Raw genomic sequence first — 71,433 nt, 5'->3', positions numbered from 1 at the left:
TCGTTACACCCCTATTGTTTAGTGAGTCCACCTGATCAAAGGCAGTAGAGATGACCAGGGAAGTTCTCTTGATAAGTGTGTGAATTGGACCATCTTCCTGTCCTGCTAAGCATTCAAAATTTAACAAGTACTTTTTTAGGTGTCAGGGAAAATGTATGGAGTAAAAGGTACATACTTTTCTTGAGGAATGTAGAGAAGTAAAAGTAAAAGTAGTCAAAAATATGAAAAGTAAAATACAGATAACCCCATAATCTACTTAAGTAGTACTTTAAAGTATTTTTACTTAAGTACTTTACACCACTGCCCATTATTTCACAACACCTCAGTGAGCTGTGCACTAGCCTTGATGTATTTACTCCATCTAGTGCTAAGAATTTACAGTGAGTTTGGAGTGATTTTGCATTAATAACCTTTTACTGTAGTGGGCTAAACCAGGGTCACGCAGAGTGTTTCTTCCTTCTTCGAATTCTGTGTACATGTTACTTTTCTTTAAGTAGTGTACAGGACAAAAATAAGTCAAGTGACATAGTCTACATGTTAACAGAACATATCAGTGAGTGGAATCAAGTCTCTTGTCTCTCCAAGGACTTGGAAAGCATTCAGAGACGCTGCCGCCACATCATTGGCACTTCCTACAACTTGTGCTCCTGCACAATCACAGAAGTGCTCCACACAAATTTCTAACCCATACACAGCAACAGTATGCTCTCAGGAGATCAAGGCAACAAGCCGCACTACCAGACACCAAAGATAATTCTTGGCAAGAGCTTTCAAACTAGGCAAATTACATTCTCCATCACTAAAGACATTTGATATGCCTATCTATTGATTTGGTGTTTTGCCTATTTGTTGTGTACAATTTTGATGATGCACTTTTGATTATATATTTAGGCAGATTATATATTTTTACCTGTTTGTGCATGACACTACATTTCATATGTGTTTCTGCATATGTACCAATATGTTCCAATAATCCTAAACCTACACTATATATACAAAAGTATGTGGACACCCCTTCTGTCACACCCTGATCTGTTTCACTTGTCTTTGTGATTGTCTCCACCCCCCTCCAGGTGTCGCCCATCTTCCACATTATCCCCAGTGTATTTATACCTGTGTTCTCTGTTTGTCTGTTGCCAGTTCGTTTTGTTTCGTCAAGCCTACCAGCGGAGAGGAAGTCCGATTCCACCTCGCCTCCAAGTTATCCCGGAAGTCCCCGACGGCTCCATTGCCGAGAGAACCCGAGGCTACTCAAGTTCCCCCTAGAGTCTCCGAAGTCTGCCGATCCACCTCTTCCCGGGCCGATGCAACTAGGCAGAGCTAGGCTGTCTCCAGCCGAACGGCAATACAGGCTTCACACGAAGAGTAGCCTGTATTGCGGGACTACTGGTCTTTTTGTGTCCACCTGTCCACTAAAAGACCAGGCTCACCGGTAGGAGCGAGTACTCTTGTGGGTCCTTACTCGCACCCCTTTTCATGCCATCTTACTGTGGGGGAACCAGTTGAAATCTCTCCGGATACTCATCGACTCTGGGGCCGATTATAGCTTTATGGACGACAACCTGGCGTCCAAGCTGGGCATCCCCACTCAGCCCCTCTCCATTCCCATGGACGTTAGAGCGTTGGACGGGCGCTCTATAGTCTGGGTCACCCACAATACCACCCCCCTCAACCTACGAGTATCAGGGAACCACAGCAAGACGATCCAATTCCTGCTAATTAAGTCTCCTCACGTTCCCGTGGTATTGGGTTTCTCTTGGCTCTAGCGACACAACCCCTTTATTGACTGGTCTACTGGTGCCATCATAGGCTGGAGCCCATTCTGCCACGCTCATTGCCTGAAGTCAGCGCAGCCTGCCCCAGGACATCTTCCTGGGGGCTCGGAAGTTGCCTCTGACCTCTCCGCCATTCCCGCGGAGTACCAGGACCTCCGGGAGGTGTTCAGTAAGGCCCGGACCGACCATATGACTGCGGAATCGACCTTCTCCCAGGCACCACTCCGCCCTGGGGACGACTGTATTCGCTGTCAGGGCCAGAGACCAAGGCTATGGAGACCTACATTGAGGACTCCCTAGCTGCCGGGTTCATCCGTCCTTTTGCCTCACCGCAGCAGGTGAAGAACCGCTACCCGCTACCACTCATCTCCTCTGCCTTCGAGCCACTCCAGGGGGCCAACGTGTTCTCCAAGCTGGACCTAAGGAACGCCTACCACCTGGTGCGGATACAGGAGAGGGATGAGTGGAAGACTGCCTTCAACAAGGCCAGCGGTCACTACGAGTATCTGGTCATGCCATTTGGCCTTACCAATGCTCCAGCTGTGTTCCAGGCCCTGTTTAATGATGTTCTCCACGACATGTTGAACCGGTTCGTCTTCGTCTACCTCAATGACATCCTCGTCTTCTCCCGCTCCGCCCAAGAACACGTGCTCCACGTCCGACAGGTCCTCCAACACCTCCTGGACAACCAGCTTTTCGTGAAAGTGGAGAAATGCGAATTCCATCGCTCCACCATCCCCTTCCTGGGCTACATCATCACAGCAGGGAGTGTACAGATGGAACCCAGGAAGGTGAAAGCGGTGGTGGATTGGCCCCAACCTACGTCCAGAGTGCAGCTGCAACGTTTCCTGGGATTCATAACAGCACCATGGCTTTCCCTCTGTCTGCACTCACCTCTCCCAAGGTTCTGTTCATATGGTCCCCAGCTGCTGACCGGGCGTTCCGGGTTCTCAAACACAGTTTCACCACTGCTCCCATCTTGGTTCATCCTCACCCGTCTCGTGAGTTCATGGTGGAAGCCGATGCTTCGGATGTCGGAGTGGGGGCGGTCCTGTCCCAGCTTTCGGCCCTTGACCTCAAGTTACATCCCTGCGCCTTCTTTTCCCATCGCCTCAACACCACAGAGAGGAATTACGATGTGGGGAATCGTGAGCTTCTCGCGGTGAAGATGGCGTTGGACGAGTGGAGGCACTGGCTGGAGGGGGCGGAACATCCATTAATTGTGTGGACAGACCACAAGAACTTGGAATATCTCCACACCGCCAAGCGTCTCAATTCCAGGCAAGCTAGGTGGGCCCTCCTTTTCACCCGGTTCAACTTCTCCCTCTCATACCGACCAGGATCCAAGAATGTCAAGCCAGATGTGTTGTCACTCTGCTATAGCCCCGCTGCTACACCTCCGGAATCCGAGACCATCCTTCCCACCTCGTGCTTGGCGACGGCACTCAGTTGGGGAATAGGGAAGCATGTCTGGGAGGCGCAGCGTTCCCAGCCGAACCCCGGATCCATGGACTCCCAGTGGACATGTTCTCCGACCGGGGTCCTCAGTTCTCGTCCCGGTTCTGGAAGGCGTTCTTCACACTCATTGGGTCGTCAGCCAGCCTGTCTTCCGGTTTCCACCCTCAGTCCAACAGGCAGTCAGAGCGAGCCAACCAAGACCTGGAGACGACTCTGCGTTGCCTGGTCTCCGCCAACTCCACCACCTGGAGGCAGCAACTAGTGGTGGTAGAATATGCCTGCAACACCCTTCCCTGCTCTGCCACGGGTCTTTTGCCCTTTGAGTGTTCCCTCAGTTATCAGCCCCAGCTCTTCCCGGAGCCAGAGGAAGAGGTCGGCATACCCTCGGCCCAGATGTTTGTCCGCCGCTGTCGTCGTACCTGGAGGAGAGCCGACCGGGCTCTCCTCAAGACCACCTCCAGGTATCGACGACAAGCGGACCGCCACCGGACCCCGGCTCCCTGGTATCGTCTAGGGCAAAAGGTATGGCTGTCCACCCGAGATCTGCCCCTCCGGGTGGAGTCCCGCAAACTTTCCCCCCAGTTTATCAACCCTTTCCCCATCTCCAAGATCATTAGCCCCTCTGCTGTTCGTCTTCTGTTGCCACGTACCCTCCGTATACATCCCAATTTTCATGTGTCTAGGATCAAACCCATGTCTCACAGCCCTTTGTCTCTTGCTTTATCAAGTTCCTGTTTTCTAGTTTTCCTGGTTTTGACCATTCTGCTTGCCCTGAGCCTGCCTGCCGTTCTGTCACAAGCCGAAGATCACCATGCGCAACGCCAAGCGATGGCTGGAGTGGTGTAAAGCTCGCCGCAATTGGACTCTGGAGCGGTGAAAACGCATTCTCTGTGTCACGATCGTCTGAAGAAGCGGACCAATACGCAGCGCGTGGAGTGAACATGATGACTTTATTTAATAAAGCAACCACAAAAAACAACAAATGACGATAGTGAAGTCCTCTGTAACACTGACAGAAACATGGAACAAAAACCCACAATACCCACGAGAAAACACACAGTATAAATATGGCTCCCAATCAGAGATAACGAGCCGACAGCTGTCACTCGTTACCTCCGATTGGGAGTCACCTGAATAATCACGAACAATCACCACACATAGAAATGAAACAACCAGAATACCCAACCTAGAAATACACCCAAACAAGGAAAATGAACAACCCTGGCTCAATAATAAAGTCCATGGAGCCAGAGTGTCACAGTACCCCCCCCTAAAGGTGCGCACTCCGGGCGCACCAGCATACAGTCTAGGGGAGGGTCTGGGTGGGCGTCTGTCCATGGTGGCGGTTCTGGTCCAGGTCGTGGTCCCCACCCCACCTTAGTCACTATCCGCTTCCGTAGCCCCCTCCACATGACCACCCCCCAACTAAACCCACCTGGATTAAGGGGCGGCACCGGACTAAGGGGCAGCACCGGACTTAGAGGCAGCACCGGACTAAGGGGCAGCACCGGACTAAGGGGCAGCACCGGGCTAAGGGGCAGCACCGGGCTAAGGGGCAGCACCGGGCTAAGGGGCAGCACCGGACTAAGGGGCAGCACCGGACTAAGGGGCAGCACCGGGCTAAGGGACAGTACCTGACTAGCTGGCGGATCCTGGCTGGCTGGCTCAGGCGGATCCTGGCTGGACCGGCTCTGGCGGATCCTGGCTGGCGGAAGGCTCTGGCTGATCCTGGCTGGCGGAAGGCTCTGGCTGATCCTGTCTGGCAGAAGGCTCTGGCTGATCCTGTCTGGCGGAAGGCTCTGGCTGATCCTGTCTGGCGGAAGGCTCTGGCTGATCCTGTCTGGCGGAAGGCTCTGGCTGATCCTGTCTGGCGGAAGGCTCTGGCTGATCCTGTCTGGCGGAAGGCTCTGGCTGATCCTGTCTGGCGGAAGGCTCTGGCTGATCCTGTCTGGCGGAGAGCTCTAGCGGCTCCCGGTCTGGCGGACGGCTCTGAAGGCTCATGGCAGACGGGCGGCTTTGCAGGCTCAGTACAGACGGGCAGTTCAGACGGCGTTGGGCAGACGGACAGTTCAGACGGCGTTGGGCAGACGGGCAGTTCAGACGGCGTTGGGCAGACGGACAGTTCAGGCGCCGTTGGGCAGACGGGCAGTTCAGGCGCCGTTGGGCAGACGGGCAGTTCAGACGGCGTTGGGCAGACGGACAGTTCAGGCCCCCGTTGGGCAGACGGCAGACTCTGGCCGTCTGAGGCGCACCGTAGGCCTGGTGCGTGGTGCCGGAACTGGAGTTACCGGGCTGAGGACACGCATCTCAGGGCTAGTGCGGGGAGAAGCAACAGGGCATGCTTGGCCCTGGGGACGCACCGTAGGCCTGATGCGTGGTGCCGGAACTGGAGGTACCGGGCTGAGGACACGCATCTCAGGGCTAGTGCGGGGAGAAGCAACAGGGCATGCTGGACCCTGGGAACGCACATAAGGGCTAGTGCGGAGAGCCGGAACAGGGCATGCTGGACCCTGGGGACTCACATTAAGCCTAGTGCGGAGAGCAGCAACAGGACGCACAGGACTCGGGAGACACACAGGAGGCTTGGGGCGTGGTGTAGGCACTGGTGGGAAAGGGCTGGCGACGCGCACCGTATCCCTGGTGCGAGTGGCCGGAACAGGCCGGGCTGGGCTGGCGAGCGCACCGTATCCCTGGTGCGAGTGGCCGGAACAGGCCGGGCCGGGCTGGCGAAGCGCACCGTATCCTTGGTGCGAGGGGTCGTAACAGGCCGGACCGTACTGGAGGCACACACCACTGGCTCTACCCCGGGAACTGGAACGGGCCGGACCGGACTGGATACACACCTCAGTCTCTCACGCCGTGCCTCTACATCTCCTTTCCCTACTTTGGCCAGTGACCCCGTAACCTGGTTGCCTCTTGAATTCGCCCCTTCTCTGCCTCCGTTAGCCCCGTCGTCCAAGCCATGTGCCCCCCAAAAAACTTTTTGGGGGTTGCCTCTCGTCCTTCCAACGATGATGGCCCTGCTGACGCCGTTGCTCCTCTCTCGCCAGGGCCTTGATCTTCCCCCAAGGTCCCTTGCCCCCCGAGCATGTCCTCCCAGGACCACGATTTGCCCACCTGGGCCATCGCCAGCCTCTCGAGCTCCTTACCAGGCGCTTCCTCCCATGTCCAGCTGTCTTGCTCCTGGACACGCTGCTTGGTCCTTCTATGGTGGGTTTTTCTGTCACGATCGTCTGAAGAAGCGGACCAATACGCAGCGCGTGGAGTGAACATGATGACTTTATTTAATAAAGCAACCACAAAAAACAACAAATGACGATAGTGAAGTCCTCTGTAACACTGACAGAAACATGGAACAAAAACCCACAATACCCACGAGAAAACACACAGTATAAATATGGCTCCCAATCAGAGATAACGAGCCGACAGCTGTCACTCGTTACCTCCGATTGGGAGTCACCTGAATAATCACGAACAATCACCACACATAGAAATGAAACAACCAGAATACCCAACCTAGAAATACACCCAAACAAGGAAAATGAACAACCCTGGCTCAATAATAAAGTCCATGGAGCCAGAGTGTCACACTCTGGAGTGATGAATCACGCTTCACTATCTGGCAGTCTGACAGACGAATCTGGGTTTGGCGGATACCAAGAGAACGCTACCTGCCCGAATGTTTTTTAATTTTTTAATTTCACCTTTATTTAACCAGGTAAGCCAGTTGAGAACTAGTTCTCATTTACAACTGCGACCTAGCCAAGATAAAGCAAATCAGTGCGATAAAAACAACAACACAGAGTTACATATGGGGTAAACAAAACATAAAGTCAAAAATACAACAGAAAATATATATACAGTGTGTGCGAATGTAGTAAGTTACGGAGGTAAGGCAATAAATAAATAGGCCGTAGTGCAAAAATAGTTACAATTTCGTAATTAACACTGGAATGATAGATGTGCAAATAGAGATACTGGGGTGAAAATTAGCAAAATAAATAACAAAATGGGGATGAGGTAGTTGGGTGGGCTACATTTCAGAATGGCTATGTACAGGTGCAGTGATCGATAAGCTGCTCTGACAACTGACGCTTAAAGTTAGTGAGGGAGATAAGAGTCTCCAGCTTCAGAGATTTTTGCAGTTCGTTCCAGTCATTGGCAGCAGAGAACTGGAAGGAATGGCAGCCAAAGGAGGTGTTGGCTTTGGGGATGACCAGTGAGATATACCTGCAGGAGCGCAGACTATGGGTGGGTGTTGCTATGGTGACCAGTGAGCTAAGATAAGACGGGGATTTGCCTAGCAGTGATTTATAGATGATGTAATGCAAATGTAAAGTTTGGTGGAGGAGGAATAATGGTCTGGGCTGTTTTTCATGGTTCGGGCTAGGCCCCTTAGTTCCAGTGAAGGGAAATCTTAACGCTACAGCATACAATGACATTCGATACAATTCTGTGCTTCCAACTTTGTGGCAACAGTTTGGGGAAGGCCCTTTCCCGTTTCAGCATGATAATGCCCTCTTGCACAAAGCGAGGTCCATACAGAAATGGTTTGTCGAGATCGGTGTGGAAGAACTTGACTGGCCTGCACAGAGCCCTGACCTCAACCCCATTGAACACCTTTGGGATGAATTGGATTGCAGACTGCGAACCAGGCCTAATCGCCCAACATCAGTGCCCGACCTCACTAAGGCTCTTGTGGCTGAATGGAAGCAAGTCCCCGCAGCAATGTTCCAACATCTAATTGAAAGCCTTCCCAGTAGAGTGGAGGCTGTATAGCAACAAAGGGGGGACCAACTCCATATTAATGCCCATGGTTTTGGAATGAGATGTTCGACGAGCAGATGTTCACATACTTTTGGTCATGTAGTGTATGTTGATTGGAAGACATTGTGTTTTGAGCTCAATAATGATCATTGAGAAATAACAATGATACCTACTAAAAGCTGAGACCCTCCCCTCTTTGATATGGACAACTAGTTGCTTCCGAAGTTGTTGTTTTTCTGCTATTGCATTTTGTAATGTTATACAATCACAAGGGGGGAGAGAGAGTGTGAGAGGCTCGCTCATTACAGCAGCCGGTCTCAGCAAAGCAGGCACAGTGGCATGGCAGACACTTTTATTACAGGCATAATGAGGATAATGCACGTTACTGTTTAACAAATTCATGGTTTTATCCGCCCAATAAATAGGATGTTTTGATTGAGGTGGCCAGGTAGAATGTGCAGCTCGCACCAGTGCGACCAATAATATTTTTTACTCTCACAGTGTTGTAAAGTACTTAACCCTTGTGTGGTGTTCATGTTTTTGTTATTTACCCAATGTTCGCAGGTCTGATGGACCCACAACATTATTGGGTTTTTAAAACAATACAGCCATAACAATTTACATAAAAATACTTCATACTCAATATTTAGATGTTGACATATCAATTACAAGCAATATAGACAGCATACATGGTTAATATTTGCCATTTACCTCTGCTAGATCACATTTATCAATAAAAGCAATGTTCTTTTTTTTTTTATAAAATGTTATTTTGTAAACAAAAAGAAATTATAATCAAGACATGGGTGGAATAAATCATGTTTATCTTGAACAAATTTAAATGAAACAAGGTTTTCATCACTATTGATGTTCATTGTTTTGAACTGAACAAATTGGAAGGACACATTTTACATCCAGTATTTTATGGAAATGATAAATGAGCCCCATTGAACACAAATTAAGGCCAGTCTACACACCACATGAGGGACCAACTTTTATTGTATGTGTGTTGCAAATGTATTTCTTGCACTTGATGCATGTGTACTGTGTCTTCCTGTCCTTCTTGAGTCCACACACATCGCAACGCTTCTTTTTGTTTCTACCAACTGCAATCTAGAATGATGAAAACACTTAGTTCAGGATTTGTACTAACATCTCACTCACTCACTCACTCACATATATAGTTACAGCAGGCCAAGGTAGGAGAGTTAGACACACACACATGCAACAACATCACTCACACTTACTTCCGGCATTGGAGTTGTTGGTTCTGTGGGTCGGGCGGATGGGACACCAGCATCCTCCTCCTGAATCCTCCTCAAGATGGCCGCAGAAGCTGGGGTCCTTGGGATATGTTGCCTCCTCTGGATTTGAGGTCTTACCAATGCCTTGCCCAGCTCCTCGAGAAAGAGCCGTCTCCTCTGGAGCTTCCCTCAGTTCCAATCTGGGTTCAACGCCATCCAGATGACAAACGCGTTGTAGGCAGAGATGTCCAAGATGTTGAAGAATATCAAATGGCCAGCGTAGGATTCTTCTTTTGCAGCTGTAGCCAGTCACCAGCTTGTCTAAATTGTCCACCCCTCTTTTTGTGGCATTGTAATCCATTATGATTTCTGGTTTTTGATGCTCCTGGCCGCAGATTCTCACATCCCTATGCAGCGTACTCAGGAGTACCACATTTTTGCCTTTCTTTGGCACGTAGGACACTAGGGACATATCGGCCGTGAACACAAACTTAGAGGAATTGATAGGCCTGTTCTGTGTATTCAACAGCTGAGGTGAGAGCTCTAGCTTGTTTTTTCATACTATTCCTACCATCGTCAGCTTCCTCTTGAGGAGTTCCTGTCCCAGCTTGTGCGAAGTAAAAAAGTTATCGCATGTGATGTTGTGGCCACAGAGTCCCTGTGTCATGTCCAGGACAACCCGCATCCCTTGGTTCTTCTTAGGGGCTCCTCCATCTGGCTTCCCCGTATACACTTGCAAGTTCCACGCATATGATGAAGCAGCATCACAGGCAGCCCAGATCTTGATTCCATATTTTGTGGGTTTAGACGGTATGTACTGCCTGAAGGGGCAGTGGCCCCTAACTGGCATAAGCTGCTCGTCAACAGTACCGTTGGGCCAAGGGTTGTAAAACAGGGGAAGGCGGTCCACCCACTTGTCCCACACTGACCTGATTGCAGCTAGCTTGTCTCTCTGCCGCCGAGCTGGTCTGGTGTCTCGGTTATCGAAGCGAATAATCCTGGAAATAATGTGGAAGTTTTCCAGAGACATTGTTGCACAGAAAAGTTATCTGCCAGTTTCTGCATCCCACAGGGATTCTGTGGATTCCCCAGTGGGTCTGAAAACAGCAGCAAGGGTAAGAACCCCAAAGTATGCATGTAAATGAGTTTGGTCCATCTCCTTCCATCTCTCTCCAAAAACACGCCTTCCCTCCAAATTAGTGCAGTCCAGAATGATTTTCTGGATGGTGTCTGGGATGAATAGTTCAAAAGAAGACTTTATGTCCTGCACACGAGTAACCGCCATCCGCGTCGGCCCTGGATGCATCCTTAGCACATTGGCAGCTTTGAGGGGTGGCTCATTCCTTGGGCAAGAAGACCATTCAATTTCAAAAAATTTTGACATTCATATTTCTCCTCCTACAAGCTGCTGATGAGATGGTTGCTGACGGGCTGGTCCTGGGGCTGGCTGCTGACGGGCTGGTCCTGGGTCTGGCTGCTGACGGGCTGGTCCTGGGTCTGGCTGCTGACGGGCTGGTCCTGGGGCTGGCTGCTGACGGGCTGGTCCTGGGGCTGGCTGCTGACGGGCTGGTCCTGGGGCTGGCTGCTGACGGGCTGGTCCTGGGGCTGGCTGCTGACGGGCTGGTCCTGGGGCTGGCTGCTGACGGGCTGGTCCTGGGGCTGGCTGCTGACGGGCTGGTCCTGGGGCTGGCTGCTGACGGGCTGGTCCTGGGGCTGGCTGCTGACGGGCTTTGTCCTGGGGCTGGCTGCTGACGGGCTGGTCCTGGGTCTGGCTGCTGATGGGCTGGTCCTGGGTCTGGCTGCTGATGGGCTGGTCCTGGGGCTGGCTGAGGGTCAATCTCATCCTCTTCTTCTAACTCACTGTCAGACTCTGAATTGACAGAGACATGATCTTCATATTCTGAAAATTCTTCATCTTCCAAAGTGGAAGATGCTCCTTCCACACTAGCTTCTCTCGCTGCAAAAATTATTTCTAAGGCCCTCTGAGCAGAGATTATTTTTGCCATACTGATTGATTGTGGTAAGGAGCCACACATGCAAAGCTATTTATTTGTTGTGTCCTTCCCCCAATTTGCACCTGGCTGGGGTAGAGTGTGGGAAAATACTGCATTTCTTACAATGTATCGAAATAATGTATCGTAATAATGTATTGTAATAACATTGTGCAGGTTCCCGCAAGATATTGTGTAGTTTCACACACTACAAAGGGTAAAGAGTGCGAGAAAAGCGGGAGACAGGCAGACAGGCAGGGAGACAGACAGGTTCTTTGTCACGACTTCCGCCGAGGTTGCCCCCCCTCCTGGTTCGGCAGGCTTCGGCGTTCGTCGTCACCGGAGTACTAGCTACTGCCGATCCCATCCCAACTTGTCATGTCTTGTCAATCACACACACCTGGTGCTCATTCCCCTAATTAGTATGTGTATAAGTGTTCCCTCTGTTCCCCTTGTCTTTGTGAGTGATTGTTTGTTGTGAGAGCGTGTAGCTCGGTTGAGCTACTATTCACTGTGTTTATGCCAAGGTGGATGTTTTCCCTTGTAATAGTTTCGTTTGACGCTTTGGGCGTTTGATTTAAGTAAACGGAATAAACTCTGGATTTCGGTATTTTACCTCCTGCACCTGACTCCTTCATTCACACCTCGTCACATTCTTGGTGCTATGTTGAAACAGCAGGCCCAGGGAGGAGGAAGACAGAGTGAAGGCACACATTTTTGTTTCATTTTTAATTGTTTTCACCTACATACACTCTTTTCCACACTTTTATTACCCTCGGGTCCAGTGGACCCGAACACCACATATGTAATATAAATGTGTAGGGGGGTGCATACTCCATTCCTAAAGAAAATATTGTACTTTTTACTCCATACATTTTCCCTGACAGCCAAAAGTACTCTTTACATTTTGAATGCTTAGCAGGACAGGAAAATTGTCAAATTCATGCACTTATCAAGAGAACACGTGGTTATCCCTACTGCCTCTGTCCTGGCGGACTCATTAAACACAAATGCATCTTTTGTAAATAATGTCTGAGTGTTGGAGTGTGCCCCTGGCTAGCCGTACATTTTGCCATCTGCTTTGCTTAATATAAAGAATTTTAAATGATTTATACTTTTACTTTTGATACGTAAGTATATTTTAGCAATTACATTTACTTTTGATACTTAAGTATACTTAAACCAAATACTTTTAGACTATTACTTAAGTAGTATTTTACTGGCTGACTTTCACTTTTACTTGAGTAACTTTTTATTAAGCTATCTATACTTTTACTCAAGTATGACAATTGGGTACTTTTTCCACCACTGGGTATCATAAATATGTTTTTATTTGTGAACTTGTTCTGATAGCCTTTCATCAAAGTTCTCCATGTTTGTTGTCAAGGAAGCAAGTTTGTGTTGATACAGGATGTACCGTCCCCACCTACCGTCAACCAATCATGTCAATGTGGAGATACAGTGGGGAAAAAAAGTATTTAGTCAGCCACCAATTGTGCAAGTTCTCCCACTTAAAAAGATGAGAGAGGCCTGTAATTTTCATCATAGGTACACGTCAACTATGACAGACAAATTGAGAATTTTTTTTCAAGAAAATCACATTGTAGGATTTTTTATAAATTTATTTGCAAATTATGGTGGAAAATAAGTATTTGGTCACCTACAAACAAGCAAGATTTCTGGCTCTCACAGACCTGTAACTTCTTCTTTAAGAGGCTCCTCTGTCCTCCACTCGTTACCTGTATTAATGGCACCTGTTTGAACTTGTTATCAGTATAAAAGACACCTGTCCACAACCTCAAACAGTCACACTCCAAACTCCACTATGGCCAAGACCAAAGAGCTGTCAAAGGACACCAGAAACAAAATTGTAGACCTGCACCAGTCTGGGAAGACTGAATCTGCAATAGCTAAGCAGCTTGGTTTGAAGAAATCAACTGTGGGAGCAATTATTAGGAAATGGAAGACATACAAGACCATTGATAATCTCCCTCGATCTGGGGCTCCACGCAAGATCTCACCCCGTGGGGTCAAAATGATCACAAGAACGGTGAGCAAAAATCCCAGAACCACACGGGGGGACCTAGTGAATGACCTGCAGAGAGCTGGGACCAAAGTAACAAAGCCTACCATCAGTAACACACTACGCCGCCAGGGACTCTAATCCTGCAGTGCCAGACGTGTCCCCCTGCTTAAGCCAGTACATGTCCAGGCCCGTCTGAAGTTTGCTAGAGTGCATTTGGATGATCCAGAAGAGGATTGGGAGAATGTCAGATGAAACCAAAATATAACTTTTTGGTAAAAACTCAACTCGTCGTGTTTGGAGGACAAAGAATGCTGAGTTGCATCCAAAGAACACCATACCTACTGTGAAGCATGGGGGTGGAAACATCATGCTTTGGGGCTGTTTTTCTGCAAAGGGACAAGGACGACTGATCTGTGTAAAGGAAAGAATGAATGGGGCCATGTATCGTGAGATTTTGAGTGAAAACCTCCTTCCATCAGCAAGGGCATTGAAGATGAAACGTGGCTGGGTCTTTCAGCATGACAATGATCCCAAACACACCGCCCGGGCAACGAAGGAGTGGCTTCGTAAGAAGCATTTCAAGGTCCTGGAGTGGCCTAGCCAGTCTCCAGATCTCAACCCCATAGAAGATCTTTGGAGGGAGTTGAAAGTCTGTGTTGCCCAGCGACAGCCCCAAAACATCACTGCTCTAGAGGAGATCTGCATGGAGGAATGGGCCAAAATACCAGCAACAGTATGTGAAAACCTTGTGAAGACTTACAGAAAACGTTTGACCTGTGTCATTGCCAACAAAGGGTATATAACAAAGTATTGAGAAACTTTTGTTATTGACCAAATACTTATTTTCCACCATAATCTGCAAATAAATTCATTAAAAATCCTACAATGTGATTTTCTGGATTTTTTTTTCTCATTTTGTCTGTCATAGTTTACATGTACCTATTATGAAAATTACAGGCCTCTCTCATCTTTTTAAGTGGGGGAACTTGCACAATTGGTGGCTGACTAAATACTTTTTTTCCCCACTGTATATGGAGCTATGCAGAGCCCTCCGCATTGTTACAAAATTTGGGAGGCGCACCTCATTGCCGTACGGAGCTCAATTTGGCCTCCGGAAGCCTCCAGAGGCTCCGCAATTGTGTCACGCCCTCCGTACAGAGCCTCCGGACAGCATTTCCAGATCAAGCATAAATAGGCTTTAATGGTGAGAGGTTAGCCTGTCTTGGGGGTATGATATTTTTTTGAATGGGGCATGCTTATTTAAGATTGAGAGGAAAGCACTTTTAAAGAACAACCAGGCATCCTCTACTGACGGAATGAGGTCAATAACCATCCAGGATACCCGGGCCAGGTCAATTAGAAAGGCCTGCTCGCTAAAGTGTTTTAGGGAGCGTTTGACAGTGATGAAGGGTGGTCGTTTGACCGCGGACCCATTACGGACGCAGGCAATAAGGCAGTGAACGCTGAGATCCTGGTTGAAGACAGCGGAGGTGTATTTAGGGGGTACATTTGTCAGGATGATATCTATGAGGGTGCCCATGTTTACAGATTTAGGGTTGTACCTTGTAGGTTTGTTGATAATTTGTGTGAGATTGAGGGCATCTAGTTTAGATTGTAGGTTGGCCGGGGTGTTAAGCATATCCCAGTTAAGGTCACCAAGCAGTACGAATTCTGAGGATAGATGGGGGGCAATCAGTTCACATATGGTGTCCTTCGCACAGATCGGGGCTGAGGGGGGTCTGTAGCAAGCGGCAACAGTAAGAGACTTATTTCTGGAAAGGTGGATTTTTAGAAGTAGAAGCTCAAACTGTTTGGGCACAGACCTGGATAGTACGATAGAGCTCTGCAGGCTATCTCTACAGAAGATTGCAACCCCACCCCCTTTGGCAGTTCTATCGAGACGGAAAATGTTGTAGTTGAGGATGGAAATTTCTGCATTTTTGGTGGCCTTCCTAAGCCAGGATTCAGACACTGCTAGAACATCAGGGTTGGCGGAGTGTGCTAACGCAGTGAATAACTCAAACTTAGGGAGGAGGCTTCGGATGTTAACGTGCAAGAAACCAAGGCTTTTACAGTTACAGAAGTCAACAAATGATAACGCCTGGGGAGTAGTAGTGATACTGGGGGCTACAGGGCCTGGGTTAACCTCTACATCACCAGAGGAACAGAGGAGGAGTAGAATAAGGATACGGCTAAAGGCTTTAAGTACTGGTCTTCTAGTGCGATGGGTACAGAGAAAAAGAGGGGCAGATTTCCGGGCGTTGTAGAATAGATTCAGGGCAATATGTACAGACAAGGATATGGAAGGATATGAGTACAGTGGAGGTAAACCTAAGCGTTGGGTAACGATGAAAGAGATAGCATCACTGGAGGCACCGATTGAGTCGGTCTCCGCGTGTATGGGGGGTGGGACAAAGGAGCTATCTAAGGCAGGTTGAGCTGGGCTGGGGGATCTACAGTGAAATAGTACAATAAGAAATAACCGAAACAGCAATAAGCAAGGCATATTGACATGGGAGAGAGGTATAAAGCAATCACAGGTGTTATTCGAGCTAAGACAACAACTGGTAATGGCGACAAAGTTTGGGCTGAGGCTAAACATAAACAGGATGCGGTACCGTATAAAGGAACAGTCCAGCAAGCATCAGCTGTATAGCTGAGTTATCATAAGGTCCGGTGAACAGCAATAGGAGAGTTCGGAGGTAGTTCGGGGGCTGCTATAGCACTGGCGAGCAAGAGGCCATGGCTAGCGTGTGCTAGCGGGCCGGGGCTAGCAGATGGATCTTCGTGGTAGACGTCGTAACGGGAAGCCTGTTGTGACCATGACAGAGAGGTAGAGAGCCGGGAGATGGGCCTGGCTCAATGCTAGCTCAAGGCTGATTAGCCAACATCAACAACCATTTGGTTGCAGCTAGCTTGTTGCGATGATCCGGTGTTAAAGGTCCAGTGATTCAGTGATTCCGGCAGAAAAAACGTTATGTTCTGGGTCGATATCGCGCTGTGCAGACAGTGCAGACTGGCTGATAATAGTCCACGCTAGAGCTGGCTGGTAGGTAGGTAGTGCAGGCCACGGACAATGGTGAAAAACCGCTAACGGTGGCTAATAGCAAGTAGCTAGTTAGCTGGCTACTCCCGTCCGGTAAACAGAGAGGTAGATAGCCGGGATATGGGCCTGACTCGAGGCTAGCTCAAGGCTAACTGGTGCTTGCTTCGGGGGCTGTGGTGATTAGCCAAACAGCAACATCCATTCGGTTGCAGCTAGCTAGTTGCGATCCGGTGTTAATATCCAGTGATTCAGTTATTCCAGCAGAAAATCAGATGTTCTGGGGGAAAACCGCTAACGGTGGCTAATAGCAAGTAGCTAGTTAGCATGCTAGCTAATTTCAACTGGAGATTCTAGATAAAAGGTAAGTCAATAATAGAATCCGTTCCACATTGAGTGAGGCGGGTAGCAGGAAAGTATATTTTGTAGAAGGATGAAAAGTGTGATAGGGAAATATGTACGAAAAATACAAAAACAATACAAAAAAATACAAAAAACTGGCTATTTACACAGACACACAACAAAGAACACGACCGCACTGCTACGCCATCTTGGTATACTCACTCATTATTCACGATTCATTCAGGACTATCCGTAATTATGGTAGCATCCACATGAAGTGTTTTATAAACATTCTATTCTTATTTACAATAGATGTGACTCCGAAATGACACAACACATTATTTACCATTAATTTCTATTGGGTACAAAATAATATGAAACACAACCAAAACAAACAGCAAATGCATCCAACGAGTTTGTGAATATGTACAAAAAGTGCTATAATTACTAAACGGTTCACCCGATATGGAGGTAAATACCCTTAAATTTAAGCTGACAGTCTGCACTTTAACCTTGTAGTCATTGTTTCATTTCAAATCCAAAGTGCTGGAGTACAGAGCCAAAATGAATATATATCACTGTCCCAATACCTTTGGAGCTCACTGTACATGCCCTCAAGGATTGAAGGCAGGCGAGATAAGGTGGGACCATTCTAGCCAATGAGAGGGTAGATATGCGTGTAAATAAGAGGCACAACTAAGCCGTTTTTCTCAAAGTTGCCGGAATGCCACGTGCATCCACTTATATCAGTACAGTAACAGTAAACATTACAAAACGTCTATTAGATCAAATAAGCCTCACGTAATTTGACACTCTGTAAGACCTCCATCCAAAAACAGTGCTTATCTCACGCTGACAGATTTTGGGCTAAGTAAATCCTCTCGCTTCGCCTCTTCCTCTCCGTTTAAACAAATGTCTTATTTTTCCTGATCTTCTCTGATTTCCTGACCACATCCCTGCCCTCACCTTTCTCCCATACAGAAGTTGTGATGTCACAGGTGACGCATCTCACCCTGAGAGTGGAGGAGAAATGCGCCGATGACGTCATCTTTGTGTCAGAGACTCGGCCCACCCAGGAACCACTGGAGCAGTAGCCAAAGATGAAGCCAGTCCAGTGACTAGTGTGTTGTGCAGGCATACACTGAAAGTTCTATTCCAGGTTATATTCTGGGATGTTTATCAATTATTCTGTTCAGTGACAATTTGTTGTCAGTTCAATGGCATTTTATTGGCATTTGCATTATAAATAAATAAATTAGTCATTTAGCAGACGCTCTTATCCAGAGCGATTTACAGGAGCTATTAGGATTAAGTGCCTTGCTCAAGGGCACATCGACAGGTTTTTCACCTAGTCGGCTCGGGGATTAGAACCAGCGACCTTTCAGTTACTGGCACAACGCTCTTAACCACTAAGCTACCTGCCGCCCCATTCTGTGTCCAGCATTATCTTTCAGGTTATTTAGTCATTTGCTTTGCTTTTTCCTTTTGTTGTTACTTAATCACCCATGTTCACGTCATTTGACTCAAGTTAGCCATTCGTCTGCTGATCAGAAATGCCTCGGGGCTTGTCAATTTTTCAAAACGATTTGGTGCTATGGACAATCTGTCAAATAAGACGACACCATTTTAGGATGGTTGTTGACATATTTGTTTCATCAGTAGTTCTAAACAGAACTCTTTCATCCATGGCTTTTATACCAGACTTGTGCATTTATGGAACAATGCAAGATTGATATGTTTAAAATCTTTTTGTAATGTTTCATTTTTGTAATTTTGCCAGTGTTTCAAAAATAAAGCACTATATTTACATATTCCATTATTGTTGAAGTTAGAAAATCTGACATTTTCAATGTGAAAGCCTTTGTTGAATTTAATTATACAAAGTCACAATGTTTGTTCCTGTAAAAAAAAAATTGAAATGTGCAGTGAGAACTGAGAATGTTTTTGTTTTGTTTACACAATACATAATCTTGCACTTCCTTCCAGTCATTTTCTTAGTCTTTACAGCAGCTGTTATGATCTTGTCATACCACCACATCTACAATGTCCTCCACAATCTAGTGTAGAATGCAAGCTACAGCTATGACATTCCAGAACGTTACTAGAAAGTGATGGTTCAAAATCTTCACATAGGACCTTATGATCATATTTCTCACCACATAATTGTCATTGATAAAGGACACAAATACTCAATGTTCACAGTATCCATTTATAGTTGTATACAAATTAGACGCATTGGATTACAGTAGTGTAAAAATGAAAAACATGGAAATGAAGGCTAGAAAAGAAGCTGTTACATTTGAGTGTTCCAGGGTTGTATTTATTAGGGCAGTGTTTCCCAACTCCAGTACCCCAAACAGCACACATTGTTGAGGCCCAGACAAGCACACCTGATTCAACTTGTCAACTAATCATCAAGCCCTCTAAGTTGAATCAGTTTGTCCGGGGCTACAACAAAAATGTGTGCTGTTGGGGATACTCGAGGAGTTGGGAAACTGCATTAGTTTTCCAACAGAAAACGGAAAGGAGCGTTTCTCATTGGACAAGTTCAGGTTGTTTTAGTGAGTTTTCCGTTTGGTGACTAACAAATACAACCCAGGAGGAAGGAGAAAGGTAGGCTGCTGTAGGGTAAGGCACATGACATATTTATGGCTCTGGTTCAAAGGAATCAAGAAACATCTCATCCTTTGTGAGCTAAGTGTCATCAATTTGTTAGATTCTTGTTGCATCTTCGCTACATTATCTCAATCTGTATTCTGTGCAATCATGCTAAATAATATATTTAACCAAAGTCATAATCACATGAACCATCTGGGGGTTATAAAATGAAATCTTTGAACTATATTAACAAAGACTCCTTGATCAACTAAATGTCTAAACCGTACTCTTGTATAATATCCCATACAGGTGTATAATCGCATAGCACACTGCAACCACAATTTGGTTCAGGTACAAAGATACTGATGAGTACAGCAAATTGTGTTCTTAGCTGCTCTATATACATACTATGAAACTAAAAAAGCTGTTTATCCCAATACTTGGAGATATACCCCCTCTCCAAGCAATCATAATTTGTTACTGGTAAAGATTGCCTGTAGTAGAAATTGCTTTGAATTGATTTTACATTTTGTCCATGATGAAACAATTTCAAGGCTCAGTGCAGCAAATGTTGTCACCTTGAGTTCAGCTAGTGGTATTGTGTAAAGTCCAAAGTTTAGATGGAACTGAACTAAGGTATTTCTGTGACATTGGTGCCTGGAATGAGGTTGTCGTCCTTGCCCTCTATTAGATGGTCCCATTGATTGAAGTCTTTATCCATACCTGCAAAACAAAGGCAAACACAATTGACACAAGGAAATTACTTTGCTTCCTCTGTTTTATCAAATGAAAAAACATTCAGAAGGAAATAATCTCCCGCACACAGAATGACATTTGAACATGTCTGATGCACCTGTTGAAGTTGCCTGGTAACCCGAAATAGAATTGTCGGGCAGAAATGAGCGTTTGAATCAGGAAAGGACCAACCGGTAAAGTACGTTAAAATACAATTTGATTAAACATTCTAGCTTGTAGAGGTTGTGAGAGGAAACTTTCCTGATTCAAATGCTCATTTCTGCCCAACGTAGAATGCAATTCAACATTGGGTTTCCAGGCAACTGTTGAAGCAACCCTTGTTTACAAATCAAATGTACACCATACAGATCCTTACCTAGATGTCGCTGTAGGAACGCTAGCGATGCTTTAGTACAGAGATCGATGGCGACCTGAGGGTCAATCTCTCCTTTCAGCTTCAGGATCTTCCCGATCCAGTTGCCTGTCAGGAAGGTGAAGTCTGGGAAGCTCTGGTGAACGGTTCCCCTGTGGGGGGAGAAGAGAACAGAAGAAGAATACTTGAGTGTCCATTATAATTTTCACATCACAGAAATATATTTATTTTCGATTAACCCAACTTCCTGAGAAACACATGCACGCACACACACACACAGACCCTGCGGAGTCCAAAGCCAGGGTCAGCCACAGAAGCAAAAAGGACAACACAAATGTCATGATGTGCTTCTCACATACAGTGCATTCGGAAAGTATTCTGACGCATTGACTTTTTCCACATTTTGTTACGTTAGTTTTCTTCTAAAATTGATTAAAGAAAAAAATATCCTCATCAATCTACACACAATTCCCCATAATGACAAAGTTTTTTGTAATCTATTAAAAATAAAAAACATACCTTATTTACAAAAGTATTCAGACCCTTTGCTATGAGACACGAAATTGAGCTCAGGTGCATCCTGTTTCCATTGATAATCCTTGAGATGTTTCTACAACTTGATTGGAGTGCACATGTGGTAAATTCAAATGATTGGACATGATTTGGAAAGGCACACACCTGTCTATATAAGGTCCCACTGTTGACAGTGCATGTCAGAGCAGAAACCAAGCCATGACGTCGAAGGAATTGTCCATAGAGCTCGGAGACAGGATTGTGTCGAGGCAGAGATCTGGGGAAGGGTACCAAAACATTTCTGCAGCATTGAAGGTACCCAAGAACACAGTGGCCTCCATCATTCTTAAATTGAAGAAGTTTGGAACCACCAAGACGCATCCTAGAGCTGGCCGCCCAGCCAAACTGAGCAATCGGGGGAGAAGGGCCATGGTCAGGGAGGTGACCAAGAACCCGATGGTCACTCTGACAGAGCTCCAGAGTTCCTCTGTGGAGATGGAAGAAACTTCCAGAAGGACAACCATCTCTGCAGCACTCCACCAATCAGGCCTTTATGGTAGAGGGGCCAGACGAAAGCCACTCCTCAGTAAAAGGCACATGACAGCCCGCTTGGAGTTTGCCAAAAGGCACCTAAAGACTCTCAGACCATGAGAAACAAGATTCTCTGGTCTGGTGAAACCAAGATTGAACTCTTTGGCCAAGTGTCACGTCTGGAGGAAACCTGGCACCATCCCTACGGTGAAGCATGGTGGTGGCAGCATCATGCTATGGTTATCTCAGTAATGGCACCGGAGGGGATGGCTGCCGTTTTATGGACTCTTAACCAACCGTGCTCTTTTGTGTGTTTTTTCGCATTGTTTTTAACTTCTTTTGTACACAATGTTGCTGCTACCGTCTCTTATGACCGAAAAGAGCTTCTGGACAGCGATTACTCACCTTGAACTGGACGAATAATTTTTATTTTATGAGTCGGACAATTTGCTCCAGACACCCGACAGGGCCCTCATCCCCGTCATTCGGAGTAGAAAGAAAAGGAGATATCGCGGAAGGAGATCGGGGTGCTTGGTAAGGAGCCGGCGACAAATGGCAAATCTGCCTTTGCCATTGATACTACTGGCCAACTTACAATCGCTTGATAATAAAATGGACGAACATCCTACCAACGGGACATTAAAAACTGTAATATCCTATGTTTCACCGAGTTGTGGCTGAACGATGACATAAATAACATATAGATGGCGGGTTATACACTGTATCGGCAGGATAGAACGGCAGCCTCTGGTAAGACAAAGGGTGGCGGTCTATGTATATTTGTAAACAACAGCTGTTTGCTCGCCTGAGGTAGAGTATCTTATGATAAGCTGTAGACCACACTACCTACCAAGAGAGTTTATCTATATTTTCGTAACTGTCTATTTACCACCACAAACCGATGCTGGCACTAAGACCGCACTCAATGAACTGTATACGGCCATAAGCAAACAGGAAAACGCTAATCCAGAGGCGGCGCTCCTAGTGGCCGGGGACTTTAATGCAGGGAAACTTAAATCCGTTTGAACTAATTTCTATCAGCATGTTAAATGTGCAAGCAGAGGGAAAAAAAACTCTAGACCACCTTTACTCCACACACAGAGACACGTACAAAGCTCTCCCTCGCCCTAAATTTGGAAAATCTGACCATAATTCTATCCTCATGATTCCTGCATACAAGCAAAAACTAAAGCAGGAAGCACCAGTGTCTCGGTCAATAAAAAAGTGGTCAGATGAAGCAGATGCTAAGCTACAGAACTTTTTTGCTAGCACAGACTGGAATATGTTCCGGGATTCTTCCGATGGCATTGAGGAGTACACCACATCAGTGCATCGATGATGTCGTCCCCACAGTGACTGTACGTACATACCCCAACCAGAAGCCATGGATTACAGGCAACATCCGCACTGAGCTAAAGGGTAGAGCTGCCGCTTTCAAGGAGCGGGACTCTAACCCGGAAGCTTATAAGAAATCCCTCTATGCCCTCCGACGAACCATCAAACAGGCAAAGCGTCAATACAGGACTAAGATCGAATCGTACAACACCGGCTCCGAAGCTCGCCGGATGTGGCAGGGCTTGCAAACTATTACAGACTACAAAGGGAAGCACAGCCGAGAGCTGCCCAGTGACACAAGCCTACCAGACGAGCTAAATTACTTCTATTCTCGCTTCGAGGCAAGTAACACTGAAACATGCATGAGAGCATCAGCTGTTCCGGACGACTGTGTGATCACGCTCTCCGTAGCCGATGTGAGTAAGACCTTTAAACAGGTCAACATTCACAAGGCCGCAGGGCCAGACGGATTACCAGGACGTGTACTCTGAGCATGCGCTGACCAACTGGCAAGTGTCTTCACTGACATTTTCAACCTCTCCCTGTCTGAGTCTGTAATACCAACATGTTTCAAGCAGACCACCATAGTCCATGTGCCCAAGAACACTAGGGTAACCTGCCTAAATGACTACCGACCCATAGCACTCTCGTCTGTAGCCATGAAGTGCTTTGAAAGGCTGGTCATGGCTCACATCAACACCATTATCACAGAAACCCTAGACACACTCCAATTTGCATATCGCCCAACAGATCCACAGATGATGCAATCTCTATTGCGCTCCACACTGCCCTTTCACACCTGGACAAAAGGAACACCTATGTGAGAATGCTATTCATTGTCGACAGCTCAGCGTTCAACACCATAGTGCCCTCAAAGCTCATCACTAAGCTAAGGACCCTGGGACTAAACACCTCCCTCTGCAACTGGATCCTGGACTTCCTGATGGGCCACCCCCAAGTGGTAAGGGTAGGTAACAACACATCCGCCACGCTGATCCTCAACACGTGTGCCCCTCAGGGGTGCATGCTCAGTCCCCTCCTGTACTCCCTGTTCACTCATGACTGCATGGCCAGGCACAACTCCAACACCATCATTAAGTTTGCCGATGACACAACAGTGGTAGGCATGATCACCGACAACGATGAGACAGCCTATAGGGAGGAGGTCAGTGACCTGGCTGTGTGGTGCCAGAACAACAACCTCTCCCTCAACGTGATCAAGACAAAGGAGATGATTGTGGACTACAGGAAAAATAAGAGGACCGAGCAGGAACAGGTTGAGAGCTTCAAGTCCACATCACCAACAAACTAACATGGTCCAAGCACACCAAGACAGTCGTGAAGAGGGCACAACAAAACCTATTCCCCCTAAGGAGACTGAAAATATTTGGCATGGGTCCTCAGATCCTCAAAAGGTTCTACAGCTGCACCATCGAGAGCATCCTGACTGGTTGCATCACTGCCTGGTATGGCAACTGCTCGGCCTCCGACCGCAAGGTACTACAGAGGGTAGTGCGTACGGCCCAGTACATCACTGGGGCCAAGCTTCCTGCCATCCAGGACCTCTATACCAGGTGGTGTCAGAGGAAGGCCCTAAAAATTGTCAAAGACTCCAGATACCCTAGTCATAGACTGTTCTCTCTGCTACCGCACGGCAAGCGGTCCCGGAGCGCCAAGTCTAGGTCCAAGAGGCTTTTAAACAGCTTCTACCCCCAAGCCATAAGACTCCTGAACATCTAATCAAATGGCTACCCAGACTATTTGCATTGCCCCCACCCCTCTTTTACGCTGCTGCTACTCTGTTTATTATCTATGCATAGTCACTTTAATAACTCTACCTACATGTACATATTACCCCAAATACCTCGACTAACCGGTGCACCTGCACACTGACTCTGTACCGGTACCCCCTGTATATAGCCTCGCTATTGTTGTTTTTACTGCTGCTCTTTAATTATTTGTTACTTTTATTTCATATTATTTTATATTGTATTATTTTATTTTGGTATTCTTTCCGCATTGTTGGTTAAGGGCTTTTAAGCATTTCCCTGTAAGGTCTAGACCTGTTGTATTCGGAGCATGTGACAAATAAAATTTGATTTGATGTTTTTCAGCGGCAGGGACTGGGAGACCAGTCAGGATCGAGGGAAAGATTAACGGAGCAAAGTACAGAGAGATATTTGATGAAAACCTGCTCTAGCACTCTCAGGACCTCAGACTGGGGCGAAGGTTCACCTTCCAACAGGACAACAATCCTAAGCACACAGCCAAGACAATGCAGTAGTGGCTTCGGGACAAGTGACTGACTGAATGTCCTTGAGTGGCCCAGCCAGAGCCCGGAATTGAACCCGATTGAACATCTCTAGAGAGACCTGAAAATAGCTGTGCAGCAACGCTCCCCATCCAACCTGACAGAGCTTGAGAGGATCTGCAGAGAAGAATGAGAGAAACTCCCCAAATACAGGTGTGCCAAGCATGTAGCATAATACCCAAGAAGACTCAAGGCTGTAATTGCTGCCAAAGGTGCTTCGACAAAGTACTGAGTAAAGGCTCTGAATACTTATGTAAAATGTCATATTTCAGTTTAAATTTTTTAATAAATGAGCACAAATTTCTAAAAACCTGTTTTTGCATTGTCATTGTCATGATGAGGAAAAACAACAATTTAATCAATTTTAGCATAAGGCTGTAAATTAACAAAATGTTGAAGTCAAGGGGTCAGAATATTTTCCGAATGCACTGTAAAAATTGAGGTAAATGTGTGTTCTTTGGATTGTGAATTGTAACACTGGACTGTGAAAATAAGTTCCTCCTTTGAGAACAACACACAACTCTGAGGTTTTTCTTGCACTGATAGACTGGTTTCAAATCAGGAAGTGGTTTTGTAAGTGCCAGACACGAGATAAACGACAGCAGACCAGAGTGGATTCAGAGAAAGTGTTTGTTTTGTTTGGTCTTTTGTGCACAGATCAACTAAACCAAATAGGTGTGGAAAACTAATCGAATCTATCGTCTTTCACATGTCATCTCAGTCACAATGAATGTATACTCTTTCCGTACTTAATGGTGACCATTTTCCTCTGCGTGGAGGTGGAGTCAGGTGGTACCAGTTTCCTCATGGGCATGATGTTCCCGGCCCACTGGAACTTCTCAGAGTTGATGAAGAAGATGGGCTGCTTTACCCTGACGTTGATCTCCTCATCCAGGGGGAGCATCCACGAGTCCAGGGCAATGCCACACCTGAGGAGATCAACAGCATATACACTGAACAAAAATATAAACGCAACATGTAAAGTGTTGGATTCATGAGCAGAAATAAAAAGATCCCAGAAATATTCCACACGAACAAAAAGCTTATTTCTCTCAGATTGCGCACAAATTTGTTTACATCCCTGTTAGTATTTCTCCTTTGCCAAGATAATCCATCCACCAGACAGGCGTGGTATATCAAGAAGCTGATTAAACAGCATGATCATTACACAGGTGCACCTTGTGCTGGAGACAAAAGGCCACTCTAAAACGTGCTGTTGTGTCACACAACACAATGCCACAAGTTGAGGGAGCGTGCAATTGGTATGCTGACTATAGGAATGTCCACCAAAGCTGTTGCCAGAGAATTGAATGTTAATTTCTCTACCACAAGCCGTCTCCAACCTAATGTTAGAGAACCGCAGAGGACGTGTAACCACACCAGCCCAGGACCTCCACATCTGGCTTCTTTACCTGCGGGATCGTCTGAGACCAGCCATCCGGACAGCTGATGAAACTGTGGATTTGCACAACGAAGAATTTCTGCACAAACTGTCATAAACCTTCTTAGGGAAGCTCATCTGCATGCTTGTCGTCCTCACTAGGGTCTTCACCTGATTGCAGTTTGGCGTCGTAACCAACTTTTGTGGGAAAATGCTCACCTTCGATGGCCACTGACATCCTGGAGAAGTGTGCTCTTCACTGATCAATCCCGGTTTCATCTGTACCGGGCAGATGGCAGACGGCGTGTATGGTGTCGTGTGGGCGAGAGGTTTGCCGATGTCAACGTTGTGAACAGAGTGCCCCATAGTGGCGGTGGGGTTATGTATGGGCCGGCATAAGCTACGGACAATGAACACAATTGCATTTTATCGATGGCAATTTTGAATGCACAGAGATACCATGACGAGATTGAGGCCGACTGTTGTGCCATTTATCCGTCGCCATCACCTCATGTTTCAGCATGATAATGCACGGCCCCATGTCGCAAGGATCTATACAATTCCTGGAAGCTGAAAATGTCCCAGTTCTTCAGACGTGTACGACAGCATGTTCCAGTTCCCGCCAATATCCAGCAAATTCGCACAGCCATTGAAAAGGAGTGGGACAACATTCCACAGGCCACAATCAACAGCCTGATCAACTCTATGCGAAGGAGATGTGTCGCACTGCATGAGGCAAATGGTGGTCACACCAGATACTGACTGAATTTATGATCCACACCCTACTTTTTTTTTTTAAGGTATCTGTGACCAACAGATGCATTTCTGTATTCCCAGTCATGTGAAATCCATATATTAGAGCCTAATTAAATTTTTTCAATTGACTGATTTCCTTATATGAACTGTAACTCAGTAAAATCTTTGAAATTGTTGCATGTTGTGTTTATATTTTTGTTCATTGTACAACTAATATTATTGTGAGTTTGAGGGGTAGCCAAGAGATCCAAACCTCTTGACAAGTTATGTTAAAGGTCCAATGCAGCTGTTTTTATCTCAACATCAAATCATTTCTGGGTAACAATTAAGTACCTTACTGTGATTGTTTTCAATTAAATGGTAAAAAAAGAAACTAAAATTGCTTCTTAGCAAAGACTAATTTCTCAAGCAAGAATTTAACAACGACTGTGAGTGGGGAGGGGGAAACTGAAAACTAGCTGTTATTGGAAGAAAGGGTTGGAACTCTTTCTTTCTTATTGGTCATTATTGTCAGCAGGCCAAAACTCCATCCCACCAAACAGCTCTGACACTAAAAGGGCATTATCATCATTTCACAATTTCACAGTATTATTCCAACCTCATAGTGTGGAATTTTTAATAAAACACAGGGAAATCTTTGTTTTGTACTGCACTGGGCCTTAAAAACTGCACCATTTACTCTCAGCCTCATGACAAAATGTGTAGAATAGCATTATTATTGATATAATATGGTAACTTAGCAAGAGAGCTAGGGACTTGTGGGTCCTCTCTAGCACTTGAAAAACTGACTTATTGGTGTAAGCCAAACATCTAAAGGACTGGTCTGCAACATCACATTGAGGGTTGAGAAACACTGATTTAGTATACATTATTATCCAAAGTGACACTGTACACTATATTTTCAGTATACAATATGGGACCATGGGGAATCAAACTCACAACTCTGGTGTTCAAGCACCACGTTCCAACCAACCATCGAAACCACATCTTAATGTGCCATTTAATTACTTTTGATTAAACTTTTGTCGAGAGAGAAATGTAATCTACATTTGAAAACTGAAACGACTGTTTAAATGTGACTAAATTGAGAGGGATAGCTCTTACTTGAAGTTGACCTCTTTGCAGAGGGCTTCGATCACTGTTGCTCCACCGAAAGAATGGCCCATCACTGCTATCCGGCACAAGTCCATAGAGTTCTGGGAAAGAGGAGATACAGGGTGATGTCATTCATTACCAGCATCATAGGATATGATTTGAAATGCCAGGGTATGATTCAAACAGAAGACAAGTAATCGTACTACAGGTTCATACACAAGTTAACTGAATACTAATCAATTGTTCACGCACAACTCTTAGGGCCTGTTTTATTATCCAATGTGGAGGAATATGTAAAAACAGTTATCAAAAACTGTCAGGTGGAAGAATATCCCTTTAAAATCTGTCATTTAACTGATGAAAAACAGGTGGCCTTGGTTATTTTGTTTCCTCTACAAAAAAGGGGTTAAAGTGAGGGAAAAAAGTATTTGATCCCCTGCTGATTTTGTACGTTTGCCCACTGACAAAGACATGATCAGTCTATAATTGTAATGGTAGGTTTATTTGAACAGTGAGAGACAGAATAACAACAACAAAAATCCAGAAAAACTTTTTTTATAAATTGATTTGCATTTTAATGAGGGAAATAAGTATTTGACCCCTCTGCAAAACATGACTTAGTACTTGGTGGCAAAACCCTTGTTGGCAATCACAGAGGTCAGACGTTTCTTGTAGTTGGCCACCAGGTTTGCACAGATCTCAGGAGGGATTTTGTCCTACTCCTCTTTGCAGATCTTCTCCAAGTCATTAAGGTTTCGAGGCTGACGTTTGGCAACTCGAACCTTCAGCTCCCTCCACAGATTTTCTATGGGATTAAGGTCTGGAGACTGGCTAGGCTTTGTTGCCTTGACTGTGTGTTTTGGGTCATTGTCATGCTGGAATACCCATCCACGACCCATTTTCCATGCCCTGGCTGAGGGAAGGAGGTTCTCACCAAAGATTTGACGGTACATGGCCCCGTCCATCGTCCCTTTGATGCGGTGAAGTTGTCCTGTCCCCTTAGCAGAAAAACACCCTCCAAAGCATCATATTTCCACCTCCATGTTTGACGGTGGGGATGGTGTTCATAGGCAGCATTCCTCCTCCTCCAAACACGGCGAGTTGAGTTGATGGCAAAGAGCTCGATTTTGGTCTCATCTGACCACAACACTTTCACCCAGTTCTCCTCTGAATCATTCAGATGTTCATTGGCAAACTTCAGACGGGCCTGTATATGTGCTTTCTTGAGCAGGGGGACCTTCTGGGCGCTGCAGGATTTCAGTCCTTCACAGCGTAGTGTGTTACCAATTGTTTTCTTGGTGACTATGGTCCCAGCTCCCTTGAGATCATTGACAAGATCCTCCCGCGTAGTTCTGGGCTGATTCCTCACCGTTCTCATGATCATTGCAACTCCACAAGCTGAGATTTGGAGCACTCCCTTTAAGAGTGTGCTCCTAATCTCAGCTCGTTACCTATATAAAAGACACCTGGGAGCCAGAAATCTTTCTGATTGAGGGGGTTAAATACTTATTTCCCTCATTAAAATGCAAATCAATTTATAACATTTTTGACATGCGTTTTTATGGATTTTTTTGTTGTTATTCTGTCTCTCACTGTTCAAATAAACCTACCATTAAACTTATAGACTGATCATTTCTTTGTCAGTGGGCAAACGTACAAAATCAGCAGGGGATCAAATACTTTTTTCCCTCACTGTATAAAGGGTTTAAATTGGTGTGTTGTGAATAGGTTGAGCATTGTCTAAATGCAGTGTATTCAGCCATTTGCAACAGCAGAGAACACAAAAGTGTTAAAGAGCTGCTGATTGTTCCATTTCAGACATAAAAAGTCACCGCCAAAGTCATCCAGTCAAACTCTGTCCCAAGCACGTTCTCCATCTTCTTTCCTGAGTTGATTTGGATCAGTGTATCCAAAGCCTTTATGCATTCATCGGCTCTCTGTTTCACCTAGAAAGACAGTTAAATTACATGTAGAAAATTGAAATTGTCTTCCTAACAGAAGGCAATGCAAATGTGGAGAAATACAATATTCCACAATGTTATGGCAGTAGTGGTATTACATTCATGTCAAATGTATTACTCAAATGTAGGGTCCTGAGGAATGGATCAAACAAGCAGATAAAGAAATCTACACATTACATTGTATGTGACATATTCAATTCTGTATATTACTATGTGTACCTGTTTATTCCTGAGGGGGAATTCACTCTCGCCTGGTTTCAGAGATCTGTAGTACATCCATTCCTCTACCAGGTTCTCTGGGGCCTCAGGGTTGGGTTTAGTCACCGACGCCTCTTCTTTCTCCTCAGGCTCTTCAGTCTTTCCATGGTAGAAGAATGTGGCAGCGGCAGATTCATCCCTAGAGTAAAACAACAAATAAGAAATATCTTTCAGCGGCACAAATACTGACATTCTATTATTTTGGTTGTTGTAAAATGCTGACAGACGCGCACAATTACACCAAAGTCCACAGCAGAAAGCTTAACCCCATGACAGGACAGGCGGGGTTAGGCCATAGAACAGCCATTCTGTTATCCATATAGTCCCAGCAGTCCATACTGATAGAAATGTGATAACCTAGTTCGTACCATTGTCTGCACACCCTTCCCACTCCCACCCTCCCTGAGATAAACAGGCAGGCCGCTCACGCCTGCTGCCTATGTGGGGGAGACTGTCTGTGTATTTATGGAGAGTCCTTTGTCATTGTTAGCTTAAGTAAATGTAATGTCGACTGGAACATCCCTTCCTCTGTCCACTGGATTAGGGAGCGCTTTTCAAAGTCTCTTTTCATGAATGAAGTGGACAGAGACTGTGTGTAGAGAATGGGAGAGAGAGTGTGTAGAGAGCATGTGGAGTACCTGTGTTCCACTGCTGCCACTATGAAGCCCTGTGAGGCCAGTTCTGCGCATATGGCTGAATATAAAGTTCTGGGGGGAAAAGACGTAAGGCATAAAATAATGTCCATATCAGATCATGTGGAGAATGTACAGTGCCTTTAGGAAGTATTCACACCCCTTTTTCCACATTTTGTTGTGTTACACGGTGGGATTAAACTGGACAAATCGGTAACAAAGGAGTTGAATACTTATTGACTCAACATTTTTCTGCTTTCATTTTTAATTAATTTGTAAAAGTGTCAAAAAACATAAGTCCACTTTGACATTATGGAGTATTGTGTGTAGTAACCTCCCGAGTGGTTGGTAGAGCATTTGCAACGCCAGGGTTGTGGGTTCGATTCCCACGGGGGGCCAGTATGAAAAAATAAATAATGTATGCACTCACTAACTGTAAGTCACTCTCGGATAAGAGCGTCTGCTAAATGACTAAAATGTAAATGTAGACCAGTGACACAAAATCTCAATTTAATCCATTTTAAATTCAGGCTGTAACATAATAAAATGTGGAAAAAGTCAAGGGGTCTGAATACTTTCTGAAGGCACTGTACATGTAATGTGAACAATAAATGATCACTTCTGTTTGTACCTGAAAGCACCAAGTCCATGAGAGAACACAACAACTGGACACTTCCCATTCTGTTTATACGGGGCATTCATGGCAGCAGGTATCTTAAAAGATCCTTTACAAAAAAACAGAAACAACATGTTATAACAACTCATACAGTTTGTGAGTAATTGAATAACATATACTGTACACTGCATAAAACATGGTACATCTAGCCTACCTGAGTTCCAGGATCACTATAGCTAAAAGAAACTAAATGTTAATGTATATCATAGAATAAACATATTTACCAAAGAGGTAATCAAAAATCTTTTCACTCAGGCCTCTGTTGATTTTCATGAAGTCTGCAAGCCCATTGAAATATTCTCTGCTTGGGATCCAGTCTGGTTTTTCAGCATCCTCGTATGCTACACATGGATAGTATAGCCGAAAGAAGGTGCCCTAGTGACAGACAGTTTCAGCATGGTCTCAGAGCATTTCCTCTTATTCTATAGGTGAATCCGAGACACTCCATTTAGTATGATCAATCATTTGGTATGATATGTTATGTTTCATATACTATGTATTAATTTGTGGATTTTCATAATCCATTTCGTATGATATATTACGAATTTGCAATTTGTACAATATGTTATGAATTACAATTCATATAATGTTAGGAAATACCAAAATGTACAATAAGTTATGAATGTACAAAACCTATGATATGTTACGAATTCCAATTTGTTGCAGCTCACGTTAGCTAGGTGGCTAACGTTTGCTAGCTCTAGGCGTTAAGGTTAGGAGTAAGGTTAAAGGGTTAAGGTTAGCTAAAAGGGTTAATGTTAGGGGAAGGGTTAGCAAAAAGAGTTAAGGTTAGGGGGAGGGTAAGCGTTACATGCTAAGTAGTTTCAAATTAGCTTAAAATTAGTAGCTATGTAGTTGCACAGTTGCTAATTAACTAAAATGCTAAAGTTGTCCATGATGAGATTAGAAAAATCAATCTTTGCGTTATACATTTTTGCCTTAAGTAACCTATCTTATGTAACCATACCAAAGGTAACATGTCATACTAATTTCAGTCTCCCAGATTTACGTTTACTATGTTACGTCTAGTCTATGAGACCAGTCTGACAGTTTCAATAGTTGTTACCAGTTAGTTTCGTATTTAAGATGACAACAACAACACTGTTTACCTCTACAGTGTGATCCATCATGAAATCTGAACATCCCACGGCATTGGGCCCTTTTGCTGGGGGGATCCCCAGATTGTTACAACAGGAGTTTGAATTTCCCATTGCTGCGAAGAGACTCAACTTGCACCTTAGATCTGTCAAAGGAAGTAAACACATTCAGAATGTCACTGAGTCAGCTATCTTCGATGCAACCAAGAGAGTTAGCACAATGTAAAAACTATTGGTTGCATCGAAGCTATATGAGTCCACCATTAGCAAACATCGACCTCAGTAGCTAGGTTGGTAAGTAACTAATAAAGTTAGTTAGATATAGCTACCGATTCAGCAGTTTCTCGTGGGGTTCTAGGTCAACATTATCATCAGTTGAAAGCTAGCTATGTTTACTCTGTGAAAAAAAAAAAAAGGATGTCTCGTGACTGGCTTCCTGTGTGCAATCACTGTCTGTGGACACACATTTTGCACGAGTTGGGGACAAGTCCGGACCATTTCGGACAATTAAGTCAAAGATTTGATAAGTAAACCAAGATAGACCACTGCCTGTCGTTTCCAATGTAAACAAATTAGTCATAGTGGGCAGAACAAGCAAGAAGGTGGGCAGAGCCAAGCACATTTACATTACATTTTACATTTTAGTCATTTAGCAGACGCTCTTATCCAGAGCGACTTACAGTTAGTGAGTGCATACATTATTTTTTTCATACTGGCCCCCCATGGGAATCGAACCCACAACCCTGGCATTGCAAACGCCATCCCTGCCGGCCAAACCCTCCCCTACCTTGGACGACGCTGGGCCAATTGTGCGCCGCCCCATGTCGGCTAGCACGAGCTAGCGAGATCCTATTGGCGTGTTCTAGCAAACATCTGCATATGTCCGTTAGGGAACGCCTACTCTGTGAAGTGCGCAATAACTCAATTCACCTTCTAAACAACGCGATTTTTTAAAACTTTTGCAAAGTCTACAAATCTTACTCCATTCTTTTCATAACAGATTTTAGTTTGGGAACAGAAAACTGTATTGAGATCAAATGTTTCATCGATGAGAGAATTTCCAGAATGTCGGCCAAAATCCATCTTCTCCAACTGCCCGCCATCGGGCTTCCTCTCCCTACCATATTTGGTAGTGAGTGGAAACGCCAAGCGGATGCTTCACATTTATACATCCAGTGAAATATCTGTTTCATTGTTCTATCTGTGATTGTGGTCCACCAACTGACGTAGCTAGCTGGTTAGTTTAGTGTTAGCATTTGCTATCTACAGACTGACAGCAGCAGGGCACTGGCTCGTGCGTCTCTCTCTGCATGGCTTCTGTGTAGTAATATGTGTGTGTGTGTAAAGGTAGACAATCTGTTAGATTATTTGCGTTCCATCATGGAATTAATGTAACGTTAGCTAATAACATTTTGCGTGAATCCAAAGATTATGGATATACTGACAAGATACATGTCTCTCCCCTAACAATGGGAGTCCGTTGTCCACAAAGCGGCTCGGCGGGCTGTCTAACTTCCGCCTATTCTTTGTTTGGATTGGTGGATACATCTCATTATTGTAAAACAATATATAGAATATTGAATGAGGGTTGTTGATGTCAACCGCCTGTATTCAATGGAGAGAGATGCTACGCTACTAGCCTCATGACATGAATATGCATAGCCATCTCGAGACAACTCTTTTTTTCTCAAATTTGCCAGGATGTCACGTGTCCTAATATATCAGTACACTCGTAACAACTTAGGCATTACAAAACTTATATTCGATAAAATAAACCTCACGTAGAAAATAAGCCATTGATTTTTTGTTGTTGACCTAATTCGACACTCTCATTGAACTCTCTACCAAAACGTATTGCTTTGTGGGCGAAAAAACGCGTCCTGCTGGAGGGAGACAGATTTTCCGCCGAGTTGGGCATCTCTCTTACTCTTCCACTTTGGCGTATCTCCCAATAGTGTACAGGCAATGATACACTCTTTCATGCAAGGACACTTGGTACTCCACGACTGTAGGGGGTGGTAAATGCAACAATTTATGTTTTTAACAAAGCAGTAGTCCAAAAGTAAGACTTGTCCACAATGCTGAAGATAGACTGGATTTGTCTACATTAAAATCGATAAAGATGAAATTGGTGAGTTGATCCAACATGAGGAGAATTTACCATTGACTGATACGCTATTCTTTGGTATGCTCATGTAGTTGATATGGCTACTTGGCTAGGCTAGCCAATTACCGGTAGCTCTTTTTGTTTGCAATTACTAGCATGTTAACGTTAGCTTGCTACAGTTATCACACTACATTTGCACGTTTTTGAACAATAACAAGCCAGCAACCAATTATTGACAAGACCGTTTTTCTGTTGCATTTGCTATGTAAGTTGCTATTGTTGTTGTTCTAGCTAACTTCTTAGCTATCATGCCTGTTGAGAGATAACAGTGACTAAAATGTAAATGTAGGATCTCTTCCTTTCAGTACTGTCTGTCAGGTCACCCCACCCTGCCATGCAATGTCCTCAAATTCAAATCCACCACCATCATGTTGGACTGTGGGCTGGACACTACCTCTGTCCTGCAGTTTCTACCACTGCCTCTGGTGCACAGGTGAGACTAAAGTGATGTTCACAACACAGGAGGTTGGTGGCACCTTAATTCGGGAGGATAGGCTCGCGCTAATGGCTGGAGAGGAATGAGTGGAATGGTATCAAATACAGACATCAAACATCAAACCATTTGTTTTGATGCCATTCCATTTGCGCCGTTCCGGACATTATTATGATCCGTACTCCTCTCAGCAGCCTCCTGTGGTTCACAACAGTGCTGCTGTACATCGGCCACAAAGCAGTAAGCATTGGGGTAGTCTCGCGTTGCATACCTCCAAAACCACGTCATTGTCACGCCTCCCGTGAACGGAAGCCTGGTTCTCGACGAGGCTAGCATTGAGGCTATACCTTCCCAAAAAATTCCTTAGGTTAACATTGCAAAGACATTTACCATGAATAGAGATATTTGCCACAACAAGTGCCATGCCATGATGATAGAGTACCCTCTCTCTTTTCCAGCCCAAGGCTTTCCAAGCTCCCTGGATGGGTGTCTAAAGATGGCACGATAAACCTTGAGAAGGTATGCGGTCACATTTCTGTTTCATGTCTATTTAATCTAATATGGATTTATTCATAATTTGAGTTGACCATTCCCCCACACATGTCTACCTCCAGGAGCTGAAAGAGTGTGCAGGTCGCGTCTTTGTAGACTCACAGCCAGAGTTCTGTCTCCCTGAGGTAATGTAAACCTGGATATAATTCAAACCTTCAACCTGTACATGAAATTAACCTGGGCACTTCAGAAGTCACTGTGGGTAACATCATCCCATGTTAATGTGGTTGTCTTGCTTATCGCGTACTTGTCCATCTTCCTCACTCAGAAAGAGCTGCTGGACCTGTCCACCATAGACGTCATTCTAATCTCCAACTACCATTGTATGATGGCCCTGCCTTACATCACCGAGCACACAGGCTTCACTGGGACCGTGTACGCCACAGAGCCAACGCTGCAGATCGGCAGGTTAGGGAGGGTGACTGCCGTGACTAGAATCATCTGTCACAATCTAGAATCACATTCTAGAATCACATTCTAGAATCAGCAGAATTGGCAACAATTTCAGAAAAATGGCAATTCACATTCTAGAGTCACATTCTAGAATCACTAGGATTGGCAACACAAGGAATGTAAAGACTTGTTGGCAACATTGCAGAAAAATGTAATGATTCTAGAATGTGATTCTAGCACTTCACTTTCAAGAATCACATTCTAGAATCATTAGAATGGTAACATTCCAGAAAAAATGGCAAGGGGATCTTGGATATCACCAGCTGATTCTACCCATCTGCCCTCAGACTTCTGATGGAGGAGCTGGTAAACTTCATGGAGAGAGTTCCCAAGGCCCAGTCTGCCACCTGCTGGAAGTATAAGGAAATACAAAGGTATGGCTTGGTGACAGTCCTGACCAATGCCCTCCATGTATTAGTTTAGGATATGTCAATTTATGATATACATGTAATTCATAAACTGAGAGCACACTATTTTCATGAGAAAGCATCATATAGAGCAGGGGTATTCAATCAGGGGTCTGACAAGTAATCATGATTACCCAAAATTACATAATCTTCACAGCCCTAGTTAGGTGTGCTTGCTGAAGGCAAAGCACAACTCTAGAGTTCTTACACACTCTTATTACTATTTATTATTATTATTATTATTCTATTCGCTCTAGCGCTTAAACGATTTTAAGCTATAAACATTAAACCAACTTTCAAATGTGCAGATTGCCTCAGCTTAGATTGTTTGAGAAAAACGTTTTGATGCCGTTTATACTTTTTGTACTACAACCATATTTAAATGAGCTCCCAATGCATTTCAATAGCAATAAAAGGGCCATAGACTTCCATGGGGAACATTTTGAAATTTGGGGCGAGCATCTCCTACACCATTTAAGCTAGCAACACCAAATCAATGTTGAGATGTTCAGACTGACTCTACTTAGATTGCTTGTCAAAGGCTTTTTGATACTATTTATACTTTTTAAACTATAACCATTTAAAATATGCATAAATTAACATGGGTTGGATTGAGAATTATAGAAATACAGTGGTAGCTATTCAAAATGCTCCTACTCCTTAGCCAATTAAGCTACAAGACCAACTTTAAAACATTCAGGCTATCCTAACTTCAAATTCGTATAAACTTTGATCAACTATAACAGTATAAATTCACATAAATTAGGATAAAATAACTCAACAGTAAAGTGAAAAACTCACCAGAAGCGGGCAGAGCGAGGCAGGTGGAAAGGATGGGACAGACAGAGCAGTGACTGTCTGCTAGCAGGATAGGCCATATCAGTAATCATCCCGTGTAGCTCAGTTGGTAGAGCATGGCGCTTGCAACGCCAGGGTTGTGGGTTCGATTCCCACGGGGGGGCCAGTATGAAAAAAATATATATATGCACTCACTAACTATAAGTCGCTCTGGATAAGAGCGTCTGCTAAATTACAAAAATGTAAATGTAAATCTTTGCTGATAGCGATGTTGTGGTTCCATAAGTGGATGAATTGGTCTAATTTAGCATGTATGGTAAAGCCTCAACCCTTAGCTACCTCTTCCAATTCAAATGAGGTCGAAAGATGTGAATAATTACCTTTTTGTTTTGTGTGACTACAGCGGCTGCGATAAAACACAAAAATAGAGACACGTTCTAATTGGGCGAGGTGTCAAAGCGGACAACACGCTCGCCCGCCCGGCTTCGGTTGAGTCATTATAATTCAAAACTATGCATTCTAAAATAAATTACACACTCTCATTTGATGAGTTTAGCCCTTACATTTTTAACCGTTCAAGCTAGACACCAAACCAACTTTCACATGTTCAGGCTATCCTATCCAATCAATCAGCCAATCAATCAATCCATTTTTCCATCTAACTACTTTTCCAACTATAACCAGTCCCTACCATTACTTAAGCAGTCACTACCACTACTGTAACTTATTTCAATATCATAAATACTTTTTAAAAAGCTAGCAAGCTAAAATTTTCTTCAGGAAATGTACTTCTCTAGTTTGGAGTTAGCCTGTTAGCTAGAAAGGTATGTTAGAGTTTACATTTCTTCTAATTATAATGTGGGGAGGTCAAAATAATGAAAAACGATCTACCAAATCTATTCATTTTTAAATGTTGATTATTTGTCCTTATTTTCTAACATGATGGGGGTCCCTGGGCAAGAAAATATTAAAGACCCCTGATATAGAGACATGAATGTCTGTTTAGGCTGCTCCCCGGCCCGCTTAAGGATGCTGTAGAAGTGTCGACTTGGAAGAGATGCTACAGTATGCAGGATGTCAACTCTGCTCTCAGCAAGGTGCAACTCGTGGGCTACTCGCAGAAAGTGGTAAGAGATCCGTCTTGTGCACTATAATTCAAACACACACGCAAACACACACACTAATTCACCTAATAACTTAAGCTAACTTTTATAATTTCTCTCTCCAGGAGCTGTTTGGCGCCGTGCAGGTCACACCCCTGAGCTCTGGTTACTCATTGGGTAGCTCTAACTGGATTATCCAATCACATTATGAGAAGGTTTCGTATGTCTCTGGCTCCTCCCTCCTCACCACACATCCACAGCCCATGGATCAGAGCTCCCTAAAGAACAGTGACGTTCTGATTCTGACGGGCCTCACACAGATGCCAACCGCCAACCCAGATGGCATGCTAGGGGACTTCTGCAGTAACCTAGGTATGTGGTGTCCTGTTCCCAGATCTGTTTGTGCTGTCTTGCCAACTCCTATGGCCATTGGCTTTCATCAATGTCCATTGTTCCATCAACAGTACAATTACCTAATCTTTGGAATCTTGTATAGTACCCATAAAAACACAGTACATTCAAATTTGTATTTACATGTAAGTTAGAAGTGGAGACCAAAAATGTGTAGAAACAGGTTTGAGGTGTAACTAAATGTAATGTCTTTAGACAGGTACACAGAAAGCTAACTACAGGTTGACCTATGATGTTGTGTCGGACCAAACTGTCTGTTGTGCTTGTAGCCATGACGATCCGTGCTGGGGGCAACGTGCTGGTACCATGCTATTCCTCAGGGGTGATCTATGATCTCCTGGAGTGCCTCTACCAATTCATAGAGAACGCCAATCTAGGCTCCACCCCCTTCTACTTCATCTCGCCTGTCGCCAACAGCTCTCTGGAGTTCTCACAGATCTTCGCAGAGTGGTGAGTTCCAGAGCCATAGAATTACAATTCTTCTAGCACATTCTTTCTATGACCAGTGCTTTTTGAGCTGTCTGTAGATTTTACTTTGCCATCTCGAACATGTCTCTCTTGTAAAATAGATTTTTTAAAAATCTCAATAAGACAAACCTGTAAAAAAAGGTTAACCTGGTTTAAATAAAAAATGACTGTTGGTAGCAAACCTGCCCCTGGAGATGAGTCTTTTCCCCTCTCCCTACACGTCCAACAGGCTTTGTCACAATAAGCAGTCCAAGGTCTACCTTCCAGAACCACCTTTCCCTCACGCTGAGGTAAGGCTCTGTCTTTAAATTGATTTGTTTTAAAGAGAGTTGCTGCTTTATGAAATTACATTGCACCATACATTTAATTTGTATCTTTGACTTACTCAATCTATAATAATTTTGGTTAAGACAGTTTTCTTTATAATTTAGCTATAGCTGTATGTTGTCCTATCTCTGACACTTGTCTATGTATGTTTCAGCTGATTCAGACGAACAAGTTGAAGCACTACCCCAGTATCCATGGCGACTTCAGCAGTGAGTTCCGGCAACCGTGTGTGGTGTTCACCGGACACCCGTCTCTTCGCTTCGGGGACGTGGTGCACTTCATGGAACTGTGGGGCAAATCCAGCCTCAACACTATAATCTTCACTGGTGAGCACAACTGTACCAGAACATGGCAAGTTGCCAGCCATGGTACCCTGTCCCTAATCCTGCGCTAGCTAGCTAGTCTGTCGCAAGAGACTTGACCTGTCCCTAAAACTTTGTGGTCCATAAAAAATATCATTAGTAGGCTATATAAAACAGAACGGCTATATAAAACAGAACGCCAGATCCCATGGTCCCAAGGTGCCTTTCATTAGTCTGTGCCTAAAATATGTGGTCTAATAAATTAACTGTTGAAATGGTTCTATCTTACTCCCATAGAACCAGACTTCTCCTACCTGGATGCGTTAGCCCCGTACCAGCCCCTAGCCATGAAGTGTGTGTACTGCCCCATTGACACTCGCCTCAACTTCCACCAGGTCTCCAAGCTGCTCAAGGAGGTCCAGGTACTCAATTCACTCAATATGTGGAACCTTTTTTTAAGTGTATGAATCTATGTTGAGTTCAACATGAAAGTGAAGAGATACTGAGTTTGTTCAAATCAACCATAATTATACATTTATAATGCACTTCTCTCTCCCCTTCATTTTGTCATATCTTTCCTGTTTTCACCTTGGACACATTATTCTTCTCCCTTTTTGCACATAACCTCCCCTCCCAGCCTCTCCATGTGGTGTGTCCAGAGCAGTACACCCAGCCACCGCCAGCCCAGTCCCACCGCTCAGACTTGATGCTGGAGCTGCAGCCCCCTCCCATGCCCTATCGCCGCTGCTCTGTGCTGGGTCTGCCCTTCAGACGCCGCTACGAACGCATCCAGCTGCTGCCAGAGGTAGGGCCTGTTGCAACACTCTTGTCTGGCATTTCCATACTCCTAAGTCTCGTTCATCACTCTGCTGTTTTGAGGAAGCCTGGAAATCGAGGCTAGCAATATATAAACCCCTTCTGGCCAAAAGGAGTGTGCACTATATGGAACATTAGGGTGTTGTTGAGGTTTTTCCTAACAGTCTCCAAACCCCTACCTGTCGTCCCTCTGTAGCTGGCCAAATCCCTAGTGCCCTCTGAGATCAAACCTGGCATCTCTATAGCAACTGTGTCCGCAGTTCTGCAGTCCAAGGATAACAAGCATACGCTGCAGGTCAGTGTGAGTGTAGGTTGTGTGTGTGTGTGTGTGTGTGAATACGTATGTGTTGAATAAATAAATTGCCCAGAAAGGAAAATTCACTAGTATCAGCAGCAAAGGTGTGATGTATACACCACTAACTATCTTGTCTGTGTGCTACCAGCCAGTTCCCAAGCCCCCTCCGCTGCCCCCCAGTAAGAAGAGGAAGCGTGTAGTAGAGGAGCCCCCAGAAGTGCTGGCCCCCAAACCACTGCTTAGTGGAGCTGTACCCCTGGAAGCCTTCTTAGCCATGCTACACAAGGTGAGAACAGGGGAGAACGACTGCCCCCTCTTATTGAAACCATGGAGGCTCAAGGCCGACCACGGTACTGCAGGCATTGGTTGCAGACAACAGGGTCCCCCATTATAGTGAATGGGAAAATGGCAATTTTCGTGGTCAATCTTTGTGTAAATAAACACATTTTTCAAAGACAATCATGGTACCAATAGTTGCTTCTAATACACCAGATGTATGTCTTTTAACTGATTATTTTAAAATCGCATACAGAAGTTAAGGATAATTTAGTTGCTGATGGCAGCCTGCAGTACCCTGGTCAGCCTTCAACTTGAGTTACTCAATGAGGGGGCAGCACTGAGCTAGCCTGCAACGTCACTTCATGGAATAGCTCAAACTGCGCATGTTATGTCTCCATGAGACGCCATCTTAACCGACTTCATTTGGCTTCAATGCGCTATTGAGTCTTCACATAGGAATAAATGATGTCACATGATCAATGGCTGTGTCCATTCATATGCAGTACCAGTCAAAAGTTTGGACACCTACTTGTTCAAGGGTTGTTCTTTATTTGTACAATTTTCTACATTGTAGAATAATAGTGAAGACATCAAAACTATGAAATAACACATGTGGGAACTCCTTCAAGACTGTTGAAAAAGTATTCCAGGTGAAGCTGGTTGAGAGAATGCCAAGAGTGTGCAAAGCTGTCATCAAGGCAAAGAGTGGCTATTTGAAGAATCTCAAATATAAAATATATTTTGATTTGTTTAACACTTTTTTGGTTACTATATGATTCCATATGTGTTATTTCATAGTTTACGTCTTCACTATTATTCTACAATGTAAAAAATAATAAAAATAAAGAAAAACCCTTGAATGAGTAGGTGTGTCCAAACTTTTGACTGGTAGTGTATATAGTCATTGGTTGAGAGGGATACCTTCAAAGTGTTGAACACTGAATACATATGTGTATGCCTTTCCCCTATCTGAAGAGACGGGGTTCATGTAAACAGTATGGTGATTGCTCTCCTTCCAAGCTTCCAATTGGCTTAGGAGAGCTTCTGCCTTATAATTCGGTCTCTTCATATATGCACAAATTAAGGCTCAGCTGTGTTTTTGGACACATTCTCTTCCCTCCCAGCACGGTATCACGGAGGTCAAGGTAGAGGAGACGGCAGACGGCCACATTCTGCACCTGCAGGCCGAGGACACTCTGATCCAGCTGGAGGAGGACGGGACACACATTGTGTGTGACGACAACGAGCCACTCCGCACCGCTCTCAGGGACCTGGTGCTGCGCTTCCTCATGAAACTCTAACCTTTATCCCCTGACCTAAATTCCACCGCTTTTCCTCAATGTGCGTGTTTGATTGTTACATTGCAGTTGGCAACTGCAGACTGACTGTTCTACAAATCTGGCATTCTGAATGGCTACTTATTATGATTGTTAGATCAGTCCGTTTAGTCACCAACTGCAATGTAGTCAATCTCAAACATGCACTTTTTCTATCCCAATAGCTGGAAATGGCTTTCTTGGCTTGTCTCCTCATCTGTTGAGCTGGTGATGTCATTTTTGTTTGTCTTGAATGTAAGAGGGTAGTGCTTTTATAAAATTGTCTTGTAATAAACGACATTAAAGAAAAAGGAATTTCCAGGACACTGACCATGTGTTGTGAAATATTTAAATAGATCAAATAAATGTTATATCCTTTTAATGTACAATATCTTAAATATACAGTGTACTACATGAGCATTAGATAAAACAAATGTATGTATGCAGCAGGTGGAAATGTTGACGTATTGATTGTCAGGAAGTAGGGCCCTGTTGGATGGATGACACGACTACAGACTTGACAAATTAGACAGACAACCGCATGCTACCCATCACATTACTTTCCCCGTATCTAATTAAACTGGATACCGGTAAGTGAACATCTTGAAGAAGAACGGAGGAAGTGGATTGTTGCGTTTGAGCTGACCTACAAATGCTTTAGTGAAAATATGCATTTAATACCGCACTTGAAAAGTAAACATATACAGTGCCTTCAAAGTATTAATAATAATAATAATATGCCATTTAGCAGACGCTTTTATCCAAAGCGACTTACAGTCATGCGTGCATACATTTTTGTGTATGGGTGGTCCCGGGGATCGAACCCACTACCTTGGCGTTACAAGCACCATGCTCTACCAGCTGAGCTACAGAGGACCACTCATACCCCTAGATAAATAGTTTTTTTTCTTAACCATCTACACACAATACCCCATAATGACAAAGTGAAAACATGTTTTTAGAAATTGTAGCAAATTTATTGAATATGAAATGTAAATTAGGTATTTCTGTATAAGTATTCACACCCCTGAGTCAATAGGTCTTAGTATAACCTTTGGCAGAGATTACAGCTGTGAGTCTTTCTGTGGAAATCTATTTGCACACCTGGATTGTACAATATTTTTAAAATTCTTCAAGCTCTGTCAAGTTGGTTGTTGATCATTGCTAGACAGCCATTTTCAAGTCTTGCCATAGATTTAAGCTGATTTAAGTCAAACCTAAATAGGCCACAGGAACATTCAATGTTGTCTTGGTAAGCAACTCCAGTGTATATTTGGCCTTGTGTTTTAGGTTATTGTCCTGCTGAAAGGTGAATTTGTCTCCCAGTGTCAGTTGGAAAGCAGACTAAACCAGATTTTCCTCTCGAATTTTGCCTGTGCTTAGCTCTACTCCATTTTATTTTTACCTTTAAAAAGGATGACAAGCATACCCATAACATGATGCAGACACCACAATGCTTGAAAATAAGAAGAGTGGTACTCAGTGATGTGTTGTGCTTGCCCGAAACACTTTGCATTCAGGACATTTCTTTGCCAGTTTTTGCAGTTTTACTTTAGCGCCTTATTGCAAACAGAATGTTTGGAATATTTGTATTCTGTACAGGCTTCCTTCTTTTTACCCTGTCATTTAGGTTAGTATTGTGGAGTAACTACAATGTTGTTGATCCATCCTCAGTAACTGAGTTAGGAAGGACCCTGTATGTTTGTAGTGACTGGGTGTATTGATACACCATCCAAAGTGTAATTAATAACTTCACCATACTCAAAGGAATATTCAATGTCTGCAGTGACATTTCTTTTACCCATCTACCAATAGGTGCCCTTCTTTGCGAGGCATTGGAAAACCTCCTTGGCCTTTGTGGTTGAATTTGTGTTTGACTGAGGGACCTTACATATAATTGTGTGTTAGAAGTACAGAGATTAGGTAGTCATTCAAAGATCATGTTAAACACATTGCACACAGTAAGTCAATGCAACTTATGTGACTTAAGAAATGTTTTACTCCTGAACGTATTTAGGCTTAGTATAACAAAGGGGTTGAATACTTACTGACTCAAGACGTTTCAGCTTTTCATTTTTAATTAATTTGTAAAAATGTCTAAAAACATAATTCCACTTTGACATTATGGGGTATTGTGTGTAATCCTGTGACATAAAATCTCAAATTTAATCAATTTTAAATTCAGGCTGTAACATAATAAAATGTAGAAAAAGTCAAGGGGTCTGAATACTTTCTGAAGGCACTGTACAGGCAGTGGGTTTTGGAGAGATAATCTGGGTGGTGGTTTGACATCTCATATCCTAGTCACCTGAGGGCAGTTTGGTCCTCAGCAGGTTCTATAGTATCACACACCTTATAGGGCTTGTGGAAGGGACACTGGGGCTCAGCCACCACTTCATATGCCCAATCAACCCTTCGCCCCTATCCCCCTGTGTAGATCTGAAATGGTTGGATATGTACACACAACAGGTAGCTTAGCGGTTAAGAGCGTTGGACCAGTAACCGAAAGGTCGCTTGTTTGAATCCCCGATCCAACTAGCTGATCTGTTGATGTGCCCTTGAGCAAGGCACTTAGCCCTAATTGCTCCTGTAAGTCGCTCTGGATAAGAGTGTCTGCTAAATGACTAAAATGTATGTAACAACATTCTAGTAGCTCCACCTTGCACGTGTCTTTTGAATGACCTCTTCTGAGAACGTTCACTATGAGGGTTACAAGGTAGAGCTTCCCCTATATGGCTTACAAGTACATCTAACCAATCTTTTCAGATCTACACAAGTATAGAGCCTAAAAGTCGACCAGAGTCTGGCCAATACAGTCAACCTCTAGCTTTCTCTGGACTGGACACCGACCGACTGGTTTGTCTACTTGGATTCATTTTCAGAGTCCAGCAGTGCAGAGCGGATCCCCAGCTTCTGGAGCTCCTCTACCAGGTCTCCGTTCTGGTGCATCTGTAGGAGGATGTCACAGCCGCCCACAAACTCGCCATTTAAGAAAATCTGTGGGATTGTGGGCCAGTTGGAGAAGTCCTTCACTCCTGTAAGAGAGACAAAGAGTTAACAAGTGTAACTATTACCAATATCCATCATGTTTAAAGTTGTCACGTGCACAAGTACACCGAAAAGCCTTTTTTTTCTTCTAAACCCAACAATGCAGTAATCAATAATACTAAAAATAATAAAAAAGGTAGAACAAGAACACACAAGAAATACAAATAAAAACACGAGAACCAAGTAAGCTATATACAGGGTCAGTTCTAATACAATATTTACAATGTGCAGGGATACTGGAGTGATAGAGGTAGATATTGTATGTATGGGGGTAAGGTGACTAGGCATCAGGATATATGACAAACAGAGTAGCAGCAGTGTAGATGATGATTGTATGTGAGTGCGTAGAGTTAGTATTTGCCCCCTTTCTAATTTTCTCTACTTTTGCATATTTGGGTGATACTGAATGTTATCAGATCTTCAACCAAAACCGAATATTAGATAAAGGGAACATAAGTGAACAAATAACAACAATTACATATTTATTTCATAAACAAAGTTATGCAACACCCAATTCCCCTGTGTGAAAAAGTAATTTCCCCCTTACACTCAATAACTGGTTGTGCCACCTTTAGCTGCAATGACTCCAACCAAATGCTTCCTGTAGTTGTTGATCAGTCTCTCACGTCGCTGTGGAGGAATTTTGGCCCACTCTTCCATGCAGAACTGCTTTAACTCAGTGATGTGTGGGTTTTCAAGCATGAACTGCTCGTTTCAAGTCCTGCCACAACATCTAAATTGGGATTAGGTCTGGACTTTGACTAGGCCATTCCAAAACTTCCAATTTGTTGCTTTTTAGTAATTTTCATGTAGACTTGATTGTGTGTTTTGGATCATTGTCTTGCTGCATGACCCAGCTGCGCTTCAGCTCACAGACGGATGGTCTGACATTCTCCTGTAGAATTCTCTGATACAGAGCAGAATTCATGGTTCCTTCTATTAAGGCAAGTCGTCCAGGCCCTGAGGCAGCAAAGCATCCCCAAACCATCACACCACCATGCTTGACCTTTGGTATGATGTTCTTACTGTGGTATGCAAGACTTGAAACGAGCAGTTCATGCTTGAATACACACACGTCACTGAGTTAAAGCAGTTCTGCATGGAAGAGTGGGCCAAAATTCCTCCACAGCGACGTGAGAAACTGATCAACAACTACAGGAAGCATTTGGTTGGAGTAATTGCAGCTAAAGGTGGCACAACCAGTTATTGAGTGTAAGAGGTTAATTACTTTTTCACACAGGGGAATTGGGTGTTGCATAACTTTGTTTATGAAATAAATGAAATAAATATGTAATTGTTGTGTTATTTGTTCACTTATGTTCCCTTTATCTAATATTAGGTTTTGGTTGAAGATCTGATAACATTTAGTATCACAAATATGCAAAAGTAGAGAAAATTAGAAAGGGGGCAAATACTTTTTCATAGCACTGTAAATGTCTGTGCATGTTCTGTGTGAGCAAATGGAGTGTCAGTGTGCGTGCGTGTGTAGAGTTCTGTGAGTATGTATAGAGACAGTGCAAAAATTAAAATACAAGTGTCAACAGATTTTGATAGATATTTAGCAGTCTTGTGGCTTGGGGAATGAAGCTGTTCAAGAGCCTGTTGGTGTCAGACTTGATTCACTGGTACCTCTTGCCTTGCGGAAGCAGAGAGAATAGTCTATTGGGTGGCTGTAGTCTAACGATTTCCCGGGTCTTCCTTTCACACTGCCTGATTTAGAGGTCCTAGATGGCAGGGAGCTTGGCCCCAGTGATGTACTGGGCTGTCCGCACCACCCTCTGTAGGGCCATGCGATCGAGGGCAGTGCTGTTGCCATACCAAGCAGTGATGCAGCCAGTCAAGAGGCTCTCAATGGTGCAGCTGTAGAACTTTGAGGATTTGAGGGCCCATGCCAAACCTTTTCAACCTCCTGAGGCGGAAGAGGCGCTGTCATGCCTTATTCACGACTGTGCACGTGTGTGGACCCCTTTAAGACCTTAGTGACTCCTTGGTCTTACTGACGTTGAGGGAGAGGTTGTGGTTGATGTGTGCCATAATCAGCCTTTTAAAGCACTTCATGATTACAGATGCCAGTGCTACAGGGCGGTAGTCATTGTGGCATGAAGCCTTAGTGTTCTTGGGAACAGGAATGATTGTGGTTAGCTTAAGATGTGGCGATTACAGACTGGGACAAGGAGAGGTTGAAAATTACTGTAAATATCCCTGACAGCTATTCTGCGCATGCTCTGAGAACACACCCTGGAATACCGTCCGGCCCCGAGGCCTTGCGAGTGTTGACATGATTTAAGACCTTTCTCACGTCGGCCTCTGAGAGTGAGATCATACTCTGGGTTGGTGGGGACCTTCACGCACAGCACAGTGTTATTGTCGATGCGTGAATAAAATGCATTGAGTTCGTCTGGTAGAGGCATCGTTGGGCAGATCACGCCTGGGTCTTCCTATGTAATCCGTAATAGACTGTAGACGTGCCACATGCGGCGGAGCCTGTGCAATTCCGATTCCACTTTATTCATATATTGTTCTTTTACTCGTTTGATGACTCTGCAGAGGTCGTAGTGGGACGTCTTGTACTTGTTCCTGTCCTCAGCCGTAGCCTCAGGGTTGTTGTCTGTGATAGCCCTGTGTGCGGCAGCGCTGTCCTTTATTTTAGCGACAACCTCAGTGTTAATCCAGGGCTTTTGATTGGGAAAGCAGCGAACCTTCACTGTGGGGACAACGTCGCTGATGCATTTCCTAATGAAGCCGGTGACAGAGGTGATTAGCTCGTCGATGTTATCGGCAGAGTCTCGGAACATATTCCAATCAGCGCTAGCAAAGCAGTCCTGTAGCATAATGTCTAATTCTGATGAGCATTTCTCAACGGAGCGAATGACGGGTACTTCCTGTTTGAGCGCCTGCTTGTAAAACAGGAAGCAGGAGTACGGAGTTATGATCTGATTTGCCAAATGGAAGACCTTGTATGCTTGCTTGTGGGTAGAGTAACAGTGGACTTTATTGCCCCTAGTGGCGAAGGAGACTTTTTGATGGAAGTTGGGCATCACGTGTCTTAATGACGCAGAACTAAAATTGCTGGCAACAAGGAAGGCAGCCTCCGGGTGGAAGGAAGAAAATGGCAGAAGCGGATGTTGTGTTTGAATTAGCTGACGTGTCGAGCGGAGATGAGAGTGGGAAGAATTAGAATGCAAAAGGAGATAAGAGAAGTAAAGTGATAGTGGAAACTAGTAAATCCAAACCTAGTTCGGAGTCTTTTTTGGTTGGAATAAGGGTTTTGGATCGATGTTGTTACCTGGGAGATCCGTTTGAAGTCTCTATTAAAATTGTAGATGCGTTGGATAAGGTGGCGTTGACGAGAATAACAAGAAGTGGGCTTATTTCGTTTTTTTGCATTTCTATGGAATAGAAGGAGCGGGCTTTGCGCCTCAAGAAGATGTCGGATTGGAATGTGTCGTGTGTGGATCTTCGAAGCAGGGCGCCTATCAAGGGTGTTATCTCTGGGGTGGCGCTAGAAGTAAATGCAAAGGATATACGTGAAGAATGGGATCAAGTGGTTGGTGCACAACGACTGACCCGCATGGTAGATGGAGTGCGGAAGCCCACTCCATCCATTCTATTGTCTTTTGATGTGTATTTGGGTTATATGAGATTCCTTGTGAGAGCCTTCGTGCCAAAACCCATGCAGTGTGCAGTGTATATTATTTTTGTTTTGTTTCAATACCCCCTACAGAAAGGTGTCGGCAATACACCAAATCAATCTAATTTTATTTGCCACATGCGCCGAATACAACAGGTGTAGACATTACAGTGAAATGCTTACTCACAAGCCCTTAACCAACAATGCAGTTTTTAAGAGAAGAAAAAGTGTTAAGTAAAAAATAGATTAAATTAAAATAGGTGTAGTCTGCCATAAAACATTAAAGAAGAAGGTAGCCTCCGGGTGCAAGCTTTCCTGCTTGTTTATAGCCTCATACAGTTTGTTAAGTGCCAGCTTGTTATTTGTCTTGTCCTGAGGTGGAATGTATACAACAGTCACGATAACAGCTGAAAACTCCCTTGGTAGGTAGAAGGGTCGGCATTTGACCATCAGGTATTCCAAGATGGGTGAACAATGGGTCAAGACTTAGACTCCGCTCGAGTCAGCACACCATTTGTTGTTGATGAAAAGGCAAACCCCTCCCCATGGGGTTTATCTTGTTTCAGAAAAGCAGAGAATATTGCAGTTACGAGAGTCCTGTTGGTAGCAAATCCGCAATCGGAGGTCATCCATCTTATTATCAAGTGATTGGCCAATGAAATGAAGGGAAGAGGTGGCCGGTTTTCCCTTTGCCTTAATCTCGCCAGGACTCCCTCTCTCTTGCCTCTGTAACGCCGGCGTTTTCTCTTGGATACCCCGACAATTGGGTCGGAATTACTGAAAGAGCCAAGGGCAGTTGAGTCGAAGTTGGAATTGAGTTAAGTAACTACCGATCTAATGTTCAAAAGTTATTGTCGGTTATAACAAATGATACATTTCGTGAAAATAAAGTAACAAATGCCAAAAGAATCACAAACTAGCAAAATTGGGTCGGAGCTTCCAAAACGGCGGCTCTACAGTACGGCACCATCTTTAGTATTATGACCCAATTTCAGCAGTGTGCTGGTGTTGCAAGGTTAATCTAACACAACTGACACAATTCGCCAATAGACACAATTCCATTAACACACTTATGTTGGAAGTAGGCATTTCCCTGTGTTCAGGCTGCTACACAATGTCTCTCCTAGACCCATTGAATAGCAACAGCCATGGTAAAAAATTAAGGAGACTACCTAGTCACAGAAATTGCTTTAACAAGCCTAGTAAATGTCAGTGCATAAGTAGCCTTACACTTTTGACATGAACCACACCCTCTTGGTCCTGCTGATAAAACTTTGTGAACCTAGCATTTTAAAAGGAGTACAACTACTTTTGGACAGGGTGATGTACCATACATACAGCCAACCACATATAGAGATTAATTATTGTCATCTTACTGAAACCATTTATATTAAAAGGTTCAAATCTAAGCTAGTACTGTAGGATAGGAAGTAAAAAAGTGACAGTAGTTACAGCTAACGTTATAGCTGTAACGGTAGCTAGCTGTACTGACCTTGTCTGAGATCCTGGTCATCCAACACGTTATATGCAGCATATTCAGTCACACCATGCATCCTCAAGATCTGAACCACGGCATTACTGAAGCCACACATGGGCTGGGCAGGGGTCCCTTTCATAAACACCACCACCTTATCTTTCTTCACCATATCGCCAAGGTCTTTCTGTAAGGGCGCCGAACACATGAGCCGGGCCGAGGACTGCAATGTTGACAACGACACATTTCGTCCATCAACTTGCCTCGGTAGATAGACCGACGAACTCAACCGAAGACAGCGAACAGTTGACCGAATTAGGTTGTTCATGGTCTTCGTTAGACTTTAGCAAAATACTGTGTTAAGTTATAGACAGACAACTACACTTCTGAGCAACACAGTTTAGGCAAAGGCAGTACAAACACTATGGTTTAGCTACAGTTCAGATGCAAACATCCACCTCGATATGTTAAAATGGAAGCAACTACATCTGAACGTTGATTGGACAGGATAAATTCCGGTACGCGTGCCATTGGTTCACGTAAATGGCAATAACATTGGTTACACAAGTGAGGGTGAATAAATAATTTACGAAAACATTTTATTTGATAATACTTATAGTCCTAGATAACATATATATGTATTATAAAACAGAATCGTCTGACAATTTGTAATTCTTAAACGTTTTAACGTAATATGTGAAAATAAGCTTCCGGTAATGCGACGTCATTAGTGGCTTCCGCTTCTGGTAAAAACAACTAAGTTTAACCGAAGATCGAAAAGGGAAACAATGCATACATTAAACACAGGTTTGTAACATATTATGAGTAGCGCTATACTAATTGCATTGCAATGAAAACTGTGCTTTATATATTTTCACAACAAATGTTGATGAGAAAGTTTGGGGTTTGTTTGTGTGTGAGTAGCTCACTATAGGTAAGTCTTGGGGGATTGTCATTATGCCGATTCTGTTGCAAAACATTTCTTAATCGGAAGCAAACGGAACGAAACGGGGAGGGACCTACCTGAATTTGTCCACTAGAAACTCTCGTTTTAGTTTGGACTAATACTTACTCCCCAGGGCATGTGGCTGTGTCGTGCTGGTCGTGTAACATTCAAAAGATGCACAGTCACCCTATTGCTTTGTTAGCCATTTGCAACCTTGTGATAGACTCTTGCAAGGACAATTGCTTGTGGCGAAACAGGGTTGCACAAAGTAAAACAAGGAAGCTAAGGCGTGACTTCTGGAGGTTCAGGAGTTCCACGTGCGATGTTCCTTGGACAGATTCTCTACGGAGAACCCTGCTTTCCACGGTGGTGACGGACCCACATGTACCCTCACCTTTCTTGAAACAGGAAGAAAAAGCCATGTGCGGTAACCAGACATTGTTTGAAAGGGGAGGATTTCCCTGTCATACACTGTCGAGTTGCCACATTCTATCATTAGTATCTGTATCTCTAAAGCAGGGATCCAGTCTTTGGCCCTCACCAGCTGTTGGCTGACCCTGCTTTGGAATTCAATGACCTCCTTTGTCATACTTTTTATAAACCCTGTTGTTCTCTCTCTCTCTCTCTCTCTCTCTCTCTCTCTCTCTCTCTCTCTCTCTCTCTCTCTCTCTCTCTCTCTCTCTCTCTCTCTCTCTCTCTCTCTCTCTCTCTCTCTCTCTCTCTCTCTCTCTCTCTCTCTCTCTCTCTCTCTCTCTCTCTCTCTCTCTCTCTCTCTCTCTCTCTGTGTGTGTAGAGCATGGTGGGTGTCAGAGAGCGATCTCTCCTGTCATGTGTCTCGTTATCCTCTTGTGTAGTCACAGCGTGGGACATGTGGGTGATCAGTCGTCCATCAAGGGAAATTATGAGTTGTTTAAGGAAATATGGGGTGTGACTGGTTTTAGAGCATATTCACCATCACAGAAACCCATTTTCCTCAAAGTGAAGCATGATGTCCAGAGGACTGTGAGAGTGGAATTCTGTCTTTATCCTACCCAGTCAACAGCAAACACCTTCACACGTTTACATACATCTATGGAAAAGTCTTCCCATACTTCTATAATCTGAGTGATGTATTGTTGTCTCTACCTTCTTGCCCTTTGTGCTGTTGTCTGTGCCCAATAATGTTTGTAGCATGTCTTGTGCTGCTGCAATGTTGTTGCTACCAAATACATTTAAACTCAGTTTTTCACAATTCCTGACATTTAATCCTAGTAAAAATTCCCTGTCTTAGGTCAGTTAGGATCACCACTTTATTTTAGGAATGTGAAATGTCAGAATAATACTTATTTCCCTCATTAAAATGCAAATCAATTTATAACATTTTTGACATGTGTTTTTCTGGATTTCTTTGTTGTTATTCTGTCTCTCACTGTTCAAATAAACCTACCATTAAAATTATAGACTGATCATTTCTTTGTCAGTGGGCAAACGTACAAAATCAGCAGGGGATCAAATACTTTTTTCCCTCACTGTACGTTCATCTCTAGGAGACAGAACGCGTCTCCTTCCTAAGCGGTATTACAGCTGTGTGGTCCCATGGTGTTTATACTTGCGTACTATTGTTTGTACAGATGAATGTGGTACCTTCAGACGTTTGGAAATTGCTCCCAAGGATGAACCAGACTTGTGGAGGTCTACAAATATTTTTCTGAGGTCTTGGCTGATTTCTTTTGATTTTCTCATGATGTCAAGCAAAGAGGCACTGAGTTTGAAGGTAGGCCTTGAAATACATCCACAGGTACACCTCCAATTGACTCAAATTATGTCAGTTAGCCTATCAGAACCTTTTAAAGCCATGACATCATTTTTTGGAATTTTCCAAGCTGTTTAAAGGCACAGTCAACTTAGTGTATTTAAACTTCTGACCCACTGGAATTGTGATACAGTGAATTATAAGTGAAATGATCTGTCCGTAAACAATTGTTGGAAAAATTACTTGTGTCATGCACAAAGTAGATGTCCTAACCAACTTGCCAAAACTATAGTTTGTTAACAAGAAATTTGTGGAGTGGTTGAAAAACGAGTTTTAAACTTCCGACTTCAACTGTATACTTATTGTTTTAATCCCAGCCCCGCAGGAGGCCTTTTGCCTTTTGGTAGGCCATCATTGTAAATAAGAATTTGTTCTTAACTGACTTGCCTAGTTAAATAAATAAAACATCTGTGTGAAGAAGACACTGACTTCCCTCTGAAGCTGCTACTGGAGTATGTCTCTCTAGGTGTGGAACCTTTTTTGATCATGACCTCCAGAACTTCTTTTTTTATGGACATTTTCTGAGGACGTCTGTCTGAGTGTCTACTTTTATATGCAAAACCTGTGCAGCCACATACTGTAGTTTTATGTTCCTCAACAACTGTTCATTCAGATCAGAACTGTTTCTATTCAGATAAATATTTGGTAATTTTCCTTCAGCCTTTTTCATTGTGTTTCTGAATAACATAAACAGTTTGAGATAGAAAATATACATTCTTCTGTATTAACTGGTATTTTTCTTTTTGCTTCAGAGGCAGGGTCTATATATCTACATATAAATTCCACCATTTGTTTCTCTGTATAAATATAGTCTACTACAAGTTTGAATGCAGATGCAGCAAAAAATATGTAGGCTTATACACTACATTACCAAAAGTATGTGGACATGTGTTCGTTGAACATCTTTATTCCAAAATCATGGGCATTAATATGGAGTTGGTCACCCCTTTGCTGCTATAACAGCCTCCACTCTTCTGGGAAGGCTTTCCACTAGATGTTGAAACATTGCTGCGGGGACTTGCTTCCATTCAGCCACAAGTATTAGTGAGGTCGGGAACTGATGTTGGGCGTTTTGGCCAGGCTTGCAGTCGGTGTTCCAATTCATCCCAAAGGTGTTCGATGGTGTTACGGTCAGGGCTCTATGCAGGCCAGTCAGGTTCTTCCACACTGATCTAGACAAACCATTTCTGTATGGACCTCGCTTTGTGTACAGGGGCATTGTCGTGCTGAAAGGGCCTTCCCCAAACTGTTGCCACAAAGTTGGAAGCACAGAATTGTCTAGAATGTCAACATTGTATGCTGTAGCATTAAGATTTCCCTTCACTGGAACTAAGGGGCCTAGCCCGAACCATGAACAACAGCCACAGACCATTATTCCTCCTCCACGAAACTTTACAGAAGACGCTATGCATTGGGGCAGGTAGTGTTCGCCTGGCATCCGCCAAACCCAGATTTGTCCATCGGACTACCAGATGGTGAAGCGTGATTCATTACTCCAGAAAACACGTTTCCAATGGTGGAGAGCTTTACACCACTCCAGCCAACGCTTGGCATTGCACATGGTGATCTTAGGCTTGTGTGCGGCTGCTCTGCCATGGAAACCCATTTATTGAAGCTCCCAACAAATAGTTATTCTGCAGACGTTGTTTCCAGAGGCAGTTTGGTAGTGAGTGTTGCAACCGAGGACAGACTGTTTTTACACGCTTCAGCACTCAGCGGTCCCGTTCTGTGAGCTTGTGTGGCATACCACTTCGCGGCTGAGCCGTTGTTGCTCTTAGACGTTTCCACTTCACAATAACAACACTTACAGTTGACCTGGGCAACTGTAGCAGGGCAGAAATTTGACGAACTGTCTTGTTGGAAAAGTGGCATCCTATGACGGTGTCACATTGAAAGTCACTGAGCTCTTCAGTAAGGCCATTCTACTGCCAATGTTTGTCTATGGAGATACACCTGTCAGCAACGGGTGTGGCTGAAATAGCCAAATCGACTAATTTGAAGGGGTGTCCACATACTTTTGTGTGTGTGTGTATGTATATGACAGGCCTACATTACCAGGTTCAGGTTAATTCAGATTACGCACTAGGAGGAGTTCTAACGTGGAGGAGTTCTAGCGTGTTCAGGCAATATATTTGATATTGATGAGCTGAGTAGTGTGTCACTCAGGACCACTGTAGTGGAATAAAGTGATATCAGATGTGGATCAACATGTTTTTTCCAGTGTGACCTTCCTCTGGAGATCGAGGACCTGTTCACAGACATTGAGGGTGGCAGGGTTCTCATGGCTTTACTGGAGGAACTGACAGGGTGTAGACTGGTAAGGATCCATCAGCCCTACTGTGTTGTGGGTCTGATATTTGCCATGTTTCGCTGGAGGTGTTCTGATATAGGCCTACTGTACATTGTTTGTTTTACTGCTACAGTAGCCCATGTTGTGTGTTCCCCACAGTAAATGAATGACATTTTCGAGTATAGTTGTCTGGGTAATGAGTTATTTGTGACTGCTTTTATTGCACTCCCTGATGGTCTATCCCTTATTTATTGTGCTGGGTTTGTGGTGGAGGTGCGTGACTTTGGGCAGAGCTGGAGCAGTGGCCTGTCCTTCCTGGCTCTAGTTAAGTCTATAGATCCAGGCCTAGTGGACATGAGTGACACACTGTCCAGAGAGCCCAGGGAGAATGTAGAGGAAGCCTTCAGGATAGCACATCATGGCCTGGGGATCCCACCACTACTGGAGCCTGATGATGGTACAGACACCCTACAGAGTGAACTCCCTTCATGTTAATACACAGTGGAAACAAAGCATCTAGATGAATACAATGGCTTTTACTGCACAATGATGTACTGTGTATCATCAGTACATACAAGTCTCTGCTTTGTAATATCATGTTTCTTTTTGCTAATAGATGTCACACACAGTACTCCAGATGAGCAGTCCATCATAACCTATGTGTCCCAGTTCCTAGAACACTACCCTGGACTTGATGAAGTGAATGTTATGTCGTCTAATTGTTCCACACTACGGTATTCTTTCAAATGTTGCTTTACCCACCATTTACATATATAGGGTAATATTTTTTACAAGCCTTTGACAAGACATTGTGGCTCTTAATAAAATACAATAATAAAAGGTCTTCTTTCATTTGTTTTTCAATAGGACAGTGCATCTGACTTTGACATGAGCTCAATCCTGTTCAGAGACAATACTAACCAACCAACACCAGAGACCTTCACCCCAGCAGAGATCACTGTCCCCAACCCTGACCAGACCTCTGCCTCCACCCCTCCACCAGAGGCTAAAACCTGGGCTCTGTCTCTGGGTCAGGAGAGGATCAGGGAGCAACCTTCAAAAGGTTATCAATCAACCTACCAGTGTAGTTACAAACAGTACAGGAATGAAATCATCAACATGTATTGATCATATCTTTACTAATGCTGCAGAGATTTGTTTGAAAGCAGTATCCAAATCCATCGGATGTAGTGATCACAATATAGTAGCCATATCTAGGAAAATCAAAATTCCAAAGGCTGGGCCAAATATTGTGTATAAGAGGTCATACAATACGTTTTGTAGTGATTCCTATGTTGTTGGTCTGTGGTGTGTAATGAGGAGCAAACAGACACTGCACTTGACACATTTATGAAATTGCTTATTCCAGTTACTAATAAGCATGCACCCATTAAGAAAAGGACTGTAAAAAATGTTAAATACCTGTGGATTGATGAGGAATTGAAAAATAGTATGGTTGAGAGGGATGAGGCAAAAGGAATGGCAAATAAGTCTGGCTGCACAACCGATTGGCAAATGTATTGAGAAATCATGTGACTAAACTGAATAAAAATAATAAAAAAACACACTATGAAACAAAGATAAATGACATAAAGAATGATAGTAAAAAGCTTTGGAGCACCTTAAATGAAATTTTGGGAAAAAGAAACTCTGCTCCGTCATTCATTGAATCAGATGGCTCATTCATCACAAAACCAACTGATATTGCCAACTACTTTAATTATTTTTTCATTGGCAAGATTAGCAAACTTAGGCATGACATGCCAGCAACAAACGCTGACACTACACATCCAAGTATATCTGACCAAATTATGAAAGACAAGCATTGTAATTTTTTGAATTCCGTAAAGTGAGTGTGGAAGAGGTGAAAAAATATAGTTGTCTATCAACAATGACAAGCCACCGGGGTCTGACAACTTGGATGGATAATTACTGAGGATAATAGTGGACGATATTGCCACTCCTATTTGCCATATTTTAAATGTAAGCCTACTAGAATGTGTGTGCCCCCAGACTTGGAGGGAAGCAAAAGTCATTCCGCTACCTAAGAATAGCAAAGCCCCCTTTACTGGCTCAAATAGCCGACCAATCAGCTTGTTACCAACCCTTAGTAAACTTTTGGAAAAAATGGTGTTTGACCAGATACAATGCTATTTTACAGTAAACAAATTGACAAACTTTCAACATGCTTATAGGGAAGGATATTCAACAATCATAGCACTTACACAAATGACTGATGATTGTCTTAGAGAAATTGATGATAAAAAGATTGTGGGGGCTGTTTTGTTAGACTTCAGTGTGGATTTTGACATTATTGATCATAGTCTGCTGCTGGAAAAACTTATGTGTTATGGCTTTAAACCCCCTGCTATATTGTGGATAAAGAGTTACCTGTCCAACAGAACACAGAGGGTGTTCCTTAATGGAAGCCTCTCCAACATAATCCAGGTAGAATCATGAATTCCCCAGGGCAGCTGTCTAGGCCCATTACTTTTTTCAATCTTTACTAATGACATGCCACTGGCTTTGAGTAAAGCCAGAGTCCATGTATGCAGATGACTCAACTCTATACATGTCAGCTACTACAGCGACTGAAATGACTGCAACACTTAACAAAGAGTTGCAGTTAGTTTCAGAGTGGGTGGCAAGGAATAAGTTAGTCCTAAATATTTCTAAAACTAAAAGCATTGTATTTGGGACAAATAATTCACTAAACCCCAAACCTCAAAAAAATCTTGTAATAAATCATGTGGAAATTGAGCATGTTGAGGTGACTGAACTGCTTGGAGTAACCCTGGATTGTAGACTGTCATGGTCAAAGCATATTGATACAACAGTAGCAAAGATGGGGAGAAGTATGTCCATAATAAAGCTTTGCTCTACCTTTTTAACAGCACTATCAACAAGGCAGGCCCTAGTTTTGTCACACCTGGACTACTGTTCAGTCGTGTGGTCAGGTGCCACAAAAAAGGACTTAGGAACATTGCAATTATCTCAGGGCAGCACGGCTGGCCCTTGGATATACAAAGAGAGCTAATATTAATAATATGCATGTCAATCTCTCCTGGCTCAAAGTGGAGGAGAGATTGACTTCATCACTACTTGTATTTATGAGAGGTGTTGACATGTTGAATGCACCGAGCTGTCTGTTTGAACGACTGGCGCACAGTTCGGACACCCATGCATACCCCACAAGACATGCCACAAGAGGTCTCTTCACAGTCCCCAAGTACAGAACAGACTATGGGAGGCGCACAGTACTACATAGAGCCATGACTACATGGAACTCAATTTCACATCAAATAACTGATGCAAGCAGTAAAATTAGATTTACAAAACAGATCAAAATACACTTTATGGAACAGCGCGGACTGTGAAGCAACACAAACATAGGCACAGACACATGCATACACACACGATAGCATACGCACTATACACACGTACACATGGATTTTGTGCTGTAGATATGTAGTAGTGGAGTAGGGGCCTGAGGGCACACAGTGTGTTGTGAAATCTGTGAATGTATTCTAATGTTTTTAAAATTGTATAAACTGTCTTAATTTTGCTGGACCCCAGGAATAGTTGCTGCTGCCTTGTTCTGCAAACAGTGGCAATCCCCAGGCATCAGGGTATGTTCATTCATACAGTGGATATTCTCTACTATGAACATTACACCAACACTGCAATTGTCTCAAGGAATTGCCTTCAGTCAATTCAAGGTCAATTCAACGCTCTGGTTGTCTCCAGGTTTCAATCATTTATGTTGGCTATGTTTCTCTCTGGTCTTTCAGTGATGGAGGTGTTATTTCCGGGAATGTGGTGCCCCCTTGTGGTGTGACGATGTCGGAGCTGCTGCTGGTTCTGTGGATTCTTCTTTACTGTCTCTTCATCCTTGCTATCTGAACTTCTGCCGTCTGTTCTACAGACACCTCAGACTCAAGAGAATCATGGTTACACTTGTGAATGTAAACTCTAAAATCGAAAGAGTTACCAGTTTAAGGTACATGCATATGAACAAATTTTTTTTAGAGAGCTGTCAGTTTAGGACCTCATTTAGGGATGCAGGATGTCTGGCTTGTCTGTCTCTCATCTAGACCTCTTAATAAAATTAGTCCAACAAAGTAACCGCAGTCCAACCAAACTAAGTTTATTACACCAGTGTATTCTTAGCCACAAGATGTCAACATAAGGCCAGGTAAGTAGTGTGTCCCCAGTGCTGTACGCCTGGTAACAAACAGACTGCCAGGTAGTTAATTAGCATGGGTATCGTTGTGAGTTCAAGCAAGCAGTGATTAATAAAGCACATTGGAACAGACGGACTAGCATTAACAAGCTAATGTCATAAACTGCAAACACATTCAAATAATGAGCTGAACATTGGGGGTTAATTAAAAAGAAAAATTTGATCATATTTGATGTGTAAAATCAAGTGTAATTTTGAATATTACATTACATATTCTGAGAACATAATAAGCATGCCTTGAATGTATTTTTAAAAAACTGGGTAAATGCTCCATTGTCCACAGTCAAAATACAGTAAATGGTCCATGACAGATGTCTTTATACTTTGGATAAACACACAATTACTTGGCTGAGAGTTTGTGTATGAACTCAGTGCAGCAGAGGGTCTACCACCAAAGTGAATGTTACATTAAACAATGTTAAAAAATATAAAGTTTCTCAGCTCATCTCTGTGTGTAAACAGCAAACACACAGCAGACTGAAATTTGGACAGAGTTACGTATATAAATGAGAGCTCATGCTGATCGATAGCTAGATTAGAAGATAGATGGGAAGTGTTAATAATGAATAGCATAACATGGCTTACAGTGTTAGCTGGGCTCTTAGGCATACTTTTCAGTGCCTTGGCAGCACTGCTAGAGAACCCTCCCAGAGGACCAACAGGAAAGGAGAAGAGAGAGGAGGGCCAGGGCCCCCAGCAGCAGCAGCTGGACACCTCAGCCCTCAATGCTGCCCTGGCCTTCAGCCCCTACCATGACCTTGCCAGCAGCCGGCCTGGCCACAGCCTCCTATTTTCCCCCCTGGGCCTGGCCTCGGCCCTGGCACTTTCACCCGGACCGAGCTGCTCACCACCCTGAGCCAGGGGCACGTGACCGAGGAGCGGGTGGAGGCTACCCTGTCTGCCCTCATGCCGCTGGAGGGAGGTGGGTGGGGTAGGGCTCAGCTGGGGGTGTGGACTGGCCTGCACGTGGACGGGAAGCCCAAGCCAGACTACCAGAAGTTACTCAAGAATCTTATTGCCCAACCCCAGAAGGCCATGCCCAGTGTAAACAACAACACAGCACTAGAGACACTGGTCAGAGACCTGAAGCTCTCTAGTCACAATGGCTCAGACAAACTCATTCTGATGAACCTTATACATTTTAAAGGTACAATGTTCCCTTTTAAGATAAACATATAATTACTAGTTCTCTGATGCAAGTTAAAGAAATATATTTTTTTAACTCAGTAGTTAATTATTCTGTTAGTCATATTAGTCCTGAGCACAATAAGTAATTTAATCTTTATCTTTAGTGGTTCCCAACCTTTTTTGGTTACTGTACCACCAACTGAATTTTGCTCTGCCCAGAGTACCCCTGAAATACCCCCTCGTGCATTTTACAAGTAACCTTTTGGACTCATTAGTATTTTCAAGTACCCCCCGTGGATAGGTCCTAGTACCCCTGGTTGGGAACCACTGGTGTAGCCTACAGTATACCACATAAACCTATCAATATATAATGAAAGTACTATGTTTGTAATTGAATGACAGGGTAATTGAATGACAGTGTTGGCTACAGTGCATTTGATATTTGCAATCCCCTACAGGTACATAAGTGGGAGCATCCATTCGAGAGGCGTCACACAGTCAACGGGCGTTTCCACGTGAACGGGTCGTCGAGCGTGGAGGTTCCCATGATGTTCCGTGACGACTCTGCAGAGCTGAGGATGCTGTATGATACTAACTGTTCCACCACGGTGCTGAGGCTGCCCTACTCCTCTTCCTCCCCTGACCCCCTCCACCAGGCCTCCCCCAGGCTGGCCTCCCTCCTCCTGCTACCCCAAGGGAGAAGTTCTGCTCCTGGAGGTGTCTCTCCACAGCCAGGATGGACTTCTGGCTCTCCAACCTGAAGCCTGGGTACACTGGCCTCGACTCTCCTCAAGGGAGGGAGCGAGTGTGTCTGTGTTTGTGTGGGCAGGTGGATGGATGTGTATGTGTTTCCCTGTGTGTGCATGCGCATGTGCATACTTGCATGCATGGGTTTGAATTGTGGGTGTGTGTTTGTTTGTGGGTGTATATTGATTGATGGTGTGCTGTGTTGAGGGACCTTTTCTACAGGGCCACTCATGTCACGTGGTGCGTGTTGTTTAGCAGAATGATTAATTGTGCTGAGCTGATCCCGAGTCAGCAATAATTACTTATTTCTGCTTCAGTAAACGTCAAGTCGCCTACTACATGGACTCATGCAATAACAAGACAGCATCCTAAACACAATCCATTAACACATTGATTGGTATTTTCACACAGGCAGCCAGAAATCCGGTTCCCAATGTTCCTCATCAAGAAATCCTGCAGTTTTGTAAAGTCTACTGAAAGCGTCTTGGGTCTCAGCCGACTTCCCCGGGTATCTTTAAAGAATACCCTGAAACTCATTCAGGTAGGAGGACAACTGGAAAGCTTTAAGACGTGACAATACATAAAGATTGTTATGGTTGGAAAAATCATAGCTTATTTGCTATTCTGCTCAGGATAAGGAATTCTTACAACTAACAAAGTGCTACTTAATACATTTTTGGGTCAAAATGTGTATCAGAACGTATTTGGGGCCAAGATTAGGCATTCCATCAGTTGACCTCTTGCACCAAATCTTCTCAACACATCTCTCTCTCCCCCCTCTCTCTGTAGGCTCTCCATGAGGGGCGGCAGGTAGCTTAGTGGTTAAGAGCATTGTGCCAGTAACCGAAAGGTCGCTGGTTCTAATCCCCGAGCCGACTAGGTGAAAAATCTGTCGATGTGCCCTTGAGCAAGGCACTTAACCCGAATTGCTCCTGTAAGTCGCTCTGGATAAGAGCGTCTGCTAAATGACTAAAATGTAAATGTAATGAGGTCATGCTAGAGGTGGATGAGACCAAGTCAGAGAAGGGGGGGGTGTTCGGACATCGCCCTGGACTTCTCTGTCCCTCCCAGGATTACCTTCGACAGGCCATTCATGCTTATAATGTATGATGAGCTCACAGGCCTCATCCTGCTCATAGGGAAAATCATCAACCTGACAGAAATGTAATAGCCTCAGTCTTTTTTGGGGGGCGGGGTTGTCAATCTCTATCACTCATACCTCTGTTTGTGTCCCCCCTTTGGTGAGGATTAGAAGAATGAGAAGAGTTGTTATTTTCAGATCGTCTTTTTGCTTATTAATATGTACCCTGTGATATAAACTTAGGAAATGTTACATCGGAAACTGTATTTGTGGACTGTCTGTGCCTTTGAAATGGATACTTTGAAATGGATGTTTTGATAATTAAAATCGGTTTCAGAAACCACCTGCTTGTTTGCGTTTTGTAGATTTCCATAATGATGGCATGAAAGGGCATTTGTTAAAGAAAACTCGTGAGAATGTACTTGTTCTGCTCTAGTTTCTGTTTTACTTTAATATTTTAGATAAAACACTTTCTTCTAGTTATAAAATACAGTGGGGGAAAAAAAGTATTTAGTCAGCCACCAATTGTGCATGTTCTCCCAATTAAAAAGATGAGAGAGGCCTGTAATTTTCATCATAGGTACACGTCAACTATGACAGACAAAATGAGAAAAATAAATCCAGAAAATCACATTGTAGGATTTTTTATGAATTTATTTGCAAATTATGGTGGAAAATAAGTATTTGGTCACCTACAAACAAGCAAGATTTCTGGCTCTCACAGACCTGTAACTTCTTCTTTAAGAGGCTCCTCTGTCCTCCACTCGTTACCTGTATTAATGGCACCTGTTTGAACTTGTTATCAGTATAAAAGACACCTGTCCACAACCTCAAACAGTCACACTCCAAACTCCACTATGGCCAAGACCAAAGAGCTGTCAAAGGACACCAGAAACAAAATTGTAGACCTGCAGCAGGCTGGGAAGACTGAATCTGCAATAGGTAAGCAGCTTGGTTTGAAGAAATCAACTGTGGGAGCAATTATTAGGAAATGGAAGACATACAAGACCACTGATAATCTCCCTCGATCTGGGGCTTGACACAAGATCTCACCCCGTGGGGTCAAAATGATCACAAGAATGGTGAGCAAAAATTCCAGAACCACACGGGGGGACCTAGTGAATGACCTGCAGAGAGCTGGGACCAAAGTAACAAAGTCTACCATCAGTAACACACTACGCCGCCAGGGACTCAAATCCTGCAGTGCCAGACGTGTCCCCCTGCTTAAGCCAGTACATGTCCAGGCCCGTCTGAAGTTTGCTAGAGTGCATTTGGATGATCCAGAAGAGGATTGGGAGAATGTCATATGGTCAGATGAAACCAAAATATAACTTTTTGGTAAAAACTAAACTTGTCGTGTTTGGAGGACAAAGAATGCTGATTTGCATCCAAAGAACACCATACCTACTGTGAAACATGGGGGTGGAAACATCATGCTTTGGGGCTGTTTTTCTTCAAAGGGACCAGGACGACTGATCCGTGAAAAGGAAATAATGAATGGGGCCATGAATCGTGAGATTTTGAGTGAAAACCTCGTTCCATCAGCAAGGGCATTGAAGATGAAACGTGGCTGGGTCTTTCAGCATGACAATGATCCCAAACACACCGCCCGGGCAACGAAGGAGTGGCTTCGTAATAAGCATTTCAAGGTCCTGGAGTGGCCTAGCCAGTCTCCAGATCTCAACCCCATAGAAAATCTTTGGAGGGAGTTAAAAGTCCGTGTTGCCCAGCGACAGCCCCAAAACATCACTGCTCTAGAGGAGATCTGCATGGAGGAATGGGCCAAAATACCATCAACAGTGTGTGAAAACCTTGTGAAGACTTACAGAAAACGTTTGACCTGTGTCATTGCCAACAAAGGGTATATAGCAAAGTATTGAGAAACTTTTGTTATTGACCAAATACTTATTTTCCACCATAATTTGCAAATAAATTCATAAAAAATTCTACAATATGATTTTCTGGATTTATTTTTCTAATTTTGTCTGTCATAGTTGACGTGTACCTATGATGAAAATTACAGGCCTCTCTCATCTTTTTAAGTGGGAGAACTTGCACAATTGGTGGCTGACTAAATACTTTTTTTCCCCACTGTAGTTAAATGTTATACAGGTTAGGGCTGACTTTTATTACATTACAATTTCACAATTAAATCGTTTTACAATTAGGATGAAAGAACACTATACAAACTCAATCATCCGTCAATATCAGAATCAATCATTTCATTGATTGACAATCATTTCAGAGACAGCATAGCTTTGAACGTCATCTTATCCTTAGGCTACACTCTTAGATGCTATATACACTGAGTGCACAAATCATTAAGAACATGTTTGACAGACTGACCAGGTGAATCCAGGTGAAGGCTTTGATCCCTTATTGGTCACTTGTTAAATCCACACCTGTGGAACGCTTTCGACACCTTGTAGAGTCCATGCCCCGACGAATTGAGGCTGTTCTGAGGACAAAAGGGTCCTACATGGAACCCAAAAGGGTTCTACCTGAAACCAAAAAGGATTATACCTGGAACAAAATAGGGTTTTCCTATGGGGACAGCCAAAGCACCCTTTTGGAACCCTTTTTTTCTGAGTGTACATTACAAGCTGGAGTTCAGTTTCAGAATGAAACATTTCACAATGACACACAGAGAGCAAAGCTCCGAGTTAGAATGAAATTCAATCTTTCCATGCTGGAGTTCTAAAGATTCCATTGTGATATTTCAAACTCTGGGAGATGAAAATGATGAATAGAATAGAGCAAGATGACTCAGACAGCAGATCAGTCATGAATGGCAGGAATATGTCAGCTCAATAATCTGTTCCTAGCTTTCAACAGTGACAGATCACCATCGTAAGCCAATCGGTGGTTCCAATACGGAGTGTAATTGGACAGCTACTGGTCCCACGGGGGGCCAGTATAAAAATATATGTATTCACTAACTGTAAGTCGCTCTGGATAAGAGCGTCTGCTAAATGACGTAAATGTAAATGTAAATGTCTACAGTAGGGTTCTGGAATGTCATAAAACATTGTGGAGATTGTAAAGTATTTATGGTACTTCTGCTTTCTGAAATGACAGGCCTTCTAAAAACAAAGAACGGCCTAGAATATTTAAGTAATTCTGTGACAAACGTATTCATGTTGCACCGTTTCAATTGTTTGAGTTATTTTGAAGGCACTAAGAATACAATAGTCTGGAACATCCTTAAAATCCTACAGTGATTTTCTCAAGAGTGCTGAGCCATGTCACATCATGATGTAAGCTAGTCAGCCTGGCCAGATTAATCTCCTGTTCAGCCAGGTCAGTGAAAGGGCGCGGGTTCTGGTAAATCATTTATTAAATGTGATCAGCTGATCTTCTCAGGACCATAAATCGACAGAGTTGCTGCCAAACTGTCTCTGGCAAAGAAGACATTGAAGGGAACTCGTTGTCACTGCATTTTTTTAAGTTTTGAAAATGTTTGATTATATCATTGTTTAGTTATGATAGCTAGCAGTACCTAGTGATGATAGGGATTAACTGCTAAATCTGGGAGAGTGAGTAGGTGTTTGCAAGGTGAAATGGTAATACAAGTGTATTTAATTCTATGCCCAGGAAATGTTCCTATGTGAGGCTAAAATTAACATATGCAGTACTGTATATCTTATCAGTGCTGAGTTCCTTCACACTTTTAGTTTCAAAATGACCAAGGTGATAAAATACCCATTTTATATTGTTGTATACAGTGCCTTCGGAAAGTATTCAGACCCCTTCCCTTTTTCCATATGTTGTTACATTACAGCCTTATTCTAAAATGGATTAAATAAAAACATGTCCTCAGCAATATACACACAATACCCCATAATGACAAAGCAAAAACAGGTTTTTAGAAATTTTAGCAAATGTATGAAAAAATAAAAACTGAAATACCTTATTTACATAAGTATTCAGACCGTTTGCTATAAGACTCTAAATTGAGCTCAGGTGCATCCTGTTTCCATTGATAATCCTTGAGATGTTTCTACAACTTGATTGGAGTGCACATGTGGTAAATTCAAATGATTGGACATGATTTGGAAAGGCACACACCTGTCTATAAAAGGTCCCACAGTTGACAGTGCATGTCAGAGCAAAAACCAAGCCATGAGGTCGAAGGAATTGTCCGTAGAGCTCCAAGACAGGATTGTGTCGGCACAGATCTGGGGAAGGTTACCAAAAAATGTCTGCAACATTGAAGGTCCCCGAAAACACAGTGGCCTCCATCATTCTGAAATGGAAGAAGTTTGGAACGACCAAGACACTTCCTAGAGCTGGCCGCCCGGCCAAACTGAGCAATCGGGGGAGAACGGCCTTGGTCAGGGAGGTGACCAAGAACCCGATGGTCACTCTGAAATAACTCCAGAGTTCCTCTGTGGAGATGGGAGAACCTTCCAGAAGGACAGCCATCTCTGCAGCACTCTACCAATCAAGCCTTTATGGTAGAGAGGCCAGACGGAAGCCACTCAGTAAAAGGCACATGACAGCCCGCTTGGAGTTTGCCAAAAGGCACCTAAATACTCTCAGACCATGAGAAACAAGATTCTCTGGTCTGATGAAACCAACATTGAACTCTTTGGCCTGAATGTCAAGTGTCACGTCTGGAGGAAACCTGGCACCATCCCTATGGTGAAGCAGGGTGGTGCGAAATATACTTCTCCCATGGGCAAAGAACCTCAAAAGTGGTCATGATATTAGTTAACAATAACTTTGATCCGAAAGTGAAAATTATCCAAACAGATCCGTAAGGTAGATGGATTATTTGAAATATGTTAATGGTCCATAAACAGATATGTGTGACGAGTACTGAGGATACGAAGATGCAGGACGCAGACGCAGGAATCAACAAGGTAAAGGTTTACTTAACAATGAGAAAGAGAATAACAAGGAGCGAGTAAATGACACAACGCTAACAATTACACACAACAATGACTGAACAGTCCAGGGCTATATAGTGGTGGTGATGAGATGAGGTGCAGGTGCGCTGGAGGTGATTAGGGTGCGTTGGGTTTCTATTCCTGTGTTGCTGAGGTGGTGTGCTCAGACCAGTGGCTCAGTAGACCGGTGAATCAGAGCGCCGGAGGGGAGCAACAGGAGAAGATGTGACAGTACCCCCCCCGGAGGCAGGAGGTGCGGGGCACGCGTAGACAAGATGGCGTATTGAATAGAAAGCGTACAAAACACCTCAAGATAAAAACATAATATTCAAAATCAGTAAGTTAGACTAAATATTAGCATTTCATATATTCGCAGTTAATATAATTCAATCTGGATAATAACACAAAACAGATCATAAGGCTAGAGAAATATATCGACAAATATTACAACAACACGCAACACCCAAACATGACTGAAGATAAGCGTGGAGAGCCGATCCCCAAAAGGAAACGCGACTCATCGACTGATACAGATGATATATGCTTTTCACCACTGGGTATGGTAAGTGTGGAAAGCGACCTGTTGAAGTCGATAAATGACAAATTGGCCATACTAGAATTGGCGAGTCTTCAAATGAGTGACGAAAAAGCTTTGGTAATGGAGAAAGAAACCAAAAAATTAAAAGTGACAGTCTCTAAGATGGAAATGGACGTTAGGGAACTAAAAAAGGAGAACAACCTTCTGAGAGAAGCCTTACTAGACATCCAAACTAGATCAATGAGAGAAAATCTAGTACTTACGGGTATTCAGGAAAAGGAGGGAGAAATAACAGAGAATATTATGAAGGACTTCCTGCATACAGCGCTACAAATCCCACTCGAGGCTGTCGATAAAATCCAACTCGAACGTGTACACCGTTTCGGAAAAAGAGGACAGAAATGTGAGCGCCCAATCGTTGCCAAATTTGCTTTTTTTTAAAGATAAAGCTATGGTTAAAAGCCTAGGGAAAATAGGCATGAATGATCAGTTCCCGAGCGAGATTGCAGAAAGGCGCAAAGTTCTGTATCCAATCTTCAAGGAAAACAGATTAAAAGGGAAACGTGTTGCACTCGTGGTGGATAAACTGTATATCGACAACCAAATGTTCAGAGACACAAAGACTATTCCATGGCTATTCTAAAAGTTGTAATAGAGGAGTCGAATAATGGAGCACCCGATACTAGCAATGATAGGGATTGTAATATTAAATAACATTTATAGTAAGTATAGTATTTTATAAAAGGATAAAATGATATAACAAGAAAAGATAATAAGCAGAATAATACATCTTTAAATACAAATAATTAGAACATGGCTTTTTTGGCGGGAGGTTGTTGTTTTGGCGGATGGTTGTTGTGGTTGGTCCTGTGTTCTCTCTGGTGTCCTTTCCCCCTTGCGGCAGATGTGGATGCGGATGCGTTTGCACGCTCGGCCCATTGCTTCCGCAGTCAACCATGTGGTGTGCATTTCTGTGTTTGAAAAGGTGCGGCGTTAAGTGAGTGAGAGGGGAAATGGTTGCATATCCCAGAGCCGACGGGGGTCTATGAGCAGGGGTAGTGAGAGAGAGCTTTCAATTTTGTGTAGATGAGGGATATACATTTTTAAATATAGTATACATCTAATCTAATTTTGTATTGTCCTATCATGATGGAAAGATCCCTAACCCTATAACCTGGACACCCACCTGAGCGACCCATACACCAAAGAGAAGTTCCCATCTCTTTTAAGGACCTGCTGTGAGTATGCAGCCTAAACAGAGAAATAAATGCGGTCAGAGACCTACTTGAGCAGCAACGCCCCCTCAAGATTCTGAGCCTGCCTGGCAGGGTTGGTCCTACAAAGCCAGAGCCCCCTGATGGGAGAGCATAATATACAAGGAAATTCTCAAAGATGCTAATGAGAACCTTGACGACCTTTTACCTAGCCGGTGGGGATTCCGGTGGGGTACGCCCACCCAGGTAGTGGCAGTGCTGGCAACACTGGCTGCAGTAACCCATGGGGAGGGGGTCACACTCGGACAATCAGAGAGGGGGTTTATCATTGTGGCCCAGGTGGCACAAAATAATCAAAGGTCTGACCGCTTTTGTATGGGACACCTTTAAATGTGCCTTTAAAGGCCATGCAATTCAGTACTCATCTCGAAAACAAAAGCAATTTAGGTCAAAAGAGTTTATACTAACAAAGGAAATAGAAAGTCTAACAGAACAGATAGATGGCAATAAAAACTGTAACATAGAGGCTCAGAATAAATTAGAGGAAAAACAAAAAGAAATGGAGAAACTTATTCAAGAAAGATCAAGTGTAATATATTATAAAAAATAAAGCAAACTGAATGGAATATGGGGAAAAATGCACAAAATTCTTTTTTAATCTTCAACATAGGAATGCTACCAAAAAGAACTTAATGAAACTGGTTACAATTGACGGAGTCACCCATGATTCACCAAATTATATTTTGAAGGAGGAAACAAAGTACTTTAAGCATATGTTTTCTTTTCAGTCGCCTCCATCTCCTCTAACTGAAGCTAATTGTAGAGATTTTTTTTCTATTGATAATGTCAAATTAACAGCCATACAGAAAGACTCATGTGAAGGTGAAATTACAGAGGAGGAACTTCTGGATGCAATTAAAGACTTTAAGTCTGGGAAAACTCCAGGGTTGGATGGCATACCAGTCGAGGTATACCAAACCTTTTTTGATATACTAAGAGGACCGTTATTAGCATGTTTTAACCACTTCTATGTAAATGGTAGATTATCTGACACTCAAGAAGAAGATCTCATTATTACGGAAACAGGATACAAGTGGAAAAAAATATATCCAGTCCATTTAAAAAATTGGAGGCCCCTTACACTTCAGTGTTGTGATGCAAAAATTCTAGCAAAATGTATAGCGCATAGAATTATAAAGGTATTGTCGGATATTATTCATGCTAATCAGACAGGTTTTTTACATGGAAGATACATTGGAGATAATATAAGGCAAGTATTGGAAACAATAGAACACTATGGAAAACATGGGAAACCAGGCCTGCTATTCATAGCAGACTTCGAAAAGGCATTTGATAAAGTACGATTGTGGTTTATATATAAATG

At 43.6% G+C, this 71,433-nt stretch overlaps 3 protein-coding genes and 1 non-coding gene across 6 annotated transcripts; 2 read left to right on the top strand and 2 right to left on the bottom strand.

The window, feature by feature from the left end:
• Window positions 1–18,841: 18,841 nt before the first annotated feature.
• On the bottom strand, window positions 18,842–33,412 carry LOC121552234 (platelet-activating factor acetylhydrolase). Of its 2 annotated transcripts, XM_041864988.2 has the most exons (11): window positions 33,228–33,411; window positions 32,911–33,044; window positions 32,026–32,176; window positions 31,757–31,850; window positions 31,132–31,200; window positions 30,455–30,632; window positions 30,107–30,220; window positions 28,284–28,375; window positions 25,792–25,971; window positions 20,356–20,504; window positions 18,842–19,967 (listed from the first exon to the last, which is right to left on the bottom strand). In XM_041864988.2, the coding sequence occupies exons 2-11, from the start codon at window positions 33,010–33,012 to the stop codon at window positions 19,876–19,878; spliced, it is 1,221 nt and encodes a 406-aa protein (XP_041720922.1). In that variant the 5' UTR covers window positions 33,013–33,044; window positions 33,228–33,411; the 3' UTR covers window positions 18,842–19,875. The 2 variants fall into 2 exon arrangements, with proteins under 2 accessions (XP_041720922.1, XP_041720923.1); XM_041864989.2 differs by lacking the exon at window positions 25,792–25,971 and having other exon boundaries at window positions 33,228–33,412.
• A 1,245-nt stretch (window positions 33,413–34,657) lies between these two features.
• LOC121552198 (integrator complex subunit 9) lies at window positions 34,658–43,355 on the top strand. 2 transcript variants are annotated; one of them, XM_041864927.2, is made up of 16 exons: window positions 34,658–35,029; window positions 35,371–35,498; window positions 35,957–36,017; window positions 36,113–36,175; window positions 36,319–36,458; window positions 36,791–36,877; window positions 38,715–38,835; window positions 38,937–39,183; window positions 39,492–39,672; window positions 39,920–39,980; window positions 40,172–40,343; window positions 40,617–40,741; window positions 40,957–41,124; window positions 41,332–41,436; window positions 41,579–41,716; window positions 42,834–43,355. In XM_041864927.2, exons 1-16 carry the CDS (start codon window positions 35,021–35,023, stop codon window positions 43,008–43,010), a joined length of 1,983 nt encoding a protein of 660 aa, XP_041720861.1. In that variant the 5' UTR covers window positions 34,658–35,020; the 3' UTR covers window positions 43,011–43,355. The 2 variants fall into 2 exon arrangements, with proteins under 2 accessions (XP_041720861.1, XP_041720862.1); XM_041864928.2 differs by having other exon boundaries at window positions 34,661–35,029; window positions 41,332–41,430.
• A 1,844-nt stretch (window positions 43,356–45,199) lies between these two features.
• LOC121552199 (glutaredoxin-related protein 5, mitochondrial-like) lies at window positions 45,200–51,645 on the bottom strand. The gene is made up of 2 exons (XM_041864930.2): window positions 51,197–51,645; window positions 45,200–46,060 (listed from the first exon to the last, which is right to left on the bottom strand). Exons 1-2 carry the CDS (start codon window positions 51,504–51,506, stop codon window positions 45,888–45,890), a joined length of 483 nt encoding a protein of 160 aa, XP_041720864.1. The 5' UTR covers window positions 51,507–51,645; the 3' UTR covers window positions 45,200–45,887.
• A 682-nt stretch (window positions 51,646–52,327) lies between these two features.
• LOC121553021 lies at window positions 52,328–52,614 on the top strand. Its single transcript, XR_005997396.2, has one exon. It is a non-coding gene; the product is annotated as a small Cajal body-specific RNA 13 (non-coding RNA).
• Window positions 52,615–71,433: the final 18,819 nt, after the last annotated feature.

This window comes from Coregonus clupeaformis, unplaced genomic scaffold (assembly GCF_020615455.1).
Source record: "Coregonus clupeaformis isolate EN_2021a unplaced genomic scaffold, ASM2061545v1 scaf2574, whole genome shotgun sequence".
NCBI lineage: Eukaryota > Metazoa > Chordata > Actinopteri > Salmoniformes > Salmonidae > Coregonus > Coregonus clupeaformis.
Note: the sequence above shows the minus strand (reverse complement) of the source record. Positions and strands in the feature narration are given on the sequence as shown.

Coding starts and splice junctions, on each gene's coding strand:
- LOC121552234 (XM_041864988.2), bottom strand. CDS start 33,012: ATGGGAAATTCAAACTCCTGTTGTAACAATCTGGGGATCCCCCCAGCA. Junction 28,376..30,106: donor TTGACTGGATGACTTTGGCG/GTGACTTTTTAT, acceptor CCTCTTTCCCAG/AACTCTATGGACTTGTGCCG. Junction 20,505..25,791: donor AGGAAAATGGTCACCATTAA/GTACGGAAAGAG, acceptor CTCCCCCCACAG/GGGAACCGTTCACCAGAGCT.
- LOC121552198 (XM_041864927.2), top strand. Junction 36,176..36,318: donor CAGAGTTCTGTCTCCCTGAG/GTAATGTAAACC, acceptor TTCCTCACTCAG/AAAGAGCTGCTGGACCTGTC. Junction 40,742..40,956: donor AGCTGCTCAAGGAGGTCCAG/GTACTCAATTCA, acceptor CTCCCCTCCCAG/CCTCTCCATGTGGTGTGTCC.
- LOC121552199 (XM_041864930.2), bottom strand. CDS start 51,506: ATGAACAACCTAATTCGGTCAACTGTTCGCTGTCTTCGGTTGAGTTCG. Junction 46,061..51,196: donor TGACCAGGATCTCAGACAAG/GTCAGTACAGCT, acceptor TCTCTCTTACAG/GAGTGAAGGACTTCTCCAAC.